At 44.0% G+C, this 57,118-nt stretch overlaps 2 protein-coding genes across 11 annotated transcripts; one reads left to right on the forward strand and one right to left on the reverse strand.

The window, feature by feature from the left end:
* Positions 1 to 8,439: 8,439 nt before the first annotated feature.
* Positions 8,440 to 34,880, reverse strand: rgl2 (ral guanine nucleotide dissociation stimulator-like 2). 9 transcript variants are annotated; one of them, XM_066724717.1, is made up of 21 exons: positions 34,724 to 34,880; positions 33,239 to 33,336; positions 32,182 to 32,325; positions 30,308 to 30,370; positions 30,117 to 30,203; positions 28,140 to 28,306; positions 27,105 to 27,167; positions 24,150 to 24,343; positions 23,540 to 23,661; positions 23,223 to 23,432; positions 23,020 to 23,123; positions 22,618 to 22,702; positions 22,284 to 22,340; positions 21,716 to 21,802; positions 19,713 to 19,745; positions 19,448 to 19,569; positions 17,923 to 18,012; positions 14,038 to 14,131; positions 13,726 to 13,956; positions 13,302 to 13,416; positions 8,440 to 9,311 (listed from the first exon to the last, which is right to left on the reverse strand). In XM_066724717.1, the coding sequence occupies exons 3-21, from the start codon at positions 32,308 to 32,310 to the stop codon at positions 9,130 to 9,132; spliced, it is 2,235 nt and encodes a 744-aa protein (XP_066580814.1). In that variant the 5' UTR covers positions 32,311 to 32,325; positions 33,239 to 33,336; positions 34,724 to 34,880; the 3' UTR covers positions 8,440 to 9,129. The 9 variants fall into 9 exon arrangements, with proteins under 9 accessions (XP_066580814.1, XP_066580813.1, XP_066580816.1 ...); XM_066724716.1 differs by having other exon boundaries at positions 32,496 to 33,336; XM_066724719.1 differs by having other exon boundaries at positions 30,308 to 30,367; positions 32,182 to 33,336.
* A 2,021-nt stretch (positions 34,881 to 36,901) lies between these two features.
* Positions 36,902 to 51,977, forward strand: phf1 (PHD finger protein 1). Of its 2 annotated transcripts, none has more exons than XM_066723847.1 (16): positions 36,902 to 36,919; positions 37,598 to 38,049; positions 39,754 to 39,838; positions 40,091 to 40,172; positions 43,414 to 43,500; positions 43,986 to 44,080; positions 44,462 to 44,610; positions 48,320 to 48,415; positions 48,842 to 48,910; positions 49,267 to 49,390; positions 49,684 to 49,751; positions 50,076 to 50,207; positions 50,668 to 50,740; positions 51,065 to 51,177; positions 51,282 to 51,341; positions 51,523 to 51,977. In XM_066723847.1, the coding sequence occupies exons 2-16, from the start codon at positions 37,985 to 37,987 to the stop codon at positions 51,806 to 51,808; spliced, it is 1,584 nt and encodes a 527-aa protein (XP_066579944.1). In that variant the 5' UTR covers positions 36,902 to 36,919; positions 37,598 to 37,984; the 3' UTR covers positions 51,809 to 51,977. The 2 variants fall into 2 exon arrangements, with proteins under 2 accessions (XP_066579944.1, XP_066579943.1); XM_066723846.1 differs by lacking the exon at positions 36,902 to 36,919 and adding an exon at positions 37,176 to 37,444.
* Positions 51,978 to 57,118: the final 5,141 nt, after the last annotated feature.

Here is a 57,118-nt window from a genome sequence, read left to right on the forward strand (position 1 = left end):
TCTCCAACCCTTCCCACTGTGCCAGATTTCTTCCTCTCCTTCACTCCTTTAACTTCCCTCTCTCCCCATCTCCCCCCACTCACAGGGCTGGCCGCCAGCTAGACCTCATCTTCTCTAGAGGCTGCTCCCCTTCAACACTCTCCGTGACACCCATGGGCATCTCGGACCACCACTTCTTTTCCTTCTCCCTTTCCCTCCCCTCCCTCCCCACTCCACCCACTCCCTCTGTAATCTCCGCTCTGTCTCCCCCTCCACCCTTGCCTCCACTGACCTCACTCTCTTGCCTTCCATTGATTGTTTTTCCCATCTATCTGTCAATTGTGCTACCTCCTCTTTGTTCTCCTCCCTCACCTCCTCCCTTGACTCTCTCTGTCCTCTCACGTCTCGTCCTGCCCATCCCTCCCCTCCTCAGCCTTGGCTCTCTGCAGTTCTCCACACAACCCGAACTAGTCTGCGTGCCGCCAAACAGAAGGGGAAAAGGACCAAACTCCCAGCTGCTCTCGAACTCTACCACTCTCTACTGTCGACATTCTCGTCCTCTCTCTCCTCAGCCAAGAAGTCTTACTTTCAATCTCTCTTCGAATCCACTGTCAACAACCCTCGCAAACTCTTCTGCTCTCCTCCTACATCACAAACCCACAACGGGTGACCTGGACCCTCTCCCTTCTCGTCTCTTCCAAGCAACCACTCCTGATCTTCTCCCCTTCATCTCCTCCCTCCTCAACTCCTCACTCCTCTCTGGCTGTTTCACCTCTGCATTTAAACAAGCTGCTGTCATCCCACTGCTCAAGAAACCAACCCTTGATGCCACCTCTCCTCAGAACTACTGCCCTGTATCCCTACTTCCCTTCCTCTCCAAGACTCTCAAGCGGGCGGTCCACCGGTCAGCTCTCGGACTTTCTGTCTCAACACTCACTACTTGATCCTCTGCAATCCGGCTTCCGCAAAGCTCACTCCACTGAGACGGCTCTCCTGACAGACTCCCTCAGCTGGGCGCGGGCGGCCTCCCTCTCCTCAGTCCTCATCCTCCTTGACCTCTCCGCAGCATTTGACACCATCGATCACTCCATCCTCCTCCCCTGCCTCGCTGACCTTGGGATCTCTGGGACTGCTCTCACCTGGCTCTCCTCCTACCTCAGTGGCCGGTCCAACCAAGTGGCGAGGCTCCTCATCCACCCCCCAAACTCACCTCACAGGCATTCCCCAAGGCTCTGTCCTGGGCCCGCTCCTGTTCTCTCTCTACAATCGCTCCCTGGGCCCCCTCATCACTTCCCATGGTTTCTCCTACCACTTCTATGCTGATGATTCCCAGATCTTCCTATCTTTTCCCTCTTCTGACCCTCTCATCCCCTCATGCATTTCTTCCTGCTTGTCTGCTATTTATGCCTGGATGCACTCGCACCACCTCTCCAAGCTCAACCTCTCCCAATTGGATCTCCTCTTTTTCCCCCACTCTTCCTCACCTTCTGCTGACCTCCCCATCTCGATCCCCTTGGAATCCACCACACTCTCTCCTTCTTCTTGTGCTAAAAATCTAGGAATCACCCTCGATCCTGCACTCTCCTACTCCCAGCACATCACCACGCTGACACGCTCCTGTAGATTCTTCCTGAGCAACATACGCCGGATCCGTCCCTTCCTCACTGACTACTCGACTCAGCTACTCGTCCAGTCCCTGGTCCTCTCCCGCCTGGACTACTGCAACTCCCTCCTGGCCGGCCTGCCTGCAACTACTACCCGACGCTCCAGCTCATCCAGAACTCTGCGGCTTGTCTGGTATTCTCTTTGCCCCGATTCGCACATGCTACTCCACTGCTCCACTCCCTCCACTGGCTCCCGATACCGGCATGCATTCAGTTCAAGACATTGACCCTCACCTACCGCTGTCTCGACCACACTGCACCAAGCTACCTTCAGTCACTCGTCTCTCCATACATCCCCTCCAGACCACTGCGCTCCTCCAGTGCCAGAAGATTAACTCTACCTCCTCTCCACTCTCCTTCCTCCAGAGCCGCTCCTTCTCATCCATAACCTCTAAATGGTGGAACGACCTTCCCACCGAAGTCAAAACAGCAGAGTCCTTGACATCATTACGGCGCTTACTCAACGCATCTTTTCAGACAGTACTTGTAATATTAGTCCTTTTATCCCCATTAGATAGCACTTCACAGAGTTTTATTATGCTTCTTGTGTTTTTGATTTGTTTTCCTCCTTGTTCCCTTTCCTAATAAAATAATAAAATAATTTGGAAATGAAAATGAAATACACTTGCATGGCAATATCAGTGTAAACTGCCCTCATAGCCTAGTCCAGTATAGTTTCATTGTACAAGAGGGTGATGACACGGCAATCACGGAGGATAGCCAGCTGAAATTCACCTTGCAAACACCCACATAATCCCTAGCTGCCGGGGGAAAATGTGAGAAAAGGAAAATGTATTATAAGATTGTTTTATGTAAATCCTCCACAGATACATCACTGCTGTGGGCCTCACACGTGCCTTTATAGGAGCCCCATTCACAAACATGATTGACCCGATGCCTGTACTGGGCAAGCAGGAAATCACGTCGGACACTGTTGACACACAAGAGAAAAGTCACTATTAGGTATTGTAGCCTCCAGTATTTATTTCTGACATGGCTATAACTGTTTTAATATTTCTATGTGCGTATACTAGGCAATTTATGAGCTGGGAGATGACTGTCAGATGAATTCTCCCTTCACACAGCCTTGGGTTTCTTATTCGAAACAATATTGCCTGCTAGGTGTGTTTAAATGAAACAGAATTTGACAACATTGCCGTTGTTAAATGACCAGATACATGAGTACAGAAATTATAACAATATTAATGTAAAAATAATAATAATAATAATAATAATAATCATAATAATAATAATAATACAGCTACAAACATATAAACACTGCATTTTTATATTGTTAATTTCACCAAGGTCTGCTCAAAAAGCAATACTGTACAACGTGTGTTTACTGTTTAGACACATATATTTTATTTTAAACTCAATTAGAAAATATATACAGTATACTTATATTTATTTCCCTCCTAAGGAATGTTATGTCAAATGCAAAATTATTTCATAATTTCATAATGTATCTTTTTGAGGTTTTATCCAATCTGCTATGTTTATTTTCCCGGCAAAACCAATTCCACTTTTGGGAACATGAAGGAAAAAAACTGCTATTTTACAAATAGGGAAGGGCATATTCTACTTGGATTTTTGTTCCAGTTTCACATAATATATTCAAATGACCCAGATTCAGAATTGCATCTCCAGAATTTACCATTATCCATTACATTTAAATAACTTTGCTGTGGTGTAATATTTTTAAATCCACATACATCCACAAATATTGTTCAAACTCAGAGGTTGCTGGGAATATTAATCTGGGAGTAAAATAAATGGTGAAAGAGGACAAACCTGCACAGACGTCACGTTTTATGGAACAGGAAGTGGAAGGGACCTGTTTGAGTGATGGGTGCAGGGGCCAATGGCAGCTTTGATAGAGTGACTTTTTCGATCGGGTTCCTACGGCAGTGCACAGAAACCCCTCCCCCTTGGGCAGTATTTCTGACTTGAAAGATAACTGATTTGAGTTTCTAATTTGAATGGGATCCAAAATTACCGCCATGCAATTTAAAATGTTCTAGTGTGGATTTAAATGACATACCATTACTTCTTCTCAGAGGCATCTGATTCCATTATCTTACCTATCTACACTAATATATATGTGTGTGTCATGAAAGGATATCTAGTTCAGGGGTACCAACACCTAGTGGTCCCTTTTGACAATTACTTGTTGCAACCTGCTGTATTCTTGTGTAGCGTAAGGTACACTTATAAATTTCAATTAAAGAAGTTAATTTATAGTATCACCTTATCACGAATCCTGGAATCTTGTAGAACTCAATTTCTGTAATAATTGGACGCAGACACCAATTCCAAAGATATAAATTGTCAAATTTATTCAAAAACAAAGTCTAAATGTAGCACTACACTAATTATACACAAGGGAAAAACTAATTAAAATTCAACTCTAGATCAACAAATCAAAGACAAATCACTTCCGTGACCAAATCAAAGACCATGGGATCGCATATGATAACACACAAATCGTTAAACAAAAAAGGTTATAAACACATTGACTACAATACCGGTTAGTAAGACGAAGGTGAGTCTCTCGTTAGTATTGTTAGTCAGACATTAAATAACTACGCAGGTTAGTATTTATGTCAGGTAACTTCTCGTTATATATATATCAGTCTCATTTACGTTTAGGTGCCGAGAAAGATCCTATCATTACTTGTTACCACAATTTCCCTTAACTGATTATTATTCAATGATTAGGGATAGGCAGGGCCACCTATAATCTAATGTCTATTAACTTGTGTCAATTTCAGACTAAACAGTTAAACAGGAATGAGAAGATATTTCTCGGCGTTGACAGATTTTATTTCTAAAATTATCAACAAAACAGTTTAATGCAACACACATTTATTTAAGAAAACTAAATGATATTACACATTCTAGAGTTATGAATCACAGAATAATATTTCTAATTGATTTCTCAAATGTCATGAATCACAAACTCCAAACTGTTAAACTTATCTGAACTTCGTCGCAGAGAGGCCTCTCTGGCTTCGGGCTCAGATAACAGCACACGGCACGAGGTCCGTGTGGTTTGGAACAAAGGCAGTCCGGTGCGGCTTTGTCCAAGAACTTCCACTCAGTCGATGCACCTGGAAGTTGGGGTTTCGTGAAACAGAGTCTTTTCCAAACAGATTTTCCACTGGTTTGAAGGCTCCAAGGTTGTGCACAAAATCTTCTTGGCAAGCAGGGTTTCCACCATAGTAACTTGAAGACAATGTCTTTGAGGAAAGCAGGGCCCTGTTCGTTCCAAGGGTCGAGTTTCTTAAGACTCAATAGCTATTTAAATGACTGAACACTTTCGTATTGCAGTCGACTTGTAGTCAATTGTCCAGCTGTATAACTCCACTGATCAGATGGGTACAGGCAGGCATGCGCAGTTTCTAAAGTTCTTTAATTGATAAAGTTCTTTAAAGAATTCTTCGTACGGCTCAATCTCCTTCTCCCAGTTCAACTCTTCTGTTGCCGGCAAAGACTTAGTTGGTTTCTGGTTCCGGTTCTGGCAACAGAGCTACAGGTTGAGCTGTGGCAGCGAGTTACTGGTTCAGGTGAGAGAGAGAGAGAGAAAGGTGCTGTGCGTTGGCTTTTAATGCCTGTCAGATCAATAGACGATTGGTTCTTGAGTTTGTGAGATTGGATTTCGCTTTCAGCCCCCAGTGTCCTATTGGAGGAGGCTCGATTTATGACTGATGTCAATCCATGCCATCTTTTGGAAATGCCGGTTTGCCTGGGTTCTTAGCTCTGTTTCGGAATTTTGGCTCTCGCCTGCTTCAAAGGGTTTTTATTACCTCCAGGCCCTATTCCCCAGACATTTCACAGCCGGGATTCCAAGCCATCTGGCCCATTTTCGATGCCATCCTCCCAAGACTGCAACTTTGATGTAGAAACGTACCGATGAGCTCAGGAAATCTGATAACTTTGGGGGAGAGGTCTTCTTTAGACCAGAGCTTCAGCTCATAGCTAAAATGCTCTATCAAAATACTCCCCCCCCCTTAACACTACACTGTTTATCAGTGCAGAGGTGCCTTAACTTTCTTGACATGAGATATTTTTCTATTTCCAGGCTCATGAAATCGAGCGGTAAGTCAATTTATCGTAAGGAGGTGGACACCTTGACTGTTGAAAGGTGATTTTAGGAAGCATCCCCCCACTCCATTACCTCTGGAATTAATGGCACAGTATCGGAAGTAGTGGAGTCACTAACGTTTCTGGGGACTATCGTCTAAAGCCCTTAGGTGGGAAGAGAACATGACATCCATAAACTACAGCAGTGGTTTGTGTTCCCTGCTGGTTTGTGTACCAACCAAGCCCTCAATTACTTAATCGAACCCTTAATTTAACTAGAAATGTGCTTACATTTTGACATTTTAAATTGTGTAACTGATCGAAAAAAGTTGGTTTCTTAATAAGATAAGTTCCTTATACATTTTTATACTTAAAGGCCCTACTGTTTAACATTATTTAAAGGAAAATAGTTAAATTAAGGTTTCAAGAGAGAGTTCATCAGTGGACAGCTAAAGTAACTTCATATTTCTGGTTCAGTTTTACAGTGCTATTATAGAGAGTATCTTTACCTCTTCTATTAGGGTTTGGTTTGGGTCTGCTCAAAGGCTGCAGCGTGTTGTTTGGGCAGCAGATTGAGGACCTGTATGATGACCTGTATGTTTCCAGGACTAAGAAGCAGCAAATATCATCTCTGATCCCTCTCTCCATGGACAGCATGGTGAGAAATGTTTTTTCTTGTAGACGGTATAGGTCCATCTGGACCAGAACAGTTAGACACCAAAACTGTTTTCCCCCCTCAAGAGGTGTTACGCTTATCTCTTAATCATCAAAAATCATTCTGGAAAGAACTAACAAAGTAGTTTTCTATTAAACAAATTTCAAAGTAGCATCTTTAATTTACTATTTTAATTTACTAATTTGCTATTAATTGTCTTTGTGTTGTGTATTTATGTTGTGTTTTTCTGTGACCATTTCACCAAGTCAAGTTCCTAGTGCATTTTTATGTACCGTGGCAATTAAGTGATTCTGGTTTTCAATATTGGACAATTAACATCAAAACCGGCAAACAGAAAATAACATGTTTTCTGCGTTGACAGACACAGATTAGTATAGATAGGCTCATCTATTTTATTTTTTCTTATGTGTGTGGCATACATGATAGTTTTTCTCTCCAATAGTTAGTTTCCTCCATGGAGAAATAAATGCATCATAAGTTAAATATATATTTCTAATTGAATTAAAATTCTAATTATCCATACGTGGTTTTGATTAAACAGGTGTCCATTATCCATACGAGTACTGTATTGAACAAATAAAGCATTCATTTATTCAAATGAAAATGACTACTTGACATTACACAGAATAATGAAGGATACACAGACAGCCAGGCAGATCTATCTGTTATTGTTGAAGTATATATATTGTTTTGTATTTAAGAGAGGAGTTTCTGTGCTCCTGCGTCCCTTCAGGCTTATCCTCATGCGGTCTCTGTCTTTACTGAGTCTCACTTTGCCCAACACCCTTCACTTGTTGAAAATAAATAATCCTTCTTTCCCATTAAAAATAAGTCCCTAGGTGCAACATGTGGAACAGACGATCAGAAACCAATAAAAAGGGATTATATTAATGTATACTTAGGAAATGATCTGATATGAAGCTTACATTTCTCTGTAATAATGACTTGAAGTTGCAGCACAACCGGTAGGTGTTCTCTCTGAGGACCGCAGCATAGGCAGCGGAACTGTTTGTACTTACTGCTCAAAGGGTTAAAATAGGAATAGATTACAGGCTGAGTGTTGGACTGTCCAAAATTAAAATAGGAATATAGAAAATAGTTTTTCCAAGAATCATCTCACGATCAACCAGGGGATCACGATCAACTGGTTGGGCTCCCCTAGTTAATGTATGTGCACAGTTTAGCTACTAGAGTAAACCTGTCAGTTATCTTAAAGTCCTTGGGCCAGAGAATTAATATTAATTGAGACAAGGAAACTCCTTGTCCCAAAGGTACTGTTGCTGAGCCACAGCAGGACTTTGACAGAGACGCAGCATGGGACAGAGACACAGCACTGCTCAGAGACACATTACCACCAGAGACGCAGCACGAGACAGAGACGCAGCACGGGACAGAGTACACAGCACGGGACAGAGATGCAGCATGGGACAGAGACGCAGCACGGGACAGAGTACACAGCATGGGACAGAGTACACAGCACGGGACAGAGACACAGCACGGGACAGAGACGCAGCATGGGACAGAGACGCAGCATGGGACAGAGACGCAGCACGAGACAGAGACGCAGCACAGGACAGAGACACAGCACTGCTCAGAGACGCAGCACAGGACAGAGATGCAGCACGGGACAGAGTACACAGCACGGGACAGAGACGCAGCACTGCTCAGAGACGGAGGACATAAACACATTACCACCAGGGACACAGCACTGCTCAGAGACACAGCACAGGACAGAGTACACAGCATGGGACAGAGACGCAGCACTGCTCAGAGACACAGCACTGCTCAGAGATGCAGCGCGGGACAGAGTACACAACACAGGACAGAGACACACACTGCTCAGAGTACACAGCAATGGTCAAACAGGGAGGGAGCAGGAGGGACTAGGGGTGCAGAGTCTCACACACAGGAGTGACTGATTGACTGGCAGTGCTGTCTGTCTCTGGACACACTGTCACACAAACACACTCCTGCCCAGCTGAATGTCCAGGCCTCCTGCTCTTTAACCCTGAGGAATAGAGACAAGAAACCAGCTGAGGCTTATCATTTAGCTTTATTGATTACTGTCTTAACAACAGCTTGTATGAAATATAAATGTGTATTCAGACATATACAACTATAATACAGTATGAAAATAAAGCTCAGGTTTTAAGTCTTTGTCTGCCTGAAGGTCAGAAGTCATAGGTCGGTATGACTGGCTCTCAGTCAGGTCAAAGGCTTTATGTGTGAGACTGTCTCAGTCAGGGCAGATCAGGTACAGATCTCTCTGCACATCTCTGCATCTCTCTCCCATCTCTCCCTGTGCATTACTTTCATATCTCTACATCTCTCCCTAATCTCTGCATCTCTCATGACCGCTGTTGTCCTGTAGATCTCAAGGACTGGACTGTTCTACAACTCTCCAGTGTCACTTTCCATCTTTCCTTCACTCCCTATCTCATAAAAATGAAAGTCTAGAACATTTTACCTGTTAGTGTCAGCGGGATTCAGATTATAATGTCAGTTTAGGACTGTTTCAATTTATAATAGTCAGTCCAGACCAGTACAACCCAATCCAGTCCATTCAGGGCCAGTACAAACCAGTCCAGTCCAGCACAGCCCAGACCTCCCTGCAGTGGCTCAGATGGCTTTCAGTGTCAATATCACTAGTGACAGAAGTGCAGCTCTAGAGTTCAAAGGTCAAACAAGTTGCATCATGTCTTGTGGCACAAGGAGGAAGTAATGTCAGAAAAGCGCCCGTACAAATTTCCGGCCCTTGGCTTTGATGCGCGGGAATGTGGCGCTATTCTCACTGTTGATTGGGTACAAGCTGGTGTGAGCAGCCTGGCCCCGCCTCCGCAAAAGGAAGTCCACACTAGATGATGTCATTGCATAGAAGACATTTCCTGTGGCTGGCATGGTGAGTTCTGATAGAGAGAAATGGGACAGGCAGGAAAGGGGTTAATACAGTATATGGACTGTAGGTTTACATGTGGTGTCTGTACAGTGTACATTTATATGTAGGGTGTGTGCAGGTGTATTCGATCACCTCCAAAATCATGGGCACCCTTGATAAAGATGAGCAAGGAAGGCTTAATAAAATAAACAAAGGTAATGAGCCGACACCCTTGTTGTCCATACTTTGTGGCCCTCCCCTTGCAAAGATAATGGCACGGAGCCTTTTTCTATAATTTATAGATTGGAGAACACATTGGAAGGGACCATTCCTCCAGATCCTTGCCATCCTTCAGTCTGTGATTATGGGCTGCCCTCTTCAATTCAAACCACAGGTTTTAAATGGGATTCAAGTCCAGAGACTGAGATGGCCATTGCAAAATGACGGTTTTGTCTTGCTGGAAGATCCACTTACATTCAGCCTCCTGGTAGAGGCAACAGGTTTTTGGCTAAAATGCCCTGGTACTTGGTAGAGATCATGATGCCGTTGACCTTAACAAGGGCCCTAGGACCAGTGGAAGCAGCCACATAACATCAAACATCCACCACCATATTTTGCAGTAGATATGAGGGTCTTTCAATGCCAAACCCACATCTGGTCTGCAGAGAGATTTTAATATGACCATAGCACCAGTTCCAATCCATGTGTCAATGCTCTTTATCAAACTGCAGGCTGTCACCAGGCTTTGTTGGTTGCTCTCAATAAAGCAAGGAGGTGGCTAATTGTAGATCTTGAGACCCTGCAACCAAGTTCTGTAATTCTCAAATTGTGGCCCCTGGATTCTTCTTTGCGTCCCAACCCATCTTCCTCACTGTGCCTGGGGACATAAGATGCACTTGCATTCTCTACCAGGCAGGTCTACCACTGTTCCCCTGGTTCTGTCCTGTGAAAAGGCTCTTCTGTATCTTTTTCACTATCCCGTGCCCCCCTACAGCCATCATTGTAGCCCATGTTTACCAGCATTGCAGTGTTGTTCGCTAATGCCTGTTTTGTTTTTTAATGAAACATGAATGCAGTAATATAATAATAATACTAATTATTATTATTATTATTATTATTATTATTATTATAATAATAATCTGTATTTATAGAGCGCCTTTCATACCATAGGGTTCAAGGCGCTGCACAAAAACAAAAAAAGAAGGTAACAGAACACAAAAGATTACAATCAGAATTAAGAACATGACAAATTAATAAATAAATTAAACAAAATAAAAAAACATCATAAATCACAAAAAAAAAAAACCACCATTAAAACCACTAAAAACAACAATATATAAAATCAAAAAGCTAAATTATAAAAATAGGTCTTAAGCCTAGATTTAAAAGTAGCTACTATAGGTGAGCCTTTGACATGCTCGGGGAGAGAGCTGCACAGCTGCGGAGCAGAAACACAGAAAGCAACCTCTCCTTTCCTCCTGAGCCTCACCCTCAGAATACAGAGGAGGCCTCTATTAGTCGACCTCAAAGCACGCTGTGAAGGAGCTGAAATAGCCTGATGGCAGGGTTGTCTTGCCATTAAACGGCACCCCTCCTTCACTTTAGACAGATTAGTCCACTAAGGACTATTGCAATATATACACAAACTTGTAGCCACATATCGCTATTACTGTTATGAAGTCAAGCTGTTTTTGTTTTTTGCGCAAAATGAAAATGCAATGTTTGTTTATAACGTAAAAGAAAAGACTTACCCGGTTACATGAAGAAATATAAGCCATCGCATGCAGGGTGCACACTGTGTGAAATGGGGCATATTTTAATTTTGATTTTATGACTTGCAACTCCCGCAGTAAAAGGTAATGTTTAAAGGAGCGCGCACGCACACAGTATCGTAATTTACAAGTATTAATATCAGTGATACACTCAAGTAAAGCTGCTGTTGTGCTGATGTCCCCAGGTTTCACAGAGATGTATAACTGTGTATCATCAGCATAGTAGTGGAAATTTACAGCATGTTTATGAATAATCTGACCTAAAGGTAACATGTATAAAGAGAATAAAATCGGACCCAGAATCGAGCCCTGAGGGACACCACAGGTAATATTTGCTAAACCCGACACAGACTCCCCCAGTGAAAAAAAAAACGGTCTGTTTGTAAGGTAGGATCTAAACCAGTTTAGTACTTTACCATCTAAGCCCACCCATTCCTTAAGATGATCAATTAAGATGGAATGATCCACAGTATCAAACGCAGCACTAAGGTCCAAAAGAACAAGAATGGATATAGCATTTGAATCTGCACTCATTAATAAGTCATTTATTACTCTTACCAGGGCAGTTTCTGTACTGTGATTTGAACGAAACCCAGACTGAAACTTTTCAGACATGTTATTATTAATCAGAAAATCATTAAGTTGTTTAAGCACTATCTTTTCAAGAACTTTTGCTAGAAAAGCGAGATTTGAAATGGGTCTGAAATTACTCAGACGTGAACTAAGTTGGGTTTTTTAAGTAAGGGCTTAACCAGAGCAATTTTGAAAGAAGCCGGAACTATTCAATTTTCCAGTGAACTGTTCATAAGGGCAAGAATATCATTACACAAGTAACTAAAGACATCCTTCAGGAACCTTGTTGGAATGGGATCTAACATACAAGTTGTTTAGTTCCTGTACAGTAATACAAGAAAATGATTCCATCACTATTTTCCCCTGTCTAGCTGAAATAATTAAATTAGAACCGTAAGATGGAATTTGTTCCCTAATAATCTTTATTTTATTTTCAAAGTAATTGAGAAATTCTTCACACTTGGACAAAGACACTTCTATGTTGTGGATGGGTGAAAATGAAGGATTTATCAATTTATATATTGTTGAGAAAAGCAATATGTTGGGGTAGAATATATATATTTTATCTCTATCGCTAAATCTATATCTGTGCTGCAGGAAGTCTTGGAGTATTTAAACTTGTCTATACTTACAGAGTGGGAGGGGGCGTTGTCGTCTCTCGGCTGCGTCCCTCTGTTGAGCTTCCTCGAGTGCGAGTGGGGGTGCGCACCTCGCCACGTGCCTGCTTTTCAGGGTGCGCGCTACTGTACTGTGCTGTGCTCCCTGTGCTGGAGACTCTTTATACATGAGAATCTACTGGACTGTCAAATTCTTTTTGGTTAAATTGTTTATTTTCTTAGCTGGCTACCCCTGTATCCATCTGCTTTAGTGGTATGGTCCTATTAGGGTAGGGCTGTGGGGAACTATTTAAATGGTTACTTTAGATATGGAGGGAGAGGGGGCTCACACAGCTTATGGTGAGGCTGTGCCAGGGAGATGGGGTTTGTGTAAACACTTTATTTGTTAATTTATGTGAGCCTGGGAGTTTAGTTGTGGATTCTTCTTCTTCTTCCTTTATTTTTGATATTTTGTTAATCAACAAGCCCTGTTGTTTTTGCACCAACCTTCTGGTATGGACCGTTATTATTCTCCACCCACACCAGTGGCTTGCCACAGACTATCCCTTTAGTAGTGGTGGTATCAAGAACAACCTCACATGTCCTAATAGTGGTATGTTTAGGTTTTTAGCTGTTGTTTGTACCCATTGCCTGATTTGTGAAGATCAACATCCATTTGTCTCTTAATTTACCCCACGGCGACGGATGGCAAATGGGTTTGACAAGCGTGTTACCTAATTTTATACCCCAGGCCATGGAAAACCACAATGCAAGTCCTTAAGACTAAAGTGTATCTTAAATAGTAGACTGTTAATGCAGATTTAATTTCGATTGATTTTATGTATAAGAATCTTTAGGGGGCCAATAATGTTGACACCTATATTTTTGAGAAGATAAAACACTTTTCTCTGAGCAAATGTATTTTCCATATTTCTGAACATAAACAATAGCTCATTAGCCTTGTTTATTTTATACAGCCTTTTTTGCTCCTCTTTTGGAAGGGTGTCAATGATTGTGAAGGTGAATGTACACTGCAGTTTTCTACAGTGTTCTCTACATACTGCCAGGGCAGCTCGTTACCTTTTCCGTCGGGCAGCAGCTGGACGAGTTCGTACTTAGGGGCCTGGCTGGGGTCCTGGCTGTGTTTCTCCAGTGCAGTGCTGACCACACTGGGGGTCTTGTCATTGCTAGTCACCTGGGTCAGGACGGTGACAGCGGTCAACACACACAGTGTACACATCTACTGCTCTTCAGCAGAGTCCGTGTAAATATATCAGTAGTATCAGTGTTTATACTACATCAGTGTGCACAGTGCATCTATAGCAGTATACTGAGTCAGTGTGTTAATATACCAGTATACTGTGTCAATGTGTATACTGTGGTAATATACCAGTATACTTTGTCAGTGTGTATACTGTGGTGATATACCAGTATATTGTGTCAGTGTCTATACTGTGGTAATATACCAGTATACTATGTAAGTGTGTATACTGTAGTAACATACCAGTATACTGCGGTACATGTTTCCGTCCTGCAGCTCCATTCGGATCCGGACGATCCTGATGTCGGGCCCGGCCCCCTTGGCTGCGACGGGGGGGGACGTTGTGCCACAGGAGGCAGAGCGTCGGTGTGACTTCACAAAGCTGGGAGGGGGGGCCAGCATGGAGGTGGGGGGGTCTGACGCTGGAGGAGAGGAGTCAACATCCAGACAGGAAACTGAGGGAGACTTCATGTGCTGAAACAACAATCATATTCATCATCATATTCATCATCAGCATCATCACAACACTCACAACACTCACAACACTCACATTACCTTAGCTAGGCGTATCAGAAGATGATTGACAGGGGAGGGGTAGTCACCTGACCCATCTCCTTCGAACCCTGGGCTGGCCACGGAGCACAGCATGCTGACAGAGAGAGGGGAGTCAGTACTCACTGAATGAGTCACAACACAGGCCGAGACAACATGGGGTGTAGTGGGTGTGTAGTGTGTGTGTAGAGTGGGGTGTGGGGTGAGTACAGTGTATCACAGTCAGTGGGTTTGTAGTGTGTGGGTAGAGTAGGGTGTAGGCAGTGGTGTAGTCGAGTTTTTTGTAGTGAGTATACTGTGATTTTTTCTTCCCAGCCTCATACTCACCTGTCCCAGAGAGACACCCCATAAGCACCACCACACTCACTAATGCATACAGTATGCATCTACATGTAATTGAGAGCATTCTGAAAGACTGCTTATGTGTTATCAACATGTCAATTTATTATAAGCAACACAAGACTTTAACAGCCAATGACTCAGCCAGTTAAAAGCTACATTTAGCCTTAGATGTTATATGAATATGGTCCCTGGAGCACAGGTTTTATCAGCTGGCAATTTTCAATGCACATTTAAGAATTATTATTAACAATAATGGAAAGCTGAAGCTTACAGTGAGGGAAAAAAGTATTTGATCCCCTGCTGATTTTGTACGTTTGCCCACTGACAAAGAAATGATCAGTCTATAATTTTAATGGTAGGTGTATTTTAATAGTGAGAGACAGAATAACAACAACAAAATCCAGAAAAACGCATTTCAAAAAAGTTATAAATTGATTTGCATGTTAATGAGGGAAATAAGTATTTGATCCCCTATCAATCAGCAAGATTTCCGGCTCCCAGGTGTCTTTTATACAGGTAATAAGATGAGATTAGGAGCACTGTCTTAAAGGGAGTGCTCCTAATCTCAGCTCGTTACCTGTATAAAAGACACCTGTCCACAGAAGCAATCAATCAATCAGATTCCAAACGCTCCACCATGGCCAAGACCAAAGAGCTGTCCAAGGATGTCAGGGACAAGATTGTAGACCTACACAAGGCTGGAATGGGCTACTAGACCATCGCCAAGCAGCTTGGTGAGAAGGTGACAACAGTTGGTGCGATTATTCGCAAATGGAAGAAACACAAAATAACTGTCAGTCTCCCTCGGTCTGGGGCTCCATGCAAGATCTCACCTCGTGGAGTTTCAATGATCATGAGAACGGTGAGGAATCAGCCCAGAACTACACGGGAGGATCTTGTTAATGATCTCAACGCAGCTGGGACCATAGTCACCAAGAAAACAATTGGTAACACACTACGCCGTGAAGGACTGAAATCCTGCAGCGCCCGCAAGGTCCCCCTACTCAAGAAAGCACATGTACAGGCCCGTCTGAAGTTTGCCAATGAACATCTGACTGATTCAGAGGAGAACTGGGTAGAAGTGTTGTGGTCAGATGAGACCAAAATCGAGCTCTTTGGCATCAACTCAACTCGCCGTGTTTGGAGGAGGAGGAATGACCCCAAGAACACCATCCCCACCGTCAAACATGGAGGTGGAAACATTATGGTTTGGGGTGTTTTTCTGCTAAGGGGACAGGACAACTGCACCGCATCAAAGGGACGATGGATGGGGCCATGTACCATCAAATCTTGGGTGAGAACCTCCTTCCCTCAGCCAGGGCTTTGAAAACGGGTCGTGGATGGGTATTCCAGCATGACAATGACCCAAAACACACATCCAAGGCAACAAAGGAGTGGCTCAAGAAGAAGCATATTAAGGTCCTGGAGTGGCCTAGCCAGTCTCCAGACATTAATCCCATAGAAAATCTGTGGAGGGAGCTGAAGGTTCGAGTTGCCAAACGTCAGCCTCAAAACCTTAATGACTTGGAGAGGATCTGCAAAGAGGAGTGGGACAAAATCCCTCCTGAGATGTGTGCAAACCTGGTGGCCAACTACAAGATAAGTCTGACCTCTGTGATTGCCAACAAGGGTTTTGCCACCAAGTACTAAGTCGAAGGGGTCAAATACTTATTTCCCTCATTAACATGCAAATCAATGTATAACTTTTTTGAAATGCGTTTTTCTGGATTTTTTTGTTGTTATTCTGTCTCTCACTGTTAAAATACACCTACCATTAAAATTATAGACTGATCATTTTTTTGTCAGTGGGCAAACGTACAAAATCAGCAGGGGATCAAATACTTTTTTCCCTCACTGTATCAGTAGCAGTATTTACAATGAACATTTGTGCAGTTCTATCACCAACACTCATTCATTACAGAATATTATGAACTGAATGATGAGGACACAAAAAGTAGTCCACATCTTCTCGAGCACACTTATCTTCCAAAACCATTGTCAAACTTAGGCTATGTACTGTATCAGCTTAAATGCATGAGAAAGCATCCAGGAACTGCTACAAGACAAATAAGCTTCAAATAAGAAAAGAAAAAACAAGGTTAATTAACAAATAAGCTTCACACCATGGCTAACAAATGCATGAAAACAGGAGAAAGGAGAAAAATGTTCCACTCTTTCAATAGCTAATTATCTGACAACTATTGATAACTAACATTACCATATAGTAATTTAATGGTGTAAATGTTTTAAATTAATGCATATTGAAGATGACCATGAATTAACTCTCATTTGCATAGTCATTGACTATGAATTTCAATTGTTTATATTAGCTTTGCATGTGTGCTGATATCTACCTAAGTTTCTGTCCCTCAACTCTAACCAAGGATGTCTGTTTTTAAATTCCCTAGCCTGAATTTCAGTCCACAAGGCTGGCCAGGAGTTCTAATCTCTCTCATCATCTGAAACAAGGAGATATAAACATTGTGTTCTGTTTACTACTGTACAGTACACAGACAGACACACAAACAGACACACACACACACACACACACACACACACAATATCTAAGTTATCTCTCCCCTTCTCCCACATTCATTGATCCACCACACTAAATTAGTGAAGTTAGCTAGTTCTAGATACAATTCAATATACCAACAATCCCCTGCTGTTACAGTTACGTTAATGATAACGTATATGCTATTTTTACAGGTAACGTTACGATAGCATCGGGCTTGTTTTCTGTACAGTGTAGGACAGCATCAGCCTCATCTGGCTCATTTTCTGTAACGTTAACGTTCGTGTCATCTGCTGCAGCTGTAGCATCACCCGAAGCCGCAGTCGCTACAGGGGCAGGCTTACGAAAAACACTGAAAAAGTGTAGTTTGAGTTTGCTTTCGTTTCATATCTCCTTTAGTGATTCACTTTAGTTAATGTCAAACTTGTGCCAAGAATGACCGCCAAGCAACTGCGTTGTTGTTCCTTGGTAGGTGACGTCAGAGCCAGGTCACATGCCACAGAAGCCCCAGTGGTCCAAAAGTCAGTGCTTCGCAACACAGATGGAGTGAATTTATGAATGAACGTGTGAAAGTTCTGTCACAAAACGCATCCTCGCACTTTTTTAAGTGGGTATACGGAAATCCTTGAGCTTTCCTAGTGGGTATACGGCATATACCTGTGTAACACGTAGACTACACCAATGGGTGTCTGGAAAGTAAAGTGTGTCACAGTCAGAATGGGTGAGTAGTGTGTGTGCAGAGTGGGGTGTGGGTAGTGTGGGGGTGAGAGTGGGTGTGTGATGGGTGTGTAGAGCTGTTTGGAGAATCTGTAGTGATTACCATTACAATTGAAACCAGGTGATTTTTAAATATGAATTGATAAGTACAAAACCTCAAGTGTGTAGTGAATGTGTAGTGAGAGCGTACTCAGCACAGTGAGTGTGTAGTAAGAGCGTACTCAGCACAGTGAGTGTGCAGTGAGAGTGTACTCAGCACAGTGAGTGTGCAGTGAGAGTGTACTCAGCACAGTGAGTGTGCAGTGAGAGCGTACTCAGCGCAGTGCGAGATCACCAGGGTGGGTTTGACAGTTTTGCTTGGAGTCCCAAAGTCACCTGGCTCAATCTGACAAGAAAACTGGTAACTGGAGAGAAAAGAAGAGAGAGAGAGAACACATATCACTCTGTGAGTAGTGTAATGTGAGTGTTGTGTATAGTGCATAGTATAGTTGCAAAGTGTGTACCATTTATTTACATTCTATACTGTAAAGTGCATCTATAATGTATAGTGTGTCTACAGTGTACAGTGTGTGCTATGTACAGTGTACAAAGTGTGAACAATGTGCATAATGTGTGTACTGTGGGTTGAAGGGAAAGAATCAATACAATGCAGTATTGTGATATTAAAATCAATCCTCTGTCTCCACAAATCGATTTATTGTTTGCATTTTCAAGCTATTAAATGCGGTTGTTTCATTTTTATTGATGCAAAATAGCAATGTTGTAATTATTCCAGTCCTATAGTCCTATAGGCGCGATGTTCTTTTTGACAGAATGATCTCAGAATTTGACTGTGTTCTAGATCTGTGGTGTATTGGTTCCAAAATATGGCTGGTTACATGGTTAAACATGGTTAAACTGAACATCCCAAGGGCTGTGTGTTGCTGCTCAGTCTCTGTTGAGGCATATCTTACACTAAACATCTCAATAAAGATTCACATCTTTACACTCCACCCCATTATTGTCAGATCATCGAAGATGCTGCTTTCAAATGCTGTCTTATTCGCATATGTAGGGTCTTCCCAGCCTGAGCTACAGGGTTGCAGTATCGGCCATTCCTCAGAGTGTACAGGGTAATTTGCATATGTTTGCTTTTTAATATGAAAGGCCAGACATTTGTCATTGATTTGATATAAGATAAAGGCATAAGGCACAAACTGTCAAGGAACTACACACAAATAAATCAACAGGAAAGAAACAGGAAAAATATGCATGAGTATTAAGGGTTAATTTCTAATTAAATCTAAGTAAATGTAATTGACAGACTCATGGCTTATTAAATTACTCAATGTATTTTTGCAGAATTTTGTCTTTGGAAGTTTGAAGTCCCTTGCAGTTCCCAGCGCTAGTGTACAGTGTATAGTGTGTGTACAGTGTGAGTGCTGTGTATTGTGTGTGTACAGTGTGAGTGCTGTGTATTGTGTGTGTACAGTGTAAAGTTTACAGTGTGAGTGCAGTGTATAGTATGTTTACTGTGTACAGTGTGTGTACAGTGTGAGTGAAGTGTATAGTCTGTGTACAGTGTGAGTGCAGTGTAGTGTGTGTATGGTGTAAAGTTTACAGTGTGAGTGCAGTGTAGTGTATGTACAGTGTATAGTGTATGTACTGGGTACAGTGTATAGTGTGTGTACAGTGTGAGTGCTGTGTATAGTGTGTGCACAGTGTAAAGTTTACAGTGTGAGTGCAGTGTAGTGTGTGTATGGTGTACAGCATATAGTGTGTGTATAGTGTGAGTGCAGCGTATAGTGTGTGTACAGTGTAAAATTTACACTGTGAATACCACATCTACAGGAAGGCTACCTCTGCTCCTTGCCCAGTGCAGGCACACTGTGGTACCACTGCAGGAAACCATGGTCAGCCTTGAAGGAACAGTTCTTACAGGATGACTGGAGAAGCTGGATCTGAGCCAGAACATCAAACTCCTGAGAGAGAGGGGGGTGGGGGGAGTGGACAGAGGGAGAGAGAGAGGGGTAGAAAGGGACGGAGGAGGCAGGTTAATACATACTCAGTTAGTTCTGACTGTCACTGACTGTCCGGAGTCGATCTGCGGTTAGATTTCACTCACCCGACGACGCTTATCAAAGTTAATGTAGCCATTCTGGACAAGGAGAGGGATGGATTGAGAGAAGGAGAAAAAGAAGGGGGGAGAGAGAGGGAGGTAGGTAGGTATTTACAGGTCACAGTGAAACTAAGCCACCATCATTATTACTGTTGTGTTAATATCTGCCTGCCTGTCTGTCTGTCTGTCTGTCTGTCTGTCTGTGGGTCTATAACTCTCTCTCTCTCTCTCAATTGTTCAATTCCATTTTGCTTTATTGTCATGACAACAGTGTTGCCAAAGCATTACAGAAATTATAACAAACAATATTTCAATTATAAACAATACAGAAAATGTATATATATATATATATATATATATATATATACACTCACCTAAAGGATTATTAGGAACACCATACTAATACTGTGTTTGACCCCCTTTCGCCTTCAGAACTGCCTTAATTCTACATGGCATTGATTCAACAAGGTGCTGAAAGCATTCTTTAGAAATGTTGGCCCATATTGATAGGATAGCATCTTGCAGTTGATGGAGATTTGTGGGATGCACATCCAGGGCACGAAGCTCCCTTTCCACCACATCCCAAAGATGCTCTATTGGGTTGAGATCTGGTGACTGTGGGGGCCAGTTTAGTACAGTGAACTCATTGTCATGTTCAAGAAACCAATTTGAAATGATTCGACCTTTGTGACATGGTGCATTATCCTGCTGGAAGTAGCCATCAGAGGATGGGTACATGGTGGTCATAAAGGGATGGACATGGTCAGAAACAATGCTCAGGTAGGCCGTGGCATTTAAACGATGCCCAATTGGCACTAAGGGGCCTAAAGTGTGCCAAGAAAACATCCCCCACACCATTACACCACCACCACCAGCCTGCACAGTGGTAACAAGGCATGATGGATCCATGTTCTCATTCTGTTTACGCCAAATTCTGACTCTACCATCTGAATGTCTCAACAGAAATCGAGACTCATCAGACCAGGCAACATTTTTCCAGTCTTCAACTGTCCAATTTTGGTGAGCTTGTGCAAATTGTAGCCTCTTTTTCCTATTTGTAGTGGAGATTAGTGGTACCCGGTGGGGTCTTCTGCTGTTGTAGCCCATCCGCCTCAAGGTTGTACGTGTTGTGGCTTCACAAATGCTTTGCTGCATACCTCGGTTGTAACGAGTGGTTATTTCAGTCAAAGTTGCTCTTCTATCAGCTTGAATCAGTCGGCCCATTCTCCTCTGACCTCTAGCATCAACAAGGCATTTTCGCCCACAGGACTGCCGCATACTGGATGTTTTTCCCTTTTCACACCATTCTTTGTAAACCCTAGAAATGGTTGTGCGTGAAAATCCCAGTAACTGAGCAGATTGTGAAATACTCAGACCGGCCCGTCTGGCACCAACAACCATGCCACGCTCAAAATTGCTTAAATCACCTTTCTTTCCCATTCAGACATTCAGTTTGGAGTTCAGGAGATTGTCTTGACCAGGACCACACCCCTAAATGCATTGAAGCAACTGCCATGTGATTGGTTGGTTAGATAATTGCATTAATGAGAAATTGAACAGGTGTTCCTAATAATCCTTTAGGTGAGTGTATATATATATACAGTGAGGGAAAAAAGTATTTGATCCCCTGCTGATTTTGTACATTTGCCCATTGACAAAGAAATGATCACTCTATAATTTTAATGGTAGGTGTATTTTAACAGTGAGAGACAGAATAACAACAAAAAAATCAAGAAAAACGCATTTCAAAAAAGTTATAAATTGATTTGCATGTTAATGAGGGAAATAAGTATTTGATCCCCTATCAATCAGCAAGATTTATGGCTCCCAGGTGTCTTTTATACAGGTAACAATCTGAGATTAGGAGCACTCTCTTAAAGTATATATATATATATACCCCACCAAGTCCCCTTCCATCTCTCTCTATTCTTCTCTATCTTTCTTCTCTCCATTTCTTTCTCTCTTTCCCACTCACCCTTTCTCCCTCCCTTTCCATCTCTTTCTCTCACCTCCAATCTATCCTTGACCGCAGTGTCCAGCATGGTGAGGTCAGTGAGGAACGTCCCGAGATACGGCACTGTGCCCTGAGCCACTGACTGAGACAGAGAGAGAGAGAGAGAGAGAGATAATATTATATTTTCATGTATTGAACATTACATACATGTATGTAAAGTAAATAAATAAAATAATATAAATCACAATGCCTTGAAAAATGTATTAAAGCACTGAAAAAAGAAAAGGACAATATAAATGATATTCTCTCCCCTCTTTTCCTCTCCCCTCTCATTCTTTCTCTCAATTAAATTCCATTCAATTCAAGGTGGTTTATTTGCCAGAATGTTTTGGCAAAGCATTACAAAAGAAGACGTAAATTAGAACTACAAACATGAAAAATAATACTATGGGGGGTAAGTATTTTCTCCCTCTCTTCCTGATGGGGGTAGGAGTAGTATTAAAAGAGGTTAGGAGGGGGGATTGTTTTTGTTTTTTTCTTGGGAGTAAGTTCTGTTTTTCTGGGTGTTCATCTAAATTAATTGACTAAGTCATTGTTTAAAAGCCTCTCTCTCGATGTCTCACTCCGGTTCGTCTCTTGTGCCTCTTGGTTTCCAGGTTGGCGAATTTTGATGTTCCCTCCTGAAAAAGATTACAGAGATTACACATTATTAATCAATTAATTCAATTCAATACATTTATATTTAGTGCAGCACCCTTCGCAGGGCAGCCACAGAGAAAATAAACTCTGGGGGTCCACAGCTTAAGGCCCAGGCCTAATTGGTGCCTCCCCTCCAGGCAGTACAATGTTATGATACAGTAATTAAACTTTACTACTGTTAATATGGTAAAGACATTAACTATTTGTTATAAATGTTGTATTACTGCTGTAGTTACTGCTGTGGTCGCTGCTGCTCACCTCCTTCAGCAGCTCCCTGCTCTGGGAGTAGTTGTCTTTCTCAGAGAAGATCTGGCACAGCTCTTCGTAGCTCTGCACCGCCTCCCTGCACGACAGCCTCGTTAACCAATTAACTCAACTCAGAGTTATAGGATATCCTATATGCAGTGTACAGAACCTGTCTTCCTCTCATTGAATGTTTAGTCAGTAGAGTGCTTGTCTCTCTGTGTGTGTTCAGTACAGTACCTGTCTGTGTCTGTGTGTGTTCAGTACAGTACCTGTCTGTCTCTGTGTGTACATTACAGTATCTCTATGTGTCTGTGTGTACAGTGTACCTATCTGTCTCTCTGTGTGTACAGTATGTCTGTTTCTGTATGTGTACAGTGCAGTACCTCTCTGTCTCTGTGTGTGTGTGTACAGTACCTGTCTGTCTCTGCCCAGGTTCTGCGGAGACGGTGCAGGGGGTTGCTCTGGAGTGCCGAGATGATTGCATAAAGAGATGAGAAATTCTTACGGGCGCGGCACTCCTGACCACAGGTAAGAAAATAAAATAATAACAATAATGTTGACAATATTAATAATGACAATAGTAACAATAATAATAGTTACATTAACAGTAATGATACCTCAGCCACACTAATCCACTTCTCCAGCAGTCTGGCTCTCTGCTGCCCCCGTAGGCCAGTGTGCAGCAGGCAGGAGGCAGTGACGGCATTGGCCAGTGTGTTGAACTGATGCACCGTCGCGCGCACCGACGGACACACCCCCCGCTGCTTGTCCCTGCGAGACCACAGGGAGCCCAGACACTGGTATGGCACCACCTTCACAAACAGCTCCTGAGAGAGTGGGACAAGGGCAGTAAGAGCGAGCAAGAGAGGCAGAGAGAGCGAGAGCGAGGAAGAGGGGCAGAGAGAGCCTGTTTATCAGTAGCATCCAATCTCACCGTTTCGATCATAGTCAGCTGCTCAGCAATCAGCTCTGCAGGGAAGCCCAATACAGTTGTCACATCAAAGTCAGAGGTCACGGGGTCAGAGAGTGAGTTCATCGAGAGGTCACTGTCGCTGTCTGAGAGAAGGGAGGGAAGAGATGGAAGAGAGGGAAGGATGTGCCAGTGAGGAAAGTGAAGGGGGGATATTTATCCTGTGAGCTCAGACAGGTGTCGGTGCTGTGAGGTGACAGGCAGGCAGGTGGGCTGTGCTTTGCGTTGTGTGTTGTGGGGTATTTCTCTCCCTCTCTCCATCCCTCTTGTTTGCACTCATAAAGGCCACTAATTAACCACAGGTCTGACACATTCACTAAGGAGCTGGACTCCCACTGACTGCTGTGTTGATGCTTTTTAATTTAAAAATCTGTATTGTGATTGAGTTGATTTTATACATTTTTATGTCTTTGTTTGGTTTGTAAAACTCTAGATTCTCTCTCCCTTCCTTCACCCTGTCTCTCCACTAGGTGAGGAGATGTGCAGTTCTCTCTCTCTCTCTCCTCCCTCCTTCTGTCTCTTTCTCTAACTCTTCCTCACTCTCTCCCTCCTTCTCTCTCTCTCTCACTCTCACCACATGGTGATGGGCTCAGCAGGTCTCTCTCACTCAGCTCCTCAGCGATCATCAGCAACCGGGTCTTGACCTCTTGACCTCTGGGGTCGGAGGGCAGCAGGGAGGTGAGGTGCAACAGGGGTGAAGGGTCACTCAGGGAGAGGAAGTCCTCTGGGTATCCACTGAGCCAGGCGCTGAACACTGAACACACTGCCCTGAGAGAGAGAGAGACAGAGAGAGAGACAGAGACAGAGATAGAGAGAGGAATATGAGCTCCTAAAAAATAATTGTTTTGCATGAAAAAGTTTAATTTGTGATCTACAAATGAATATGCTGCTGATGATTGCAAAGGAGCTGAGTTGGGGTTAGCCCAACTCCCACTGAGACTGATACAAATGTATCAAGCAGCAGTCTGACTGCACTACTACCTTTTGAAATCCAGAAGACATGCTCTCTGTGCCAGCCAAGAAAATAAAGGGAACCCGCTAGTAGGAAAGTCCTGAAGTGTTTGTACCTCAATGCCAGGAGTATAAGGAACAAGATGTTAGACCTAGAAGCCACAGTGCTGGTGTGTGACTATGATGTTGTAGGAGTGACAGAAACATGGCTTACAGAAAATTATGGGGATGAATACAAGTTGAAAGGATACACACAGTTTAGGAGAGACAAGCAAAATCGAAGAGGTGGTGGGGTAGCATTATATGTCAGAAATGACACTGAGGCAGAAGAACTCAAATTAATCCCAGTAACGAATCAGAAACTTTGTGCGTTAAATTTTTGAATAAAAGATCCGGATTAGTGGTAGGAGTGTGTTACAGACCACCCAATTCAGATATTCAGCAAGATGTTGCATTGTACAATGTAATCAGGACTGCATGTAGCAAGGATGTGGCTGTTATAATGGGGGATTTCAATTTCCCAAACATAGACTGGGAAAGCCCGGTTGGGACTACAGAAGCAGAAATAGAATTGGTTGAGATGGTAAATGACTGCTTTCTAACTCAATTTGTCAGGGAACCAACCAGGGAGAGCGCATGCATTGACTTGATATTTTCAAATGACCAAGACAGAGTCAGAGGGACACTAGTTAGAGAACCAATGGCAAACTGTGATCACAGTATGGTTAGCATTGAGGCATTCTTTCAATAAACAAGGCCCAAGTCTAAAACAATGGTCTACAATTTCAGAAAAGCAAACCTTGAAGGTATGAGGCGGCAGTTAGAAGAGGTAGACTGGAGCACACTGGATACAGAGTCAGTCGAAAATGGATGGGTATATTTTAAGAATATACTACTTGAGGCTCAGGAGCAATTTGTACCAAAACTTAGCAAATTGAGGACCAAAAAACACTGGCCAAAATGGTTTAATAGAAGTATTCAAAAAAATATGAAAAGAGAGAAAATGCTGTATAGCGCATACAAAAGGGATGGAGATTAAACAAAATACATAGAATATGTTGAGCTGCAAAGAGATCTTAAGAAAGGGATCAGGAAAGCAAAGAGGGAAATAGAAAGAAACATAGCTCTTGGAGCTAAAACCAATGCAAAGAGCTTTTTTCAATATTACAACAGCAAGCGGTCAATAAAAGAGGAAGTTAAACAGATAAAGGGCAAAAACTGAAGTATCTTGGAAAACAAACAAGATGTGGCAAATGTTCTAAATGAGTATTACACAGAGGTGTTTACAAAAGAAAAGACAGATGACATGCCAGAGGTTAACAATCAGTCCAGTCAAATCCTAAGAGAGATCAGGATAAATGAGGAGGTAGTACTAAAGGGACTAGCAGAATTAAAAACAAACAAATAACCTGGGCCAGATGGGATATTTCCAACAGTACTTAAAAGAAATTAGGGAAATTATTTATAGGCCGCTAATTCAAATATTCCAAATGACACTTAGAACAGGGGATGTGCCAACTGATTGGAAAACCCAGAACAGATTAAAACACTGGAATTCATAAAAAATGTGCACAGAAATGGCCCCAACATTTCCTGCAGAGCGGGACTGGGACTCTTCCCTTTCATAGCCCTACAAACAAGAGCAGCCAAGTTCTGGCTGCACCTAAACAAAGCAGAGCCCCAGTGCTACCAGTACGAGGCTCTACTGAGCACCCCAGCTCTCCCCAGACAAGGACCCCCTGGGTCAGCTGGCTCTGAGGCTCACAGAGCCACACAGAAACAACGACCAAATAAACAACAATTGGGGACACTGACGTATCTAAAAAACAAATATATAGCAGAATGGAGACAAGAATTACAATTACAAAACAATCTGGAATGCTGTCAGATCCTGAACAGAAATATTAAATTGGCTGAATACTTAAACATTTAATATAAAAGACAAAATCTGACTGTTTGTGGCAACTTGTAAATACTTATGTAAACTTTCTTATATATGTTCTTAAATACAGACTCAGTGACCACAGCCTGGCTATTGAAAAATGCCGCTACAACAAATCCTGTGTGTCCAGAGAAGAGCGGCTCTGCAGCCAGAGCACTTGGGAGAAGTGGACACAGAGACGCTGAGTTCGGGCAGCTCTCTGATGTGATAAACTGCCCGTTCTACTGGGGGAGAGGGAGCAGACAGCCAGACTCAGTGCAGAGTATGTCTCAGCCTACACAACCTGAGGGACAGTGTGTAGACGCACTGCACAAACACCTGTCTGGTGTCTGACTGGTGATTGTTATACTTTATTGTAGGTTATTTATTCGCCCCCCCCCCCCCCCCCCGCCATGTATTTATGTATTTATTGTCTAATGATTTGTTTTGAATTCCAATCTTTGATTGACTTAATGTTCCATCCTGCATCCCCAGGGTGGGTTCTGTACACTGCATCATTGAATTACTGTACAATATGTTGTTGTTTGAAAAGCTTTGGCAATACTGGAGCTTTCCTCTCATGTCAATAAAGCACATTTTGAATTTGAGAGAGACTGAGTGAGGTAGTAGCTCAGTAACCAGACTGTTCAGACTCACATGTTGAACTCCAGTCTCTCCTCTGTGCTTCTCCTTTGAGTGACCACAGGGGGGAGCTCCAGCCTGCAGAGACGAAGAGAGACCGAGATTACGATATTTCAGATAATTTCAGGGAAAAAGGTTTTTACACTGGGCAAAAACACCATCAAACACTGCACACATTCTTTACACTGGGCAAAAACACCATTGAACACTGCCCACATTCTTTACATTGTGCCCATTCTTTACACTGGGCAATAACACCATCAAACACTGTGCCCATTATTTACACTGGGCAATAACACCATCGAACACTGCGCCCATTATTTACACTGGGCAATAACACCATCGAACACTGCGCCCATTATTTACACTGGGCAACAACACCATTGAACACTGTACCCATTCTTGACACTGTGCCCATTATTTACACTGGGCAATAACACCATTGAACACTGCGCCCATTCTTTACACTGGGCAATAACACCAAAGAACACTGCGCCAATTCTTTACATTGTGCCCATTCTTTACACTGGGCAATAACACCATTGAACACTGCGCCCATTCTTTACATTGCGCCCATTCTTTACACTGGGTAATAACACCATTGAACACTGCCCCCATTCTTTACACTGGGCAATAACACCAAAGAACACTGCACCCATTCTTTACACTGGGCAATAACACCAAAGAACACTGCGCCCATTCTTTACACTGGGCAATAATAACACCATCGAACACTGCGCCCAGTCTTTACACTGGGCAATAACACCAAAGAACACTGCGCCCATTCTTTACACTGTGCCCATTCTTTACACTGGGCAATAACACCAAAGAACACTGTGCCCATTCTTTACACTGGGCAATAATAACACCATCGAACACTGCGCCCATTCTTTACACTGGGTAAAACACCATCAAACACTGCGCCCATTCTTTACACTGGGCAATAACACCATCAAACACTGTGCCCATTCATTACACTGGGCAAAAACACTGTCCTTGTGTTATTCTGTCAGTGTCAGCACCAGTGCGTCAGTGTCAGTGTGTCAGTACCTGTGCGTTAGGATGCTCAGCACTGTCTCAGGTGTGGTGAAGCTGCGGTAGGTGGACAGGAAGGTGGGCAGGAAGGACGAGTCACCCAGAGACGAGCAGCTGAGCAGATGGAGCACCAGTCCCTCCACTGTGCCTCCCTTCACACACCGGGAGTGAGAGAGAGAGGGCTGGAGAGGGGGGAGAGGGAGAGAGGCGGAGAAGGAGGGAGAGTGAAGAGGAAAGAGACAGGGAGGGAGAGAGTGAAAGGGGTGGTTATTACAGACACAACAGCACAGCATTTCTCATTAGAGCCCAGTTGACACAGCAAAAATCAACACAAGCACACACCACCGTTAAAACACACACACTCACTGTAATAATCAGCACAATCATCTAGGGCTGTCTTCGAAGGTTCGACCATTCGAAGGTTCGTTCGGTCTCCAGACCTTCAGACAATCACATCGATTTTTTTCTCTTTTGTCCATAGAAATTGACAATGTTTGAATACTGTAGCGCCACCACACCGAATAAAGGGTTAATGAGGTGAAGGCAGTGCAGTGGGGAGGTGCGCAGGGAGAGGGGATAAATACTGAAGGGAGGCAGAAGAATGAGTCAGTGTGAGTGTGTTCAGTGCCTGAGACCTGTGTGTGCTGCAGTCATAATAAATACAACAATTTGTTGCTGCACCCGCAATGATGAGTTGGGTTTCTATACAAAACAACACTTCAGATGTCCCTCATAGCCCATATAAATTAAAACATTAGATTTGTATACTGCCATTACTTAAATAAAAGTGGCTGGATATAACTAAGTTCGAAAACATCATAAAAAGCCCCTCAACTGCTGTCGTGTCAGCAGACATTGGACCAGATCAAATTTAAACAATGTATTTAGAAAATATATGATTACACTGATACAAATGCCTCATCTTTATTGTTTCTTTATCCGCGATCTTTACAGCAAAGTGATGTGCAATATAAAGAAACGTAAAACAAATGTTTCGAAAAACATCTGCTGTTTGGAATGTTTTGCTAAATGCACAGAAGACCCCCACAATGTTTAATGTGAATTTGACATTGAAAACTGGTTTATCATGGGGGAACAAGCAATCACCGGGATCATTTAACCAACGTATTTCAATTATTATGCATTATTTATTAGGCTTAATAATGGGTCACATCCATAGAATTGAAAGCAGCTACTGGAGATGATCCGGTGTTTAGTACGCAGTTCTGTACTAACTCTGCAAGTTTGTTAAAATTCACCCATTATTATTATTATTATTATTTTATTATTAATATTAATATTAATATAAAACTCCGTTTTTTTTGGTATTTACTGCTTTCAATATAGTTGTCTTTTTTATGTTACTGAACACCAAGGTTTATTCATCAAGGGTTTTACACCGATTCGTTATTTCCAACATTTATTTTCTGTATTGATTAAAATACAAATTACAAAGTTAACATGTTTACGTCACTGCGCATATAGTTTATTATGATTAAGGTGCTTTTACTGGAAGGTAAACATGTTTCATGCAAGTAAAAATAATATAAACTGTGTTTGTAAAAAAATAATGAAAACATGAATACTGTTTGAATTGTACTGTTAAACTGAATGGGGATGTATTATTTTGTTAATATGGATTATGGATTTTCATTCAAATCTACATTAATAGCTAATGTGATGTAATCGATAGATTATGCTAAATTAGCACCAATGAAGCTTCGAACCTTCATTCGATAATGTGTTCCGAACCATCGAAAGTAAATACTGACAGTCCTAAATCATACAATACTAAATCACACACACTGGAATAATTAACACAATTACACTGTACACAATACACATGCACACTTGAATAATAAACACTAAAGCAACAATACTACCACTACTACCTTAATTATATATATTTTATATTATCACAATAATAATATAACAGAGGCAGTATTGCTGTAAGGGGGAGCGGAGTGTTCTGTATATATATTGCAGTCTCACCCCCGGACAGGTGGTGGCGCTGTGCTGCTGTCTGGTCACCACGCTGTACAGCACCCCCTCCTCCTCCAGCTCACTGACCTCCGCAGGCTGGCAGAGAGAGAGAGGGAGAGAGAGAGAGCGAGAGTTTAATGCACCATCTGACGGGGCACTGTGCAGTTGTGTAGTTGTGTAGTTATGTAGCAGGACAGTACCAGCTCCAGAGGACAGTACCAGGTCGTCTTCATGGCTCCTAGATCAGGACTGAGGCTGACCTGCTAGGGACCACAACACATGATGTCATCACCAGCGCCGTTACATCATAAGCAACAACATTGACTCATAATCAACACAATGTCAACATCACAGCACGATCATTATTATAATGATTATTATTATTATTGTGATTAATTAATTCTATGGCTGAATAGGTCTGGTGTCTCTGACTGAGGATTTCTGTCCCTCCTTCCCAATAATATAAACTCTACCTTCTACAAACCTCTCCCCCTCTCTCTGACCCTCTCGCTCTCTCAATCAATCTCTCCCCCTATTTTCTGTCTCAGGCTGTGGCTGTGGGCAAGTGCAGACCTGTCCTCAGGTTCTGCAGAGCTGGTGTGAGAAAGAGAGAGAGAGAAAGACTGAAAGAGACAGAGAGAGCGGTGGGGAGGGGAGAAGTGGGGGAAAGAGAGAAAGAGAGAGAAGGGGAGAGAGACTGGCTGATCAGAGCTCTGTAACAAACCTACCTCTCTCTCCCTCAGTTGTCTGTTGGTCAGTCTCTCTCTCTCTCTCTGTACCCTGTGTGTCTGTGTGTGTATTCCTCTCTCACTCTTTCTCTTTCTGTGTATGTTGTGTGATCATCTCCCTCTATCTCTCTTTCTGTGTGTGTGTGTGTGTGTGTGTGTGTGTGTGTGAGTGTGAGTGCGGTGGGTGTGTTTACCTATCTCTCTTTGCAGTTTGCTGTTGTGCTGAAGCCCTGCCCCCTACCAACAGAACACACTCCCCCTAACAACCCTGTGCAAACACACACACACACATACACACACACACACACACACACACACACACAGCCACCCAACACCCCCTCACTCTCTGTGTCTCTCTCGTTTGTTTGGTTATTCCAGTTTTGCCAAAGCACTTCAAGAGAAGACAAGTGCCAACAGAACAATGCTCTCTCTCTCTCTCTCTCTCTCTCTCTCTCTCTTTGTCTATGTGGCAATATTTTACTGTCAAACCTGTTTAGTTTAGAGTGAGTAATTTTAAAAGCAAACAGGGAGAGACTGTACTGTACCACACAGTGCTATACTGTGTATAATACTATTACATAAGGGATTGAATGTGCTGTATTATAGTGCACTATTGTACTGTTTGCACTATGCTGTACTGTACTCTACTACACTATATATTATACTGCACTATATTTACTGTACTATATTGCAGTGTGTTGTGCTGGGCTGTCATCTAGTGTATGGCATTATTATTTATTTGTTTATTGATGTCCTTATCCAGGACACTATTGTGTGTGTATTACTGTATTCTCCAAGCTCTCCCTCTCTCTCTCAGTTCAGGAAGTGCAGGTCATTGTGAACAAACTCAGGAAGTGCCCCCAAAGCCCTGCTTTCTGCACTGCCTTCCTGTGTCACAACCAAGAATGTCCTCCTTCCCACCACTCTGCCTCTTTTTCCCTCTCCCACCACTCTCTTTCTCCCGCTCATTTTCTGTCTCACTGTCCTTCTGTCCCTCTGTCCCTTCATTTAAATTAAATTCAGTTCAAATAAAGGGTGCTTTATTGGCATGGTCATCGTCATCAGTGTTGCCAAAGCAGTGAAATATTGAAATAGAAAGGAAACAAGATATGTGTGTGCATATATAGCAGGGAAACCATCATACAATTAAATTAAATTCTGTCTCCCTTTCTTCCTCTCTCTCTCTCGCTCACACACACAGACCTTCAGGTATCAGCCGTTTCTCTCTTAGTTAATCAGCAGCTAGCAGAGAAGTGGGGCAACGGCCTGCACTGCTGGGACTGAACAATAACAATAATAAAAATAACGGTGCTGTTGGCTGTGTTACAGACTGGACTGTGACTCACTGTGTGCGTGTCCATCTGTCCATCGGTCACTCCGCCCTCACCGCCGGCCTGCAGGGGGCGGAACGCACTCAGAGTCACACCCTCCTCCGGTAGGGCCAGCCCACCACCCCGCCACCCGCGGGGGAGCATGGAGCAAACCACTGACTGAGAGGGGGAACCACACAGTTAACTGACACACATAACAACACACTGAGCACCCTTACACAAACTGACACAGCCACCTAACACACACTGACACACTGACTGGCTAATACACTGCTGGACTCACTGACTCACAGACTGACTGACTGACACACAGACATAAACAAACTCACAGACAGATACTCTTGTTTACTACACAGAGGCCTCTCTTCTTCAATCTCACTCTCTCTATCAGTCCCTGCCTGACTCCCCTTTTCTCTTTATCTGTCTGCAGCAGTGTTGCCCCTCCCCCTCCTTCCCTCTTTCTTCCTCTCTCTCTCCCCCTCCCTTCCTCAATTCTTCTCCCTCTCTTCCACTTTCTCAATTAAGACTGTAGTATGTCTTCAAAAGCAGACAGTGATGTTTGAGCTGTAATAATGTACAGTAATATTAATGCACAATGTAATGTACTGTGCAATGATAATAGTGTTCAGTGATATTCATGTACAGTAAAGTGAGGTGTACAATGATATGAGCACAGTAGTCTTACTGTACAATGATAATAATGCACAGTATAATAAATGTACTATGATAATAATGTAGCAGGTCCACAGTAACAAGAACAGTATTCCATCAATCAGCCTAAATTGTTTGTATGTTCTGTATTATTTCTTGATGGCTTATTTCAGTTCTTTCCCAGAGACTTGGTACAACTGTAACTGAAGGTGAATGAATGTGTCAGCTTCGTGTCTAAGGCTGTCCCTGGTACACACAGAACTGTCTCCTGTCACGAGCTTCATTGAAGCTGACAGCTAGACACACACACACACACACACACACACACACAAAGGTATGCAGACAAATGTGCAGACACAAAGACACACGTGGACAGACAGATACACAGGTACAGTCTACTCAGACAGACATACAGACTTACTTTCTCTACTAATTAACCCACATGCGAACACAGACAACAGACAGACAGACAGACAGACAGCTGTTTTATATTTTCTTCCCCGTCACCAGAATCCAGATCTGAGAGAGAGAGAGAGAAACACCAGCTGTGTTATTGGAAAGTTGTGTTATCTTTGTCAAGCAACACACAACGCTGTACTGTACACAACACAGTGAGCTAAAGACAACGCTGTACTGTACACAACAGTGAGGACTTATCTCTGACACTGCTGACGAAATCCCCAGAGTCACATGTAAATGTAGCTACTGAAACCCTTTTCATCTTCCTCTCACTCTGTCTCTCTCTGTGTCCCTGCCTTTTGCTCTGTCTTTCCCTGAGGTTTAAACGCAAATGCAAATATTAATCAAACAACCTGTTTGTGCTCCAGGAAGAGAGTGAAAGGGGGAGGGGGGGCATCTGTGTAATAATATTAGTGAAGGCTGGCGAGTGTGTCTGCTTTGCTCTGAGTCTATTTACTTCTGTCACCCATTCAGTGTTGATGTTTCATCAGCATCCAATGAAACACTCTCTCTGCTGGACAGACAGACCGATGATACGGTGCAATGCAGCAGCCAGTCACCTCTCATTATTATTATCATTATTATTATCATCAGCAGCAGCAGTAACTGGTCATTTCAGGGATCTGTCTGTGCTGCAGTGTATTAATGGCAACAGCAACAGCCACACTAGCAGCAGTGCTGTTTGCAGCCATATTAGCAATAATAGTTACATGAGTAATTATGTCAGTAATACTTACAGTAGCACTGTTAATAGTAACAGTTACAGTAGCAGTTATGTCAGTAATAGTTACAGTATCACTGTTAAAAGTAACACAGTAGCACTGTTAATAGTAATAGTTACAGCAGCACTGTTAATAGTAATAGTCACAGTAGCTGTGTGAACGGCAGTAAACAGTAGCAGTGTTGTAATAGTTACAGGAGCTGTGATGTCAGTAATATTTACAGCAGCACTGTTAATAATAATAGTTACAGGAGCTGTGATGTCAGTAATATTTACAGCAGCACTGTTAATAGTAATAGTTACAGGAGCTGTGATGTCAGTAACAGTCACAGTAGCTGTGTGAACGGCAGTAAACAGTAGCAGTGTTGTAATAGTCACAGCAGCAGTTAATAGTCATAGTCACAGTACTGTGAGAGTCAGTGTCATAGTGTCAGTACGAACAGGCGCAGTACGGCTGGGTCAGCTGTGCTTCCCTCGATAACAGCGGTTGCTCTGTGTCACTAAACCCGACTACACTGCGGCGGCTCCATCATAACCATCGCTATTGTCATCAATACTGATTGTGCTGCGGACAGGAACTGGAGCTCCCACTGTTGCCGGATTGCCCCACCGGCCCCGTCCTGAGCGGCCAGTTTGAGCGCAGCCCTCCGCTGATGGATACTGCTGCTGTTGTTATGATTATTATGATTATGATTATCATTAGTAGTAGTAGTATGGTAGTATTACTTCTCTGGTCAGTGCAGGTGCGCCGCTCTCTCTCCCTCTCTCTCCCTCTCTCTCTTCTCTGCAGTCTGTCGCTGTTCCGCATTATTCACTGAGGCACATCGCCGTCTCTCTCTCTCTCTCTCTCTCTCTCTCTCTCTCTCTCTCTCTCTCTCTCTCTCTCTCTCTCTCTCTCGCTCTCTCGTCCGTGCTCACAATGGGCGTCTGTGTGCTGTGGTGTACAGTTACAGCAGGGGCGGGGCGGGGGGTGCAGACACCCTGACTGAGGCACAGGACGCGGCGGGACGCGGACTGTCTGGACTGTGCGGTGCGCTGTTAGTCTCACAGACAGCCTGTCTCACTGAGCCACAGTCAGTCTGCACAGCTGCGCTGCTGAACACATTGCATAGCAGCCTCAGTAGTGCAGGTGCGTGTGCACCGGCATCGCCACAGTGTTTACATGTGCACTAGGCTATAGATTAAATAAATACACTGACTGAACAAATGTTACATAAAATAAAATTATATACAATGTTTTAAAAACTATATTCAAAATTTATTTTACACAAATACAGAGATATTTAGAGCAGTGATGTGGGGATGTGGTGTGTCATCCTCCAGCTGCACTCGGGGCCTCTGTCTGTCCTGCCCCCTGCTCTGAGAAATACACAGACAGACTGGTATAACTGACAGAGAGAAGAGAGAGAGGAGAGGAGGGAGAGGTCAGTTCCTGTATTGTGTGTCTCAATGGAGAAACACAAACTCTGACACAGAGTCTGCCAGGACCCGGAGTCTGAGACCGGGGAGGGTGTAGTGAGATGTGCTGGAAGGGTTGTGTTAGTGTTAGTGTGTGTGTTTGGTGTATTGTAAGTGTGTGTGTTCGTCTGTTAATTATATTGAACTGTGTTTCTATAGAGGGAAGTGTGAGGGGAAATTAGTCAGTGTTGTACAATAAGCACACATACACACATCCTGTCTGGCACTGCATTTGGGGAGTGTGAGAGAGATGGATAGAAGAGAGAGAGAGAGAGAGAGAGAGAGAGAGGGGGGGGGGTGATCTCGGACTGACGCTGTATAACATATAGCTTAGAGATTCTAGACACACCTTATACCACCCCACAAACTGCCCCACACCCAATAATAATAATGATGATGATGATGGTGATGACATCAGCGGCACTAGCAGTAGCAGTAAAGCTGTAATACTACACTCCCAGTCGTGTCTCCCGTGCGCTGGAGCCGCAGTTACACCGCCCCCGCACTAGACGGAGACACGGCGCAGCGGACCCTCTATAGGGAGGCTGAACCATAAACACCGCGACGTTTCTAGAGCGTCTTAAAGGTATAGAGGTGAAAAGGGAGCGATAAGCACTACAATCATATTCATGCATTGCAATTGATGGTGTGCTGTAGTACACGTTTGTGCTCAATTAGTGCTGTGCCGTACAATAGTATATTATTATTAGTATTATTTATTTATATATGTATGTGTTGATGTATTTGTTTGTTTGTTTGTTTATTAGCAGACACCCTTATCCAGGGCGACTTACAAACAATAAGAGCATTGTAAAAGTGCAATACAGTCTAGAATTACAGATCAAACATAGTACAAATTACAAGTTTAAAATTACATAAGTGTAGAAGAGGAAAACAGTTCATACAAATCCTACATCCCAGATGTGAAGTCATAGTTAATAGCTCAGGGGAATGGTACATAGGGGTAAACAATACAAACAACACGAGTACTAGCAATGTAAAAGCAAGTTGTACGAAAACTAAATAAAGTGCAATTTAACAGGAGATCTGAGCCCCGCAGTGGAAAACAGCTAAGTTTATTATTATTATTATTATTATTATTATTATTATTATTATTATTATTATTATTACTACTACTACTACTACTACTACTACTACTACTACTAATAATAATAATAATAATAATAATAATAATAATAATAATGTTATATTGTATTTATTTATTAGCAGACACCCTTTTTCAGGGCAACTTACAATTTACATAGCATTACAAAGTTAAAGATTACAGCAAAACAAAAGTACAGCCGTATAATCAATAAAAAGCACAATTTAAGAATTACAAAAGTGCAGTAGTACAATTCATATAAAATACAAAGCACATCACACATCCTAGTTCAAAGAGGTAACAAGCACAGACATGATGCACATGAGGTCCTCTGTGGACAGCCTGCAGTACCGACATCAGTGAGTGTATTAGTGTGTGAGTATGTGAATGTGTGTGTGTGTATTATTGTGTGTGTATTAGTGTGTTAGTATGTGAATGTGTGTGTGTATTAGTGCGTGAGTATGTGTGTGAGTATGTGAATGTGTGTGTGTGTGTATTAGTGTGTGAGTATGTGAATGTGTGTGTGTGTGTATTAGTGCGTGAGTATGTGTGTATGTGAATGTGTGTGTGTGTATTAGTGCGTGAGTATGTGTGTGAGTATGTGAATGTGTGTGTGTGTATTAGTGCGTGAGTATGTGTGTGAGTATGTGAATGTGTGTGTGTGTATTAGTGCGTGAGTATGTGAATACCAGAGTGTGTGTGTATCAGTGTGTGTATATATCAGTGTGTAAGTGTGTATCAGTGTGTGAGTGTATTAGTGTGTAAGTTTGTATCAGTGTGTGAGTAATGGTAAGTGTGTGTGTGCGTGTCAGAGAGAGAGAGAGAGAGATGGAGAGAGAGAGAGAGAGAGAGAGAGAGAGAGAGGGAGGGGGGAGAGAGAGAGAGTAAGTGTGTGTATATCAGTGTGTTTCCTACAGATATAATGCGCAATGTGACACAAGTACATGTGTCTGTCTGTCTTTTTGTATCTAAGCGCATCGTCGGATTTATACCGCCTTCCTTCCTCTCTCTCTCTCTCTCTCTCTCTCTCATTTCAGTTCACTTCTCCGTCTCCGTTTTATCTCTGCGTCACAACAAGTCGAGAGAGAGGCGATGGCGTCTCCGGCGGACTCCTGCAAGGCGGATCTTTAAACGCGCCTGTACGACAACGCGCAGAGAGAGGACAGGACTGACAGACAGACAGACAGACAGACACTCAGAGAGAGAGGACAGGACTGATTTACAGACAGACTGACACGCAGAGAGAGAGAGAGAGAGAGAGAGGCACAGCAATACTGGTACTGTGACACTGACGGCTTGACTGACTGACACACTGACACACAGACGGACACACGGACGCAGACACGATGTGTCAGATATAGACAGATAAGTTAGAGCGGTAGATAGAGAGATAGAGAGATAGAAAGATAGAGAGCGAGAGTTTGATGTCGGGTTTGTCAGTTAGTTCCACCGACGGACGGACGCTGGAGGAAGCGAGCGACTTTAACAGGTACCGTCTGTGTCTGTCTGTATGTCTGTCAGTTTGACTCTATGTTTGTGTCTGTGTGTACGTGTATCTGTCTGTGTGTTTGTTTGTGCCTGTCTGTCCTTCTCGTTTCTATACTGTGTGTACAGTGTATTGTGTATCAGTGTCCTCCACCTTGTCATATTATTATTATTATTATTATTATTATTATTATTATTATTATTATTATTATAAATCTGTGTTTAAGTAACATTGTATTTCTAGGCAACTTTAAATATGTTACTCTTTAGTTAAATATTTAAATAATTGTATTGGTGTTAATATAATAATAATAATAATAATAATAATAATAATAATAATAATAATAATAATATAGTAACAATAATAAGAAGAATATGAATGTAGTGTTTCTTTATTGTAATTAGTGTATTCCATAGCCTTCTCTCTCCTGCTCTCCTTCTCCTCTCTCTCTCCATTTAATTCAATTCAATCCAAGGTAATTTATTGGCATGCCATATATAATTTATTGCCAAAGTGGTACAAAAGGAAATACAGATAATAAATAGATACATGAATAGTAATGAAGAATGATAAAGAGAAAAAAAATGTACACATATGTTTACAGAAATATACATAATAATATAACCTGGTAATTAGAGTAAAACAGAAGGAGTTGTATGTGCAGTTACAATATTGCAGATCTCCTCTCTCCTGTGCCCTATGGCAGGAGCTCACTGGCGCCCCCTGTGTCCGGGGCAGGCAGCTGTATCCTGGGCACTGGAAGCTGTGTGTCCCTCACCCAGCAGGGCGGACTGGGTTTCTGCCTCAGTCATCTGTGTGAAGCGCTGGGGGGACCTGCTGAATTTATTAGTATTCATATTATTTTATATTTCTTAGCAGACGTACATATCGAGGGCAACTTCCAATTAATTTCACAGTATTCTTATTTACAGTTACCCATTTATACAGGGTATATTGTCAAAAGTGTAGAATTGAGAACAAGGGCAGTAATGTTCAGACTGTACAATGCACTAGTTAGAGCTCATCTGGATACTGTGGACAGTTCTGGGCTCCACACTTCAAGAAAGATATCGCTGCTCTAGAGGCAGTTCAGAGGAGAGCAACCAGACTTATTCCAGGTCCGAAGGGAATGTCCTACTGAGAGACTGAGGAACTGAACCTTTTCACCCTGGAACAGAGGAGACTACGTGGGGACTTGATCCAAGTCTTCAAAATCATGAAAGGCATCGACCACATCAAACCAGAGGAGCTTTTCCAGATCAGCAGGGACACACGCACCCGGTGACACAAATGGAAATTGGGTTTCAAGACATTCAAGACAGAAAACAGGAGACACTTCTTCACAGAGAGGCGTCACAATCTGAACAAACTCCCCACCGATGTGGCTGAAGAGACAATTTGGGAACATTCAAGAACAGACTGGATAGGATCCTTGATCACTTAGTTATTAATGGACACCAAACGAGCACGATGGGGCGAATGGGCTCCTCTCGACTGGACACTGTCTTATGTTCTTATGTTCTTATGTTTTATACACCCAACTGGAGCAATCCAGGTAAAGCACCCTGAACAAGGGTACAACAGCACACCCCAACCCATACGCCTCACTTCTGCCATGAACATGTGTTTCCCTTTTAGGAGTATTTTGTGCAGAGCAGGAGAAAGTGCATATCTCTCTCTCTCTCTCTTTCTCTCTCGTTCACCCAGTATGGCTGTGTGGGGGGTCAGCGAAGGTGATGATGTTCTGGCGCGATGGAGTGATGGGCTTCTGTACCTGGGCAACGTCAAGAGAGTGAGTTAGTGTTTAAGAGTGTGTATGTGTGCATGTGTGAGTTTGGGTGTTTGTGTATCTATACTGAATTGTGTGTCTGTGCATGTGCTTGTGTAAGTGTCTGTCTTGACGTGTGTCTGTCTGTATTGTCTGTCTGAACTGTCTTTCTATCTGTACAGTAGTGTGTGTGTATGACTGTATTGTGTGTGTATCGGTGTGTGTGTGTTTCAGTTAGTCATTAGTAATTCCTTCTCTTTCTGTGTCTCTCTCCAGGTGGATGGTGTGAGGCAGTGTTGTCTCGTGAGGTTTGAGGACCACTCGGAGTTCTGGGTCCTGAGGAAAGACATCCACTCCTGTATGAAATGTCTCCCTCTCTTCCCCTTCTGTCCACCTGTACCAACACCCCCACCATCTCTCTCCCTCCCTCCACTCCTGTATAATGTCTCCCCCTCTCTCGCCCCTCCATTACTCCCTCTCTGTCAGCCCCTCCACTCCTGTGTGTGTCTCCTGTGTGCGCAGGGTGGATGGGAGGCAGTGCACACTTGTGAATGTGGACTCTGGAGCTTTAACTCTGTGCTGATGAGCACTGTGGGAAAAGTGTGCTCTGCTGACTGCTGCTTCACATCGCAATGGAAAATAAAAATGTTTTTAGTTTTAGTTTTTTTATATAATAAACAGGATTTAAAATAAATAGTCTCTCAAATTAAAATTCAAAAAGAGTTTTATAGGCAAGACAAGTTTACACAAGTGTTGCCAAAGCATTTTCAGACACAGTAAAGATAATAGAAATAAATACAATGAGATATAAAATAAGAGTTAAATAATTTAACAGTGCACAGCTATTCTACATGTCCAACCTTTACAGGGTTGGTGTGCTGTGTTGTTGTGGGTCAGGAGACATGGCTGTGTGTTGGTCTTGGTGATGGTGAGGAGATATGGCTGTGTTGTTGTTGGTGTTGGTGAGGAGACATGGCTGTGTTGGTGTTGGTGGTGATGAGGAGACATGGCTGTGTTTTTGGTGTTGTGGGTGAGGAGACATGGCTGTGTTGGTCTTGGTGTTGGTGAGGAGACATGGCTGTGTTGTTGTTGGTGTTGGTGAGGAGACATGGCTATGTTTTTGGTGTTGTGGGTGAGGAGACATGGCTGTGTTGGTCTTGGTGTTGGTGAGGAGACATGGCTGTGTTGTTGTTGGTGTTGGTGAGGAGACATGGCTATGTTGTTGTTGGTGATGGTGAGGAGACATGGCTGTGTTGGTCTTGGTGTTGGTGAGGAGACATGGCAGTGTTGTTGTTGTTGTTGGTGAGGAGACATGGCTGTGTATTGGTCTTGGTGTTGGTAAGGAGACATGGCTATGTTGTTGTGGGTGAGGAGACATGGCTGTGTTGTTGTTGGTGGTGGTGAGGAGACATGGCTGTGTTGTTGTTGGTGATGGTGAGGAGACATGGCTGTGTGTTGGTGTTGTTGGTGGTGAGGAGACATGGCTGTGTTGTTGTTGTTGTGGATACATGGCTGTGTTGTTGATGGTTGTGAGGAGACATGGCTGTGTTGTTGGTGGTGGTGTGGAGACATGGCTGTGTTGTTGTTGGTGGTGAGGAGACATGGTTGTGTTGTTGTTGGTGGTGAGGACACATGGCTGTGTTGTTGTGGGTGGTGAGGAGACATGGTTGTGTTGCTCTTTGGCCCTGTGGCTGGCTGTGGTGTGCTGAGCTGGGGAGTCGGGGCTCTGCTGTGAATCTGGGGAAGAAGGCGTCTCTGACCTGTGTGAATTTGGTGCCTCTGTTTCTCCCTCTCCAGACCCACACTGTCCACACGGGCATCTGTCTCTGGGAGTCCAGGTCTGCCTGTGTCATCCAGCCTCCACCTCCAGGCTGTGATTGCTGAGTCTGTGGCCTTATCAGGTGGTCTGTCTAAGTGTGGGGTCTGTGACCTGGGTCAGATGGTCTGTGGGGGCTTGGGGTCTGTGACCTGTGTCAGGTGGTCTATCTCAGCGTGGGGTCTGTGACCTGTGTTAGGACCTGTGTTAGGTGATCTGTCTCAGCGTGGGGTCTGTGACCTGGGTCAGGTGGTCTGTGGGGCCGTGTCCTCTTCTCAGTGTCACTCCAGCATGTTGTGCTGTGTGATTGGTTCAGCCTAGTGCTGATGTAGCTGGAGTTCAGTGCTGCAGAGAGGGGTTGGACTTAGGGTCTGTCTCCTGCCCTGGCTGCTCAGCAGCTCAGTGCCTCAGGCCCAGCTGTGGGTGTCTGTGTGTGGGGGGCATTCCTGCTGCCTCAGGGTGCTGTGCTGAGGGACTCTGTGTTTCATGTGCAGCCAGTATTTCAGGGCTCTCCTATGCACTTCTTGGGGTCTTCTGTGCAGCTGCAGCCCTTTTCTGCTTGGCATGCTGGATAGGTTTAGGCTGGTGCTGTTCACTGTGAACCTGTATTTCTGTTTTGGACATTTTTTCAGGAAGATCGTGATTATGGTTTTGTGGACCTCCAGGGCCCAGTGTTGCCCTCCAGGGCCCAGTGTTGACCTCCATGACCCAGTGTTGCCCTCCAGGGCCCAGTGCTGACCTTTAGGGCCATGTGTTGACCTCCATGGCCCTGTGTTGCCTTCCACGGCCTAGTGTTGCCCTCTAGGTCTTAGTGCTGACCTCCAGGGCCTAGTGTTGCCCTCCAGGGCCCAGTGCTGACCTCTTGGGCCATGTGTTGCCCTCCAGGGCCTAGTGTTGCCCTCCAGGGCCTAGTGTTGACCTCCAGGGCCTAGAGTTGCCCTCCAGGGCCCAGTGCTGACCTCTTGGGCCATGTGTTGCCCTCCAGGGCCTAGTGTTGACCTCCAGGGCCCAGTGCTGACCTCTTGGGCCATGTGTTGCCCTCCAGGGCCTAGTGTTGCCCTCCAGGGCCCAGTGCTGACCTCTTGGGCCATGTGTTGCCCTCCAGGGCTTAGTGTTGCCCTCCAGGGCCCAGTGTTGACCACCAGGGCTTAGTGTTGCCCCCAGGGCCCAGTGTTGAGCTCCAGGGCTTAGTGTTGCCCTCCAGGGCCCAGTACTGACCTCTAGGGCCCAGTGTTGACCTTCAGGTCCCTGGCCCTGCTGTAGCGCTGCCTTGTGTCCAGGTGCTGCTGGAGTCTCTCTCACTCTCGCCATCCCTCTCTCTCACCCTCTTACTCCTCCATCTCTTCCACTCCTCTCTCGCTGTCAATCAGTCAGTGTGTCTGTGTAAGAAAATTGAACCTCCTGTAGAAGTGACTGGAACTAAGAAAATTCAGGTTAAATGTGATTTAGTATAGAATATAGAGCACACTGGGTACAGCGAGGCAGAACAGATACCAAGATGAACCCCTGTCTATCTCCACCTTCCAGGGTGGCCACACAAAGTGACAATGGAGCCTCACCCATTCTCCCACACTCTAGTGTAACAACTTTGGTTCCCCTCACTCGTACCCCCCTCCCTCAGCCATCTGCATTTACCTCCTGTGAATTAGGACAACACCCAAGAGCATTTGAGGAGAAGACTATAAACTGTGGAATATTACCAGGGTGGAGTTTCCCCAGCTTCAGATTGTTTTATTCCTTAAAGTCTGCATTAACACCTTTTTCTACCCCCGTCCTCTTGCAGTTGCCACAGCGTCGGAGGGCGTGTGTTGTGTGTGTGAGGCTCCGCCCCTCAAGGAACCGCTCTTCCACTGTCACAAGTGTCACCACGGTAACTCCCCCGACTGCACACAGCCCATAATAAACACACATAATCAACAATGAACTGTAAACTGTAACTAATAATAATATGACATACTGCTATTATAATAATATCATTTTCCAGGGTGACTTACAGTCCACACAAGAAATACTTGTTTCAGAAGTGCAGTAATACAGTCGGTACACAATACGATAACGCACATCCCAGTACTCAAGCGATGAGTGCCGACATCACAGAGTCACAGTATGTGCTAAAGGGGGCATCGCAGTAAAACAGTAGTAATAACAATACTAAAGTTCACAGGAGCACAAGGAAGCCGAGTTAAATACAGTGCATAATACTATTAACAGCAGCAGTACTGTGTGTTTCTGTGTTGTGTGTTATTTTGTTACTGTGTTATGATGTTATTGTGATACAGTTTTAATGTGTTACTGTGTTGTGTTATTGTGTTATATCCTTGTGATATAGTGTTATTGTTTTATTGTGTTTGTCAGGGTTCCACCCCCAGTGCCACACCCCCCCTGTTGAGCCCGAGGCCGACGCCCACAGCTGGGTCTGCAGACAGTGCGTCTTCGCCGTGGCAACAAAGGCAATTAACACAAATTAAATTGAATTAACACAGCCTAATCACCCTGAGAGAGAGAGGGGTTAATACACTGACTGACTGACTGACTTACTGACTCACTGGACATGACTGTATACATACAGAGAGAGAGAGAGAGAGAGAGAGGGGTAGAGAGCGAGATATATATATATATATATATATATATATGTATCAGAGAGAGAGAGAGAGAGAGAGAGAGAGACTGGGAGTAGAACAGATATAATCTAGTGATTGAGAGGGGAGTATATTATAATAATACAAATACTGCTGCTGCTACCATACTAGTACTACTCCTACAATAATATTATTATTATTAATAATGACTATGATAATGATGATGACTTTGGCACTTTGTCTTCCTGGCAGAGAGGGGGCGCTATGAAGAGAGGCCGCTTCGCCCGGCTCATGCAGGCCATGAAGCAGCAGCTGCCCTATCGGCTGGCAGCTCTGGACTGGGACCCGCAGCACCTGACCAATCAGCAGCAGTGTTACTGCTACTGCGCGGGCCCAGGAGAGTGAGTGACAGCCACCATGGCCGATGACCAGTGAAATCAGACACCGCTGATTGTGACGGGAGAGTCTTGTTAGAAAACCCACTGAGCACAGCATATCAACACAACACAGCACAACACAAACTGTGTAATTCATGTGTGCTCGTCATCCTGTGTGCAGTGTGTGTGCAATCAGTGCACGGTGTGTACTGTGTGTGTGCAGTGTGTGCCCTGAGAAGCAGCTGTATTAAATAGGACTGACTGACTGACTGACTGACTGACACACTGACTGACTGACTGACTGATACATTGACTGACTGATTGACTGACCGACACACTGACTGACTTACTGATACACTGACTGACTGACTGACACACTCACTGACTGAGTGATACACCGACTGACTGACTGAAACACTGACTGACACACTGACTGACTGACTAACTGACTGATACACTGACTGACACACTCGTCATCCTGTGTGCAGTGTGTGTGCAATCAGTGCACGGTGTGTACTGTGTGTGTGCAGTGTGTCAATCAATCAATCAATTTTTATTTGTATAGCGCCCTTCACAGGGTAGCCACAGAGTGGTTTACAGACTGGTAAACATACAAGAAACGTATACCAAAATAAAAAACATAAATACAATAAAATCAAATATAGACCTGTAAACATTTGACATGATCTTGAATAAAGTGAGTGAACATTTAAGTAAATAAACCATTTAGGCATGGAGGAGAGAAAAACTAAAAACTCCTATGGATGGCATGTAGGAGAAAATTAATCTCTGGGGGTCCACGGCTTAGGGATTAGGCCTAATGGTGGCCTCCCCTCCAGGCAGTGTAGTTATTACAGCAGCAAGGAGATCAGAAAGTTCTTTATCGGTGCTGCTGGCTGTGCTCTTCCCTCTGGAGGAGGCCTCTCGCTGGCCATTGGGGTTGAGGGGGTTGGACCATCAACAGGTTTTGGGTTGCGATGGCTCATCAAACCTTGGGTGTGAATGCCCCGTTGACCCTCCGTGGTGAGGTGCTGCTGGGATGGGTTGTGCCTCATCAGACTTCCATGGTGGGGGACGAGGTGCCTCGCTGGACCCTCAGAGGAGGCTGTTGCTGGAAGACAAGTGGGCAGTCGTGCTCAGATACTGGTCATGTAGTGTAGGACATTTCCAAAGACAGTTGTGCATTGCATGTCCATGGCACACCGGCGGCACTATGGGCTAGAAAAACAGAGACTAAACAGATGAGTCTTCAGCCGTGATTTAAAGGCTAAGACAGAGGGGGCATCTCTTACATTGGCTGGAAGATCGTTCCACAGCTTCGGGGCCCTATAACTGAATGCTCTACCACCTGCGCTTTTCTTGGCATGCTGGTTAGGTTTAGGTTGGTGCTGTTCACTGTGAACCTGTATTTCTGTTTTTGACATTTTTTCAGGAAGATCGTGATTATGGTTTTGTGGACCTCCAGGGCCTAGTGTTGCCCTCCAGAGCCCAGTGCTGACTGCCATGACCCAGTGTTGCCCTCCAGGGCCCAGTGCTGACCTTTAGGGCCATGTGTTGACCTGCACTTTTCTTAAGCAGCTTCCTGTGATCTCAGTGGCCGACCTGGAGTGTATTCGATAAGGAGATCTTTTAGGTAGGGAGGTGCCAGTCCCTTTAGTGCTTTAAATGTTAATAAGATAACTTTAAATTGTATCCTGTAGCGCACGGGCAGCCAGTGAAGATAAGCCAATACTGGAGTGTTGTTAGGATTTACTGATAGATTTAATTGTGTGTCGTCTTTTTAACTGTGAAAGTTAATATCATGTCGTCGAATGATATCACCTAAAGGGAGCATGTATAATGAAAAAAGTATAGGTCCGAGGACTGAGCCCTGTGGGACTCCGTACTTAACCTCAGTTACGTTTGAGTGGTTCTCGTTAATCTGTACATATTGGAGTCTGTTTGACAGATATGATTTAAACCATGAAAGCACATTGCGAGACAGGCCAATACGGTTTTCTAAGCGGTGTATCAAGATTTTGTTGTCGATTGTGTCAAAAGCCGCACTTAAGTCTAATAAAATAATAACACTGGCGTGCCCTACGTCGGAGGATTGAAACACGTCATTCAATACTTTGAACAGGGCCGTTTCTGTACTATGGCCATAACGGAAGCCTGATTGAAGTTTCTCAAGAAGTGGTTTAATTACAGCTATTTTAAATGAATCAGGAACAGATCCTGAGGATAAAGAGACATTAATAATATTGTGTATTCTGTGAATAATTAATGGCAGAGATTGTTTTAGCAGTTTAGTGGGTATAGGGTCTAGTGCGCAGGTTGTTGTTTTCATTTTAGTAATTAAGGAGACTTAAGGTGATTTACTACGTTAAACGAGTTCAAGGTAGGCAGGGGCTGTGAAGGACTGCATGTGTTGGCTATAGTATCTGTGTGTGTTTCCTGTTCTATCTGTTTTCTAATGCTGTTAACTTTGCTATTGAAATGATCCATGAAGTCACTACAGGTGAAATGGGGGGAATGACCTCTGAAGGCTTTACCTGCTGGTTAGTAAGTGTCGCTATTGTATTAAAAAGAAAACGCGGGCTATTCATATGAGTCTCTATTAAATTGGAGTAGTAGGCAGATCTAGCAGAGGACAGGGCTGCTTGTATCTTACTATACTGTCATTCCATGCCATGTGGAAGACCTCTAGTTTTGTTTCTCTCCATTTACGCTCACATCTATGGCATTGTGTTTTAAGTGAGCGAGTGTGTTCGTCAAACCATGGTGAGTGTTTTGTTGGTTTAATTTGTCGTGTCCTTAATGGGGCTACTGTATCTAAGGCAGTGCTTAGTGTATTGTTGAAATAATTTAATAATTCATCTGCAGATCCTGTTTTGATAAAGCTAGCATTTGGCAACAGGGTAGTGAATTTATGAATAGCAGAGGGATTTAGGCAGCGAGTTTCTATATTCCTCTCCTGTGTGTCTAATTCTACTCCAGGCAGCTCAAATGTAATAAGGCAGTGGTCAGAAATCGACTGGTTTTGGGGTGATATTATTAGGTTGTGAATCTGTACCCCACGGGTAATAACTAGATCTAGTGTGTGATTGTGATGATGTGTGGGTCCAGATACATGCTGAGTGAAGCCTACAGACTCCAATAGGGACAAGACACTAACAGTGAGGAGGTCGTCTTTAATGTCAATATGTATGTTAAATTCCCCCAAAATAATGAGTTTATCATAATGTATGGCTAAGTCAGATAAGAGATTGCTAAATTCAGTCATAAAAAAGGAATAGGGGCCTGGTGGCCTATAAATAGCTATAAACTGAAGAGGTGGATTAAGCCTAAATTCTACCTGGTGAATTTCAAAAGATGTGAAGCTGTCTAATGGCTCAGTAGAGGCGCAGGTCTATGCGGTAGATGGTGGCCAGCCCCCCCCCGCGGCCTGTTGCACGGGCCTTCTGGCAGTAAGAGTAGTCATTAGGGGAGGCTTCTACTAATGGAATAGTGTCGTCTGGTCTTAACCAGGTCTCAGTCAAGGTGAGCACATCTATGTGTGTGTCAGTTATGGTGTCAGTGTGTGCACTGAGATGGAGCTGTATTAAATAGGACTGACTGACTGACACACTGAAACACTGACTGACACACTGACTGACTGACTGACTGACTGACACACTGATACACTGACTGACTGACTGACTGACTGACACACTGACTGACTGTCTGTCTGTCTGACTGTCTCTCTGCGCAGGTGGAATCTGAAGATGCTACAGTGTGGCAGCTGTGGCCAGTGGTTCCATGAGGCGTGTACCCAGTGTCTGAGCAAACCCCTGCTGTACGGAGACAGGTGAGAGAGGGGAGAGAGAAGGACAAGCTACCTCATCACGCTAATGCCAGCCATGAAGCTGGCCTCTCACTCTCAAATTAACTCAATTAAATTAAAACAAATTGGCTTAATTGGCATGACTAATTGACATCAGTGTTGCCACGGCATTGACAGACAGTTCCAGTGCTCAGGACCAGGGCGTGGGAACAATAATAATATACATTTTACACCCCCCTCCCCCCGGTCGGCACTTGATCAGATCTAATTTCCTGTGCATGTTAGTGTCACAGGGAGAGAGGGAGAGAGTGCCTTGGTGTGTGTGTCTCTGTGAGTCTGTGTGTGTGTTATGTGCGTGTGTGTGAGTGTGTGTGTGTGTCAGGGACAGGTTTGTACTCTATTAATGTCAGAATGGTGACACAGAACTCATCTCTCCCTCTTTCTCCACAGGTTCTATCAGTTCCAGTGCTCTGTCTGCACTAAAGGGGCTGAGACCATCAGCAGACTGCCCATGAACTGGTACTGTCTGTGTGTATGTGTCTGAGTGTGTGTGTGTGTGTGTGTGTGTGTGTGTGTGTGTCTGTGTCTTTCTGTGTCTGTGTGACTCCTGCTGTGTGTGACTGTGTGTGACTGTGTGTGTCTTTGTGTGTGTGTCTATGTGTCTGTGTGTGACTGTGACTGTGTCTGTGTGTCTGTGTGTCTGTGTCTGTGTGTCTGTGTGATTGTTTCTGTGTCTGTGTGTCTGTGTGACTGTATCTGTATGTCTGTCACTGCTGCTGTTGCTGCTATATGTGTTTCCTGCTGTAATCACACTGGTTTTGCGTTACTGCAGTGTCTCACAGTGCTATTACAATGTTATACATTTTTTGCTGCAGGGTTGACCTGGCCCACTTGCTGCTGTACCACCTGTCTCTCTGCTGTAAGAGGAAGTATTTCCACTTCGAGCGAGAGATCCTGTCCTTCGCCAATGAGAACTGGGACTCCCTGCTGCTTGGTCCGGTCAGCCCTGCGCGTGACACACAGACACCACATAAATATTGACAAAACACACTTTGTGACATGAAAACAAACATACACCATACAATACAATTAAAAACAACACACAACACACACTTTGGCACAGGCAGCCCTGCACCATGCCAATTAATAAATTAACCAATTAACCAGTTCATTAATTGCAGCACAGCTAAACGCACAACACTGGCAATGAGGTCCAGTTGGTCAGTGTTTCTGTATTGACCCCTTTCATATCGCTGTCCCTCTCTATCTCTTTCTTTCCCTTTCTCTCTCAGCTGTCAGACACTCCCAGGCAGGATCGGTGTCACAATCTCCTGAATGCACTGAACTCCCACAAAGACAGGTGACACTACACTGTGTCTGTATATATACTGTACTGTTTCTGTATGTACACTACACTGTGTCTGTAAACAGAGGCGGACTGGGACCAAAAAACAGCCCTGGACTTTTACCTAGGGGGGCGACAGCTGGTGAAGTCTGGGTCACAACAAAGTGCCAGAATTGATCGATGGCCAGTCCGCCTATGTCTCTATATACACTGCACTGTGTCTGTATGTACACTGCACTGTGTATGTACACTGCACTGCACTGTGTGCATAAAACAGACGACAGGGATGTAGAGTGTTACTCAGAGTCTCTCCTCTCCTCTTCTTCTCTTGTTCCACAGGTTTGTCTCGGGGAAGGAGATAAAGAAGAAAAAGTGTCTCTTCGGGCTACAGATCCGAGCCCCACCCCCCCTGACCTCTGACCCTTCACCCCTTACCCCAGACCCCCCAGCCGTCATTAAAAACAGGAGAAGGTGAGGAAAAAAGAGAGAGAGAGAGAGAGAGAGAGAGAGCGTCAAGGAGCTTTCACTTTTAGTCAGTTTCCAAAGGAAAAAGCCAGAAGAGCTTTTCAAAAGAAGGTTCTATAAAATGTATATTACTTTCAAAATATAGCTCAAATAATTGGCTGCGCCGTATATAATATAATATAATTGAATATAATTTATTATCAGCATTCTTTTCCATTCAATTTGATAATTGTCCCTCTTGTATTCAGCCCCAGCTTCCATTTAATCCTATAATGTATTAATGACTGTGTTGTAGATAATGTTTTGTCTGTGAATATTATATATATATATATATTTATATGTATATATATGGTGTGTAACTGCTTTGGTGTCACTGTTAAGTCATGCCAGTAAAGCAGACCCATGACTTGCTCAGCATGCGAGAAGGGGAGAGGTTTAATAATGCAGTTTTAACTCTCTCTGTCAGTCCTCTCTCAGTGTGTCAGAAGGCAGTTGAACTCGAATCCAGGAAATCTCGCCGCCGCCTTCGAGACACACAGGTACTCGTCTCTGCCTCCCTCTCTTGCCACTCTCCTCTTTCTGTCCTCTCCTCTCCTGCTCACTCTCTGTATCTCATGTCCTGCAGTTTTTATCTCCTTCCTCCCTCCCCATTCTTCACCATCCTTCTCTACCTCCATTGCGCTCTCCCTCCCCCTGCCAACCTCTCTCTCCATCTCTCCCTCTTTCGCTCTCTCCCACTCCCTCTGCCATTACAGGTGAGATCCTGATTGGTTCAGCAGAAGGTTAAACCCACCTCTCTCTCTCTCTCTCTCTCTCTCTCTCTCTCTCTCTCTAATTTCTAACTGTCTGATTGGTTACACAAGTCCCGCCCCCAGAACTCCATGCCCAATCCGGTGAGCCTGACCCAGTGTTATCAAGGTTACATGGGTGGGACTAATATGTACAACTTCCGGCGGCTGGAGGAGCGGAACACTGGGTCAGTGAATTTCAATGGCAACAACAAAACTAAATATTAATCATCATCATCATCATCATCATTCTCATCACTTCCCCCTCCTCCCGCTCTCTCTCTCTCTCCAGCTCTCCCCCCAGACGGATGTTTGCTTCTTACCAGCCCCCTGGTGCCCTGCAGCTCTACAGGTAAGTGATATATTCATGTATGTCTGTAACATTGTAATAACATTATAATTACACTGTAGTAACACAGAAATAAAACTGCACTATAAAATATTAGCAAATAATAGGACTCTCTTCACCCTCTCACTCTCTCCATCGCTCTCAACATCCTCCTGCACCCTCCCACTCCCTCCCTCTCTCTCAGTGAAGAGGACCCCTGCAGTCTCCAGCCGACCCCTCCGCCGCCTGCTCCCCCCCCACTCTCTCGGCTGTCCTCACCGCCGCCCGAACACAAGCGCAAACAGGATCCTGCCTCCCTCACGCTGCTGCCCCCTCCCGGCCGCCGTGACCTCTGTGCCCAGGGGTCAGGGGTCAGAGTGGACGGGTCAGGGGTCAGAGGTGGGGAGGCAGTCAGGATCCTGGCAAGGAGAGTGACCCCTGATGGCACTGTGCAGTACCTGGTGGAGTGGAGCAACATGAGGGTGTACTGAGAGTGAGAATGGGGGAGGGGGGGAGAGATGGAAAAGAAAGAGAGGGAGATAGTCAAAGAGTGGGAGGGTAACAGTGTCTGTTTGGGTGTGGGTGTGGGGTTGTCACATGGAGCTCTGTATACAGAACCTGTATCTCTGTGCAATACACCAATAAACACACAGAACCAAGCCCCTGTCTCACTGTGTTTACTGTGGGGAGAGAGAGAGAGACAGAGAAACAGAGACAGAGAGAGAGCAAGAGAGAGAGAGAGAGAGAGAGTAACAGAGACAGAAGAAAGACATATATATATATATATGTATGTACACTCACCTAAAGGATTATTAGGAATACCTGTTCAATTTCTCATTAATGTAATTATCTAACCAACCAATCACATGGCAGTTGCTTCAATTCATTTAGGGGTGTGGTCCTGGTCAAGACAATCTCCTGAACTCCAAACTGAATGTCTGAATGGGAAAGAAAGGTGATTTAAGCAATTTTGAGCGTGACATGGTTGTTGGTGCCAGACGGGCCGGTCTGAGTATTTTACAATCTGCTCAGTTACTGGGATTTTCACGCACAACCATTTCTAGGGTTTACAAAGAATGGTGTGAAAAGGGAAAAACATCCAGTATGCAGCAGTCCTGTGGGCGAAAATGCCTTGTTGATGCTAGAGGTCAGAGGAGAATGGGCCGACTGATTCAAGCTGATAGAAGAGCAACTTTGACTGAAATAACCACTCGTTACAACCGAGGTATGCAGCAAAGCATTTGTGAAGCCACAACACGTACAACCTTGAGGCGGATGGGCTACAACAGCAGAAGACCCCACCGGGTACCACTCATCTCCACTACAAATAGGAAAAAGAGGCTACAATTTGCACAAGCTCACCAAAATTGGACAGTTGAAGACTGGAAAAATGTTGCCTGGTCTGATGAGTCTCGATTTCTGTTGAGACATTCAGATGGTAGAGTCAGAATTTGGCGTAAACAGAATGAGAACATGGATCCATCATGCCTTGTTACCACTGTGCAGGCTGGTGGTGGTGGTGTAATGGTGTGGGGGATGTTTTCTTGGCACACTTTAGGCCCCTTAGTGCCAATTGGGCATCGTTTAAATGCCACGGCCTACCTGAGCATTGTTTCTGACCATGTCCATCCCTTTATGACCACCATGTACCCATCCTCTGATGGCTACTTCCAGCAGGATAATGCACCATGTCACAAAGGTCGAATCATTTCAAATTGGTTTCTTGAACATGACAATGAGTTCACTGTACTAAACTGGCCCCCACAGTCACCAGTTCTCAACCCAATAGAGCATCTTTGGGATGTGGTGGAACGGGAGCTTCGTGCCCTGGATGTGCATCCCACAAATCTCCATCAACTGCAAGATGCTATCCTATCAATATGGGCCAACATTTCTAAAGAATGCTTTCAGCACCTTGTTGAATCAATGCCACGTAGAATTAAGGCAGTTCTGAAGGTGAAAGGGGGTCAAACACAGTATTAGTATGGTGTTCCTAATAATCCTTTAGGTGAGTGTATATGTATGTGTTTTCTGTATCACAGAAATTGTTTATTATTGATATATTGTTATAATTTCTGTAATGCACATTGAATTGAACTGAATTGAGACAGAGCGAGGGAAACAGAGACACAGAAAGAGAGGCAGGGAGGGAGAGATGAAGAGACCTTATTAAAGTCTATGAACAGTGTTTAAACAGAGAGCATCTGGGAACATCTGTCAATAATGGAGTGGTTATTTGGGTGCCAGTTTTTTATGTAATCTGTCTGTACACTTACTGCACAATATGCACATCTCTCTCTCTCTCTGACAGCAGGCTCTCTCTCTTGCTCTATCCATCTCTCGCTCTCTCTCCCTCTCTCTCTCTCTCTCTCATGCTCTCTCTTTTGCTCTCTCTCTCTCCATCTCTCTCGCTCACAGATCTCTGTATGGAAGCTGCTTGTTTCTCAGGCGTGCAGTGAAATAACAAGCCACACTGGAATGTTTATTAATTAATTCATTATTTTATTTCTGTGTCTATAGGACCTCCCCCCCACCCTCCCCCAATATAAACCCTGCTCATTATTGTCACCAAAAACTGAACTAAATAAATAGAAAAAACAATAAATTAATAATAAATAAATTAGTTACTTAAATAAAAGAAGATCAAAAGAACAAAAGAAAGGAAAAAGCAAAAACCCCTCAAAAGATGAAAAGAAAATGGCTGGATAAAACCAGAGCACGAGAATCATTATCATCAAAACAGAATAATCATTATAATAATAATCAATAATAATCAATCATATTCACCATAATAATAATTATCATCATCATCATCATCATCATCTTTATCAACAGTAATATCAACACCCAAAACAAAGTAATGTACAGCAGTCACACTCACTTCAATAGCACTCTGTCTACAGGTATTTACAGGGCCTCCTCAGCACTGTACAGCGCAGGCACGGGGGAGAGGCTATGGCTCATCCAGGGTGGGGCAGAGGAGGGAAGGGGGCCAGGGAGCTCTGTACAATTAGAAATACAAGGGGCTGGAGCCAGGGGTGAGAGGAGGCGGAGTTATAAAGGAGCTCTGTACAAATAAAAACATGGGGCTGCAGAGAGGGGGCGCTGTCGGCAGGGCTGGGGCGGGGCTATAAAGAGGAGCTGTACAAATAGACAGGGTTCGGGGAGTGGGAGGGGCAAGATCAATGAGGGGAGGGGCTACATTTAATTAAGCAAGGGAGGGTGAACGTTCGTTTCATGTAAAAAATTAAATAGAAAGTCAAATTAAAAATGTCAAGATTTTAAAAATACTTAAAACCCTTAAACAGAGCACAGAAATCTGACACTGCAGAGAGAACAGTGGAGACAAACCAACCAGGATATATATACATCTTCACCATCAAAACAGCAGGAATTATCAGAAACAGCAGAGTCAATAATCATAATCATAATAATATTAATAATCATAATAATCATAATAATCATAATAATAGTAAGAAATTCATGATGATGACTGTACCTAGAGGTAAGGAGAGACATTGCAGTTTATATACAGACTGTTCCTTTACACCACAATCACATCACTACTGCATCTGACAGAGAGGAGGAGGAGGCAGGAGGGAGAGAAGGACAGGGAGGGTTAGAGACAGCGGGAGTGTGTCAGTGTCTGTGTGTGTGTCAGTGTTTCAGTACATCAGTGTGTGTGTGTGTCAGTGGTTCAGTACACGTGTGTGTGTCAGTGTTTCAGTAAATCTGTGTGTGTGCGAGTGTCAATGTGTCTGTGTTTCAGTACATCAGTGTGTGTGTGCCAGTGTGACAGTGTGTGTGTCTTTGTGTGCGAGTGTCAATGTGTCAGTGTTTCAGTACATTCGTGTGTGTTGTCAGTGTGTGTGTCTTTGTGTCAGTGTGTGTGTGTCAGTGTCTCTCTGTCTCCCAGTCAGGATTAAGTCGGTCATTTCAGTCATGGTTGTTTCACTGCTCTGCTTTCACAACTACAGGCAGAAAGACAAACAGAGACATAGAAAGACAAATAAAGACAGAGACATAGAAAGACAGACAGACGGAAAGACGGGCAGAGAAACAGAGAACCAGAACCAACACCGGGGCTGGAGGCCCCTCTGGTCTCTCTCGCTCTCTGTGAAACAGGGATAATAGGAGTCTTTGACCTGCAGAGGACAGAAGACAACAAACAGACTGACTGATTGACTGACTGGTTGACTGTTTGAAGCACTCAGACACTCTGAGACACACTCAGACACAATTCAAACACTCTGGGACACTGAGACACTCAGATACTGAGTCCCACTGAGAGACACACACACAGAGACGCACTCAGACACTCTGAGTCACACTAAGAGACATTTATACACACTGAGACACAGTTAGAGACACTCAGACACTCTGAGACACACAGCACAGAAGGAATGAGACTTGAATTCCAAACCAGATGGAGGGGGCATGGGAGGAGAGGGTGAGGAGTTGGCAGGGGTGTCTATTCAGGAACACTCCCAGTCCCACAGTCTCTCCCAAAGTGGGGGAGGGGGACAGTCCACTGGGAGGAGCGCTCCATGCCGATTGTCAAAAGACAAGAGAAAAAAGCAAAACAAACGAGAGAATAAAACCATGAAAAAAGTCAGAGAAGAGAGGAGTAGAGAAGAGTCAGAAGGGTGAGTGTCCGCAGTCTGTCCATCCCTGAAGTCCAGACAGGGAGACGGACTGACAGATGGTCGGTGGCAGTGGCAACACTGTCCCATCAGTCCCAGAGGAGCAGGGCGCAGCACAGGAGACGTGCAGTGAGACGCAGGGACACAACTCCACACCGGAGCGGCCTGGGACGCCCGAATCCTTGTCACGGAGACGAGAAACTCCTGGCATGAAAATCCTCTTTTTTCTTTCGTTTTTATTTTTTATTTTTGGAGCAGCAAGATTCCATCTGTCTTTGTGTCATCTGTCTGTTTCTGACTGTGTGTCCATCTGTGATTTTAGCTCCTCTTAATAGCAAGAAACAGGAATGAGCCCAAATCTCAATAGCAGTCAGTTCAGTCAGTCCTGCTGTGATCAAGAACAAGAACTAGTAGAAGAAGAAATACTGTCTCTTAATTGTCCTAATTATTAATCAATTATTCATGAATGGAGCCGAACTCATTAGCCATTCATCCCTCGTTCCTCAGGCCTCCAGTCCTGTGCTGAGGTGTTGAAGGGAGGGAAGGAGGGAGGGAGAGAGAAGGAGAGACGGAGAGGCTGTCTGTCACTCACAGTCCAGAGAGATAGGGCTGCTGTGGTGGAGAGACACGGCGAGAGAGAGAGAGAGAGGGACTGAGAGAGAGAAGAATGGGTAGACAGAGAGACGGAAGAGAAAGAGTTTGAGGTAGGAGAGAGAAAGAAGCAGGAGAGAGGGAGAGGGAGAGAACAGTAGGGTGAAATAGAGGGTGGGAGAAAGGAGGGAGAGGAGAAGACAGGAGAACGGGATTGAGAGAAGTGGAAGGAAGAGCAGGAGAGGAGAGAAGAGAGGAGTGGACAGAGTGAGAGAGCACGGGAAATAAAAAATTCCACTCCTTCACTTTCTTGTTTTCCATCTCTCTCTCTCTCTCTCTCTCTCTCTCTCCCCGTGTCTCTGTTTCTCAGTCTGATCAATCAGTGACCTAAACAAGCATAAGAAGCCAATCTTGGCCCACCTGCCTTAACGAGCCGGCTGCCCTAACAAGCGAGAGAGAGGGAATCTCTAATCATCTCTTATCACTCCTGGTGACCACCCACCATGCCGGTCACCAATCAGAAAAAGAAGAGTCTTAGAGCAGCCAATCGGAGAGAGAGGGAGAGAG

Source organism: Amia ocellicauda, chromosome 15 (assembly GCF_036373705.1).
Source record: "Amia ocellicauda isolate fAmiCal2 chromosome 15, fAmiCal2.hap1, whole genome shotgun sequence".
Classification (NCBI taxonomy): domain Eukaryota; kingdom Metazoa; phylum Chordata; class Actinopteri; order Amiiformes; family Amiidae; genus Amia; species Amia ocellicauda.

Coding starts and splice junctions, on each gene's coding strand:
- phf1 (XM_066723847.1), top strand. CDS start 37,985: ATGTCGGGTTTGTCAGTTAGTTCCACCGACGGACGGACGCTGGAGGAA. Junction 48,416..48,841: donor CCCCTGCTGTACGGAGACAG/GTGAGAGAGGGG, acceptor CTTTCTCCACAG/GTTCTATCAGTTCCAGTGCT. Junction 50,208..50,667: donor GTCATTAAAAACAGGAGAAG/GTGAGGAAAAAA, acceptor TCTCTCTGTCAG/TCCTCTCTCAGTGTGTCAGA.
- rgl2 (XM_066724717.1), bottom strand. CDS start 32,310: ATGCTCCCCCGCGGGTGGCGGGGTGGTGGGCTGGCCCTACCGGAGGAG. Junction 22,341..22,617: donor GCAGGGAGCTGCTGAAGGAG/GTGAGCAGCAGC, acceptor AATCTTTTTCAG/GAGGGAACATCAAAATTCGC. Junction 13,957..14,037: donor TTCTGATACGCCTAGCTAAG/GTAATGTGAGTG, acceptor TTGTTGTTTCAG/CACATGAAGTCTCCCTCAGT.